Source organism: Ceratosolen solmsi, unplaced genomic scaffold (assembly GCF_000503995.2).
Source record: "Ceratosolen solmsi marchali unplaced genomic scaffold, CerSol_1.0 scaffold7, whole genome shotgun sequence".
Classification (NCBI taxonomy): Eukaryota; Metazoa; Arthropoda; class Insecta; order Hymenoptera; family Agaonidae; genus Ceratosolen; species Ceratosolen solmsi.
This window is the reverse complement of record NW_011948413.1, coordinates 3,781,343-3,849,184: the sequence shown is the minus strand read 5'-3', so window position 1 is coordinate 3,849,184 and position 67,842 is coordinate 3,781,343. Positions and strand designations below refer to the sequence as shown.

The window sequence follows — 67,842 nt, the reverse complement described above, 5'->3', positions numbered from 1 at the left end:
GCTCGGCAATCATCTCCAGGTACATCGTCATCAGAGTATTTCTTTATACTCTTACCTGACAGATTGTATTCTTTAGCAATATCTGAATCAATCTCTTTACTACATGAATTCTCTTTATCTTCTTCTGAGGTATCAGACTCTTCATCAGTCATATGAAGCTGATATTCTGGTATTTCTCTATTTCCAGAATCAGATTCTAGCTGAGTTGTACTTGATACATCTTGCTTCATTAAATTTGGAAACTTAATCATCTCGCTATTCTTTGGAATAGAGTTATCTAAGTTCATTTGATTTTGACCATTACCATAATTAATACTGGCTTCTTCAGTTTTATTTAAATTGTCATTGGAAACTGATTCATCAGTATTCTCAGTATTTTCCGTAGTAGAATTTTTGGAGAAACTCGACGGAATTGATTTTACAGAACTATTATGAATTGACATACTACTTTTTGAAGAAATATTTAAAGATTTATTATTGGTATTTATTATTTCATTATTTGTTTCTGATGAAATATCTTCATCTGAATCGGATTGAATCGCTAATTTATTATGGGTATTTTTTAACAATTTATTTTTTAACGATATTTCATTTTTAACATTAGATACTGTAGACTCATTGTGCTTGGATAAATTTAATGATATGTCATTAGATGACTTAGATAAATTTATACTTGTTTGTTTATTAGAAAGTTTTTCGTCATTCTCTTCTATTTCATTATCTGATTCGCTTTTCAAACATTGATTTTTACTTAGCAATTTATTAGATGAGTCATTCAATGGCTGCAATCTACCCGATAACCTATTTTTTAATTTTTTCGATTTATTGAGAGAATCCGATAATTTTTCTTTCAAACTTCCATTTATCTGTCGTAGATCTGACTGGTTCAACTGATTAGATAGATTACTTTTATTTAATGATTTACGGTATTTCTTTTCCAATTTATTATTAGTTTCATCATTTTCGTTTTTATCAGTATCGATATCTTCGATCATTTCAACTTCATCATTAAACGATTTATCTTGATTTTGATGTTCATCTAATGAACTAATTGAATTATTAGTTGATAGATGTTTAGCTGGTACGGAATAATTGATTCCATTATCGGATATACTTTTATTTTTTGAAACTGATTTATTAAATGGACTCTTCTTAAGATCTTTACTTTCATTTAAAGATTTGTTATATATTTCTCTACTCTCATTTTTCTCTTCATCTACATCCATTACTTCATATGATAACCGTTCGTTACTTTGTTCCATTAACGATTTACATAATGTATCACTTGTAAATTGTTTTGTTATTATTTTTGAATTATTCACAGAGTTTGTGAATTCTTCTGAAATACTCTTATTTTCATTTTCTTCAAATGATGATTGATTCAAACGTAATGAAGTATCAATTGATGTATGACTTTTTTGAAGAGATTTATTTTCATTTATCGATGATGACATTTTATCTGATATACTTTCATCTGTTTGATCATATGATGATTGATTTGTCTTTAAGGATTTATTTATAGATAAAGGCCTTTTATTAGGAGATTCATTTTCATCTTCTATTTCTGCTGTATTACATTCTTGAATTTCAGAATTAATTTTCTTTGATACTGTATCGTTAAAAGTCATTGACTGATTATTTTCACTTTTGGTTTCATAAGATTTTCTAATTCTGTATAAATGCGACTGATTTGTATCTTTCTCTAATGAATCTCTTGATTTATATTCTAATGATTTGTTTGTTTGTTTTTCCTCAAATGATTTTCTATTCTTCTTTGTTCTTAAATTGTCTTCTTGAATCATAGATGCTTTAAAAGATGAATCCTTTTTATTTTTACTTGCATTATTCATAGTTATTTCAACTTCATTTTCATTTTCGTTTGAAACTTCAGAAAATGACGATCTATTTTGTTTCGTTTGATGACACCATTCTTCAGCAGGAATATCTTGAAATAATTTTCCAAGGCTGTTATCAGAATCACTGTCATCTGATTCGATTTTGTGTGTTTGATTGTTTGTTATTTCTTCATTCTCAAAGGAATTTTCTTGTGATTTATGGTATTTATTTGCTTCTTCATTATCCTCCGTTTTTGCAGGGGTAAACGCACCATCAGCGTCTGTAACAGCAGAACATAAACTATTTTTATCCACACCACACATTTTGTTTTGTTTAAAATCGGTATCAGTTTTGTCAGAAATATTAAGTTCCATTGGCTGCAATATAACTTCATTATCAATGTTTGTTACATTTTCTGCTACTATTTCAGTATTTTTATCAATTTTCATTTCATTATTATATACCACTACAAAAGATGTGGAATCCATCTTATCGTTAATATTATTTAATTCTTTTACTTTATTATTAATTTCATGTGTAGAAACTGAACTTATAGATTCATTATCTTCATAAACAAAAATAGAGCTTGAGTTGTCAATCATTTTATTTATTACCAATTTATTCGGTATAATATTAGGTTGTTTTGGAATTTGAAGAAAAATAGAATCATTTAGATCATTATTATCTTGTTTCATAGTTATAAAGTTGTCTTTTTCATCGTATATATTTTTAGATTCAATAGATACTGTTGAATTTAAGGAATTTTTTCCTTTATCGCGAGTTTTACGTACACATATTAAATTATTTATTTCATCATTTTTTCTATTTACAAGAGTGACGTGCTTTGCATTATTATCCTCTTTTATATTAACCAAATCTACAATTTCATTCTCATTTTTAAACATGAAAATTAAATTATTTACTTCATTATTAGTTCCATTCGCAATCTCAGAATTTTCAGCTAAATTAATATTTTTTATTATTGTTGAATTTGTATTTATAAAATTGGAATTATTTTTTTCATCATCGATTTCATTTTTATGTTTATTTCTAAAAATTGAGCATTCACTTTGATCAGTAGCTACATTTATACTTTGGAAATTTTCAACCAAACTAGTATTTTTATTTGTATCTATTAAGTTTTCTGTTTTATTGTTATTTGTATTTAAAGAACTTAAATTTTTTATTTCATTATTAGATTCATTTGTAGAAGTAAAATTTTCTGATGCCTCAGAAGTTTTATGAATAAAAATTGTATTTTCTGATCCATCATCAGTATCATTTATATAAATACAATTTTTTGTTTCATTATCATTGTGACTACAAATTGGATTTTGTATTAGATTATCATTTGCATTTACAATATTCAAGTCTTCTTTATCATCATCAATAGAAGCATTTAAATTATTATTACTCTTATTTACAGAAGCTATTTTTACATAATCTGCATTGTTTTTATCAATTTTAAAATTTTTAATATTTATTTTTGAACAGTCTAATGATGATGATATGATTTCTATATCATACAATTTATTAACAGGGCCTTGATTATTTTTAACGATATCATTCACTAAAACTATTGGAACTTTATTTCTAAAACTGTTACTTAAATTTATATTTTTCTCACTATTGGTTTTACTTTCATCTTTCTTTTGATTTAATAATTTTTCAACTACATTAGTCCGATTTAATTTTACATAAGAATCTTTTATATTTAATTCTATCTTATCTAAATTTAATTCATCCTTATACTCCAAATCGTTTATTTGAATGGATTCATTGGTAAAACGTGAATCACAAACTTCTACATCAACACGTTCACTTTCATCATCATTTAAATTAGAGTTATTGCTTAAAGTATTTGTATTATTTTTACTACATAATTTTAATCGATTATTTAACGAAGAAAAATTATTTGTATTTGTTACAATATTTTGATGTGTTAATAAAAGAGGTAATTCTGTATTTTTTTCATTTTCTTTGGATTTTTTTGCTTCAGATTCAGAAGACTCTAATATACTATAAACAGAAAGAATTGTAAGAGATTTATTTGTTGATTCCTCAATAGTTTCATTGGAGTTATTTGATTTATAGGTCATACTATCCTCTAATTTCTTAGATGAGTCCAATGCAAACTTCTCTGAATTATTGAATATTTCTTTAACTGCCACAAAGAATTTGTTAATATATAATAGATGGATGTTTGGATTTGATTACAAAAGACAATACAAGTTAGCAAATATTGAATAGTACATAAATAAAACTTACCGCTTATATTCTTGTTTGCATCAACTGCATTATTTAATGAATTTCTATTAGATTTTTCTTTATTGAAAACCATGGAAATTTCTGTAATAATATACAATATGTAATAATATGTAATAATTTTTATTTTAAATATTAAAAATTTGAAAATAGATATCCTTACCAGAGTCATTTTCATTTATTTCTATTACAGTATTTTGTAAACTTTTAGAATCTATATTCTTAATTTCTTCATCTTCTGTTACAGTGGGTTGTGTAGGTACTATTGATGCCCTTGTTCTTCTTTTCACTGGTGTTCCTAATGAATCATTTAAATTTCCTATAGGATCCACTGAACTAGACCTAGTCACTCGTCTACTTCTAGATGCAGGAGGTGTAGATTTTGCTTCGGAACCAGCCCTTATATTACGACTAAAATAAAATATTGTAGAATTCAATAATATTAACAATTTTCATATAAATTAATCATTTAAAAATTAAAATTTTAAAAAACAAAATATTATATTATTATAACTATAAATATAAATTATAGAAAGTAATTATAATTACGATCTAAGATTAGCCTTTGTTGGAGTTCCACTAAGAGATTGGCCTGCTTTATTTCGTCTTGTAACTCTTTTTTCAATTGTATCATTTTCTACTTCTATTATTTCGCTTACATCAGATGAACCAGAATTTTTTCTTGATCTTAAACTCTTTACTATATTAACTGCCATTCCTTTGTCTAATGTAGCAATTCGACTACGTGTTGTAGGACCTATTGGTTGGATATTACTATCATTTAACGATTCAGGCGATGATTCTATGGTACATAATTGTTTACTACTTCTAGTATTTCGTCGCAATGGAGAGTCTTGAATACTTGCTGCGGCTGAAGCACGTGTTCTTCGTATACCTATAAAATATATCATAAATAAAATTATTCTAATTATATCGAAATTAATTGACGGAAATATTAAGCTTAAACGTCGCAGAGAAGAGTTACAAATCTTTCGCAAAACACTCGCATGACGCGAATTTTCAAAAAAATGGAATACAAAATAAGTATCGTAATATTTATTAACGTTTGAATAGTTTGTAAAAACTATAAATAATCATTTCTAACCTTAAAACCATAATTTTCACGTTTATTCGTTAAAAAAACGTTATGCTAAGTAGCAAAGTGACCGTTATGAAAATTGTAATTGAAGAAACTTAAACTTCGAGAGCATGGAAAAAATATGAAAATAGAAATAAGTACTTACAACTTTTAGTTTCAACCTCATCATCAGAATCGCGAATAACACGCGGCATATTCACGATTTTTTCGTGCTGAACACTTGTGTAATAGATCCAATAAAATCGATAAAACAATTAAAGGTCAAAAGTATAAGAAAGCACGTGTCGACGTCCCGACCAAAGAAAGTTCAATCTGTAACTACCATCACACCGGTCACCGGTATCTTAAAAATAAGCATTTATATGCCCAACAAGGTTAGGCAACCAACAGCCTATATAGAGTAAAATGCGAATACGATATATATATATATATATATATATATATATGTGTATATAATTCATTTAATTATTATCTTAAAGCAGTGGTACGTCTCATCTACATAACGATATAACTATACAAAAATTTACGATAAAAATATTTTTTAATTAAAGACATTTTATTACAAATTGTTTTACATAATTGGAGATTATACAATTAAATAAATTATCAAAAAAGAAGTGCAATTTTCGGATTAGATACCATAAGTGATACGGTTATTATTACAAACAGTATTTTTTGAAATTTTATCTCATTAATATGATCAAATAAGCATTTAAATTTTAAATAATTTAAAAATGGTTTACAATAATAGTCTGTGGTAAGACAGTAAGTAAAAGGCAACACTGAATCGCTTTCTAACTATCTTCATGACACAAAATTTGGATAATAGAATATGAAAATTTCATGATTCGTGATCCTAATTCTTGTATGACATAATTCATCATATTATAATAATTCATATTATACATACATACATGCATACATACATATATATATATATATATATATATATATATATATATATATATATATATATATATATAACATATATATATATAACATTTCAAATCTGATAACTCAAAACTAGACATCAACAATTTTTAATTTAAACAATAGAATGCATTCGCAACCAATCAATCCAATTTAACCTTTTATCTTCTTACTAATTAAATTCTTAATAATTAATTACCTAATAATTAATTCATAATGAATAAATAACTTTGTAGTAAATTGCTTTTTGTACATGTTTTGTATATAATTGAATATATAAGTTTTCATATAATATATACATTTTTTTTATAATTGCATATTTTTATGTACGAACGCTACTTTATTACTAATATACATTAGAATTATATTATATATTATATACTTCTCTACATTAGTTGTACATACTATTTTTTAATTATTGACTAATAATAAATTAGAATAAATTAATAAAAATATATCAAATAATCAGTAGGAATGAACTTAAGCATACTGTTCGTAATTGTAAAAATAAAGTGCAAAAATAATTTGACATTATTATATACTTTTATAAAAAGTATTAAAAAATTATAATTCTATCAACAATGATTTAAAAGATTACAGTTTTCTGAAACTGATTTTATCAAGGATAATTAATTAATGGATGTTATTAATTAAATATAAAATGTTAACAAATGTTATTGATATTATATATTTAAGCAAAATAATTTTTTCACGATATTTCACTATTGTAAGTAAAATCAACGATCGTATAATTGACCATATTTTTTATGCACACACATGCACACGCGCGCGCGCCTATATATATATAGCCTAGCAAATATTCATTTGCAGCAAACGCATTTAACCTGCCATAATATTGGATTCAATACCCTCTTTTTCGTACCGATATAATTAATTTTTTTTTTGTGTTGGTAAACATATCAGTTTACTTTGAAGACTGATTTACTATCCACATCTACATTTAAAATTAAGAAATATGAGAAATACGTTGTAAATATTGTCAAGTTTATTATTTATTTTCATTGATATAACATAATTTATTAATTTCATAACCTCGAAATCATTAAATATCCTAATACTGTTTACATATTTTACATTATTTTATATTGTGCTATGGAAGAAAGGTGTCAGTTCATTTATTAAAACTAAATTTTATATAAAGAATGTTGCATGAACTTTTGTTATCACTTTGGGGTTGTTCTACCAGCATCACACACATTATTGACACAGATGTAAGATTTAATTTTTTTTAATTGTTACGATATATCGATTTAAAATTGTGTATTATATTTTAGCCGTTACAACTTGATAATTATCTTCATCCCGGAGAAAGAGTTTTAATTAATTCCATTCTAAAAATAGTTAAGGAATGTAATATAATAAGAAAATTTATTAAAAAAAATAGTTCTTTCGATGGTAAGCAGTAATTTTACAAACGTTTTATTTAACAATAATTATTTCTTATATTGCATCTGATTCTATGATTTAATTTATTTTAATGATATTTTAATAATTTTCATAAGGATTAACTCTGAAAACATAAAATTAAATTTTTTGATATTATTTGAACTACTGTATCATTTCTACATTATTGGATATTATAATTGAAAATATTTTAAGTATGTATTTTAAAAATATGTTTATTCGTCAAATATATTAAATATTAATATTGATATTAGTTTAAGACTTTATTTACTTATTATATGAATGCTTAATTCAATTAGTCTTTGTAATGCAATATATTTGTTAGTTTATATAAAATTAATGTGTAAATAAAAATTATATATTAATATATTGAAAATTGTTTTTAATAGTTATATTTATTGTGTCCTTACTTATAGAATCCAATTCATTGTTGAAGGGACTTTATCTTACATCACTTTGTAATGGGATGGATAAAGCTTTAGAGCCTTTTAGAGAAGATGTTGTTGATATGGAAAGAATCATTTTAAATGATGGATATACTCCAGTATCTATGATTCTTTGTAGACTTCAAAAATATTTATCTTTATTTTCAGTCCTTAATAATATTATTAAAGATGTAAGAATTTATGTTTATTCTCTACTTATGTATCATTATAGTTTATATGATGATATAATTCTCTAAAGACATTTTAAAAATTTAGTATAATAGATAATATTAATTAAATTGTAATATCTACTACAAATATTATTTTATTATATTATTGTAGAATTAAAATTATCGTTATACTTATGATGATTGACATCATTCTGACTTAGTAAATTTCTTTTATAGATTGAATTTCAAAATTTACATGGCTGTAAAATCTTACAATGCCTACATCACTATGTTCATACAGGTGTTCCTCAAATAAAACAAGCACTTGAAAAGTACTTTCAGCTTATAACAATATTGAAATTTATAAATATTATTCTCAACTTAATTTTTTTTCATTACAGAATGACCCATTGTGTTCATGTTGTTTTTTATAAGCATTTAACTAGTTGGTTGCTGTATGGACATCTTGAAGATGTACATAGAGAATTTTTTATTCAAAAAACAGAAAAAACTATTGATATGATTATCAAAGATGAAAAGGATAAAGATAAAGATAAAGACACTGATATTGAAAAGGATAAAAAAATTTTTTCTAATGAAATGTGGGATTATGATATTAATGTAGAAGTACTACCTTATTATATTAGACCATCATTAGCTGTAAAAATTTTAACAATTGGTCAAACAATAATTATGTTTGGTAATGATCCTCGCCAAAAAAAAGATCTAAAAGTCATAACTAATGCCGAAAATTTGATATGGGGTGAAAAGGAATATGAATATTTTGAAAAACTTCGGGCTCTACAGGCAAAACCAACATTCGCGCTCGTTGAGTTTGAAAGGACAGTTGATGAATTAAAGCATTGTGTAACTCAACATTTATGGCATGTCGCTGTTGAAGAGGCTCAACTTGTCAATTGTCTTAAACTCATTAAAGACTTTTACTTAATGGGACGTGGAGATATGTTTCTTGAATTTATCAGATTGGCAACACATATACTTGATAAAATCCCAACAAATCATACATCTCGTGATATAAATTTAGCTTTTCAAATGGCTTTAAGAAAGGCTCAATCTGCAGATGAAACTGCACTGGAATGTTTTACCTTTGCTGTTCCCAGTTTACCCTCCAACAAAGATGAAGTAATTGGAGAAGTAAAAGAGCAACACAATACTGTTAATACAGAATTTTCAGAAAAGGAAAGAGAAGATCCTATAGGTACTTATGAAAATAAAGCTTATAACAGAATAAGTATATGTTATAAGTTTTATTATATATAATAATAAGTTATTATAATAAGTTTATTTAAATTATAATCTTAGATAATTAATTTCAAACATAAAAGTAATATATTAAAGTTTTATAAACGATATATATTTTCCACTTGTATGAAATTATTAATTATTTAATTTCCCATATCTGTAAAAGAATTTAAATTTGAATTTTTATTTTAGATAAAAAAGGTTGGGGTTTGATAATGTTAAAATATAAAGTAACTTGGCCATTACATTTATTATTTAACCCATCGACTCTTGGAAACTACAATATTTTATTTAGATTTTTATTGCGTGTGAAAAAAACACAAATTAATTTATGGAATCTATGGCGAGATCATATGAACTCAAAAACTATGTTAGTATACAGTATTTTTATTTAACAGGAATTATATATTTATATATATAAGTACAAATTTTTTATGTATAAATAAGTCGGCTCTCTAGATTTATGTTTCTTTCTTTATATATATATATATATATATATATATATATATATATACATAATTAAGTACAAATATTATTTACTTTCAGAGATATTGATGTAATACAATTACGTAACAATCTCATTTTTATCGTTGATAATTTACAATATTATCTTCAAGTTGATGTTATAGAAAGCCAATACACTATAATGGAAAACAATATGAAAAATACTCGCAACTTTGAAGATGTTCAAAAAGCACACGCATTATTTTTAATAAATGTCATGTCTCGAACTTTTTTAATGAGTAGTGAAAGAGCTGACAAAAGAAATCCAGTACGTTTCAATTAAAAAATATTTTTTATTATTGTTTTGCCGTTTTATATCATACTGTTTTATTTATAGGTGAATAAATTAATTAGGTTACTATTACGTCTGTGCGATGATTTTATTCGCAATGCTTCTGTTTGGGAAATAGAGAATTTACTTGAAACTGAAAAACTTGAATTAAAATCACTAAATGACGTATTGGATGGATTGATGAGTTGGTTGACAAAAACATTAAACAGAGTTCGTGCTCAACCTAGTGGAGAACATTTGGCACAATTATTATTAAGGCTTGACTACAACAGGTGGTTTAGCAGTAAAAAATTATAGTGCATCAGAAGATCGAATCTAAACTGTGATGTTATGTATTATGTAAATTCAATTAATTTAATACTAAAAATAAATAAATATACTATTTATAAAATAAAAAATAAACGAATATAAATTTATCTTTAACAATATAAGGAATGTATTTCAGTCACTTTCGTCGTTATAGTCTTCTTCATTGTAATCATGTATAGTTTTTGCATTATAATGTTGCTGACTCAATTGAATTACGTTTTTTATTACCGGATCACTAGCTAATTCTTGAGCAGTATAGCCTGTATTGTTTTTTAAGGTAGCATCGTTACCAGCTTCTAGTAAACGATTCACAATGTTTAAATGCCCATGACTGGCAGCCACATGTAAAGGGGAATCACCCATTTTATTCTATTAAAAACAAAAATCAAAATGAAATTGTTTTATATCATTTAATAAGTTTAAAAATAAAATCTACCATTCAATTGATGTATACCTGAGCATTCACTGCAGGATTTGGTAAATCTAATAGTAATTTTACACAATCTTCATGTCCAGCACGAGCAGCCCAGTATAAAGGTGTATTACCAGCAGAATCTAATCCAGTTCCAGATACTCCACTATTCAAACATTCCCGTAAAAAAGATATATTACCTCGTCTTGCGGCTTCGTGTAAAGGTAAAATAATTTCCTCCACTTGCTCTTCCACTGTGTTAAATTATTTTAATAAAAAAAATTTGATAAAAATATTTGTGTGTATTAAATATAAAATATTTGTGTGTATTGAATATTTAGAATAAATTTACCATAGTTAGCAGGTATCCATCCTTTTCGGTTACCACATTGCGCTTGTAACCGATTACTAACTTTGGATTGCCCATTATCATATACATAAAGTAAATCACCTTCCTCAAAAGACAATTCATCGCTCTATTAAAAGATAAAATTAAAAAGGTTAAATATTTTTAAAATTTGTCCTTTAATCACAATTTCTAAATATTGTTTGTATATTTTACTCACATGCTGTGCTACATATTTGTACAATGCTCTCACTACTTTTACCTTGCCTTAAAAAAAAGGATGTTACATAAACAAATAAAAATTTTAGGACTGAAGTTAAAAATGAAAAAAGTAATTATATTTTTAATAATTGATATAACTTGATAAAGAATTCTCTTAGTATAAGATAGCATATGTACAGTATATTTTTATTATTTTACAAATACAAAACAAATTTATATTATGTTGTAATAATTATGATTCAATGTTACATTGTCTAAATAGTTTATCTTTTTGTCAATTGATAAGTAGAATAAGATGTAAGTTAATTACATCAATTAAAAATAGTTTTATATTTTATTAAAACGTTAAATTTCAGTTACATGCAAAACAAAAAGCTATTGTGTAATTAAATGCAATTTTTAAAAATGGAAAAATTTACCAGGTTTTGAAACTGGTTTTGGAGGTGCTGGACGCCCTGGCGTATTTAATGTGGCAGCCATTGTATTATAATAATAATCATAATAGTAACGCTAATATGCTATATTGTATTACCGTATAATCATGCAGCTTAAGGTACGAAACTATTGTAAATAATTGTGTACACATTTAAAATATTAAAATATAAAAACAAATATATTTTATATATAACAATTTATCTTAACAAATTATGATATTTCATTCAAATCTTCTTTTTTACAATTTTTATGAAAAGTATCATATCTGCAAAAAAAAGTGAAAATTTAACTTTTATTTAAACAATGTTTAAAAATTTATAATATATCTATACTTACTAAAAAATACAACTAGTACAAATGCAATCATTACCCATAACCAACATCTCCAAGTAGATTTTGTATGTTCTCCTAATTTAAAAGCTTCATCTTTTAATTTAGTTGTATTATTATCTGCCAATTTATCAGACTTTTCTAAAATAGATAGATCTTTCTTTATTATTGTACTGGCTGTCAAAGCATGTTCTTTCATGTTATTTGTCATAAGAATCATATTTTCAGCTATTTTTTCTTGCATTTTGTGATGATAATTTAGTACAGCATTTATATCTTCATCTTGATTATTTGAATTAATATGTCTTTGTCTGAGTTCATCATTGGTATTAGCTAGACAGTTTCGTTAATAAAATCTTACTTTTATATAAATAATCATTATATAAATATATATGTATTTATTATATACCTAAATTTGTTTCAAATAATTCTTGACGTATTTCTTTTTCATATTTCGCTGTTGCTTTCTGATGAATTTGAGTTGTTATACTAGGACCATTTGTAAATTCATTTGGAGTAAAAATATTAACAGGTAGCATTTGAACAGCAGCTGCTCTTTCAACAGGATCTTCTAATTTTTTAGTATTTAAGATACCTTTTAAAAATTCTACCCTCCTTATATATTTAATCATAACGTCTCTACATGGTTTCCTATTTTCAAATTAAATTATATGTCATATAAATAAAGCTAGTTTTCAATCTTTCTAAATTAAATAATTATAAACAAATATAATACATTGGCGATGACTGAAGTTCTTCTATCATATCCTGTGCAGCTTCAATGTACTATAATTTTAATTAATCAATATCCATGCAATTATTCAATAAGTATTACTTTAAATTTGATTTAAAATTTACCATTTCAAGATTTGAATCCGCATTTTGATCTTCTTTTGCCATTAATTCACATCGACCTAACAATCTTTTTATATTGATTTCTAGTTTGGATCTTTCAGTCATTATACAACCGAATTATTATAACAAAAAATGAATTTAAAATAAATATATTTAATTTATTCCTATTGTGGTTACCTTATTTTATTTATAAAATATTTTTATTGCAAAACAACAATACTTCTTTCATCTTATTACAGACTAAAAATGTATAAATGACTACGTGTCGTGTTATTAATAAGAAAATTGAAATTTCTAACGTGGTGAAATATGTGTAACTTATCTCTTATAATATGAAAGTATAGGTATGGATAATCAAACGTTAAGTCTAAACAACTACCACCTACAGTAATAAAAAACAATAAACAGCTGTTTGTTGTTATCGTTCGAGGTATTGAAATTCTACAGAGGACAGTAGATGTCACTAATGCTTTCTAAGCTAAAATTTAAAATAATTATTCATATTATATATGTATAAATATAGTAAGAATATAAATGTTTATCAATTTTATATATAAAGTATATCTAATAATACATATCAAGTTAGATAAAGATTTTCATTACATCGAATTGATCCGCTTAATGGAAATATTTAAAATAAAAAAATAACATTTACTGCACTTAATGCATTATGGTTCTTATCGTAATCCGCAATAAGGTCTTTTTACAAATGGAATTTCTTTATCGCAAAATATCTTTTGAATTTTTATACATATATTTGCATCACATTTTCACTCAATCAATACAAATTTTCCAAAATATTCAAATCGTATATAAGTGTAAGGAAATGTGCAAATGATTATGCGTGTGAACATTATACCTGCGGAAAATAGACTTGCACACATTTTTAAAGGAATGTTCAGTTAGCACATTATTTTCGTGTTCAACTGAAAGTGGACAATTTCGTTCACATCTCTCTGTTAATATCGTTAATAATGAAGTACTTTCCCTTAAGTTTTTCCAGAAAAAAAAAAATGTAGGGGAAAGAAAAAACAAATACAATTGATTACACGAAGACTCACGAGGTTTATCGACTGCTTCCGAAGACGAGTGAGATGGAGCGTTAGAGAGGTCGGAGTATATACGTGACAGAGGAAGAGCAAGACGAACGGAGATGTGATAAATGTAAAGATAGCAAAAAAGAGAATGTGTCTGTAGGCGCGAGTGTGTGTACTACACAAGAGAGAGAGAGAGAGAGAGAGAGAGAGAGAGAGAGTAGGGAAAAATATTAAAGAACCGAAGGAGTGGGAAAGTAGATCGTTTTGCTTGTGTCGTCGCTCGTCGTCGTCGTCGTCGTCGTCGTCGTCGTCGTCGTCGTCGTCGTCGTCGTCGTCGTCGTCGTCGTCGTCGTCGTCGTCGTCGTCGTCGTCGTCGTCGTCGTCGTCGTCGTCGTCGTCGTCGTCGTCGTCGTCGTCGTCGTCGTCGTCGTCGTCGTCGTCGTCGTCGTCGTCGTCGTCGTCGTCGTCGTCGTCGTCGTCGTCGTCGTCGTCGTCGTCGTCGTCGTCGTCGTCGTCGTCGTCGTCGTCGTCGTCGTCGTCGTTGCCGCCGTAATAGTAACCGCGGACCGTTTACGTCTGCGCTGTTTAACCTTTACGAGTAGCTGCGCGCTTTCTGTTCAACTCGCGGTCACTTGATTGTGTATCGTGCAAGAGTCCATGCGCGCCGACCGACGTTGTACGGAGAGGAGTGGACCACCCCATCTCGTAGCCGTGGTTGTGCCAATTCGCATGCTCCGCCTCTGCGCTACGCCTGTTTTTATTCAGATTAAGATTATGTAGACTCGAAAAGAAGAATATCAAGAGTTGCATACGATAGCTGATAATACCAAAGGGTTCTGCCACTCGTGCTATTCTTTTATTTATCTCTCTCTCTCTCTCTCTCTCTCTCTCTCTCTCTCTCTCTCTGTCTCTCTTTCTCTTTTTCTATTATTTTCTACCATTGTCCCTTCCTACCTCTTCCACTCTGTCCTCTCTTTCTCTTAAGTCTCTTACGGGTGAAACAAGTGCAACATCATGTCCGAGGTGCGGAAGAGGACAGTAGCTGAGGCGGTTGCAAAGGACGTCGTCGACGATCAAGTAAATACGCGCAAACACATGTATTTATCATTGCTTATCCTTTTTTGCTTCTCTGTTTTTTTAGCTTTTTGTTAAACCCCGTTCCCACGCGCGATGTTTTTCCCTTTCATCTACTGGGGCAAACTCGTTGTGCCTCTCGATAAGTCTATGCGGCAAAAGAAAAGCACCGAGTCACCTGTTGGTAATTATGCGAAGATGACGAAATATAAGGAAGGAAATAGAGGATAAAAAATAAACTACTAGTCGCGACTGCTCGCAAGCTCATTATTACCATTATTAGCAATCATCTGTTCCTTTCGCGTAGGAGTGGGCAGAATTCGGTCATATAAGCCAATGTTTATTTTCCTCCGTCGTGCGAAGTGTTGATGCAACAATGATTTCAAGATCACTCTCACTTTTTATTACCTGCATCCTCTTTTACCTTTATCATACAAAATATATTATAAAAGTATTAATGGAAAATTACGTGAAAAAGTTTTTTAATAATATTCGAAGAATTCTTTAGCTTGCGTTCAAAACTGAAATCTCACTTTCTTAAGTATTTTCAACGATGTTTGTATTTATTATTGATTCGGAATGACCAATCTTACTCCATTAATTTTTTCTTCATATTTTCATATTTAAATTGAAAATGTTCATATTTTTATATTTTACATATATAAATTTATACGTATAATTATTCTATTTTTTGAATATTATTAATTCGTTTGCTTTTTTTAAAAAAAAAAAAAAAAAAAAAAAAATAGCACAATATAGAAATTTTAAATTATTAAATTTATTAATCATTATATACTGTATAATCGTATTTTATTATATTATATTTAATTATAATTTTTATTATATTATAATTGAATATCTTTTTATCATATTAAATTTATTTATACTCAAATCTTTTATAAAGGCATTTTATCTTGCTTATTTGTATAAAAATGAGTCAAATACTAAGTATTTTAGATTAAAATGATGACGATTAGTTTCTATCTATCGCGTATTAGTAATTACAAAAATTGCTAAGAATTCGATGATCAATCGACAATTAAGATTAATCTTATTAAATATATGTTTTTACCTAAATTTCCAAATGCCTAATTATCTAATTATTTTATAAATATTATTTTTATAAAATTAATATTTATAATTTATCGCGGTTATAATATTTGTTAACATATAATCGATATTGTTGTTTCCCATAATCATTATTATCTAATTCTTGTAACTGACGAAATTAAAATTAAATTATTTCTAAATATATATTCTTTGCTTAGAACAAAGTTATACATTGTATATAAACTGTAATTATATTAAAAAATAATTAGAGAATTTGTCCAAAAATATTTGACCTTAATTTGCTTTGTAGAAAGAAGATATTGAATCAGAAGATGATGCCAAACTTGATGTTGATGAGCTTTCAAAAACTCTTCCACAAGGAACAGATCATACCCCAGAAATACTTGGATCTGCCCTCTCTGGCTTATCAGATCGGTACATTATTTTTTTTAACATTAAAATTAAATAATTTATATTTTTATTTCATAAAAGTGTTGTTAATTAAACTACAATTTACTATTATAACTTAATATTTTTAATAGATTCGTTTTAATATATGTACCACTATTTTTAACCACATCTATTTAATTTTTTTGTTACTTAGCTGGAAAAATTGGGTTATCCGGGGTATTTTTACTTTCTTGATGATCGGAGGGTTTTGTTTTATCATTTATGGAGGTCCTTTGGCATTGATGGTCACGGTTAGTTAAAAATTGATGATTAAAACTAGTTTTTATGGTAAATTCACTGATATAATTTCATTTTTTATTGTCTGTTAACAGGTTTTAGTTGTACAAGTAAAATGTTTTGAGGAGATAATTAATATTGGATATGCAGTATATAGAATTCATGGCTTACCTTGGTTTCGTTCATTATCTTGGTATTTCTTAATTACTTCTAATTACTTTTTTTATGGAGAAAATTTAATGGACTACTTTGCAGTTGTCATTAATAGAACGGTAAAAAATCTCATTTTATAACACTTATATATATATATATATATAATTAAATTCAATTTTAAATGTTAATTTTTAAGTGATAAGCATTTATGATTGTCAATAATATAAGTTCATTTGCAACATGTGACATAAAATCAATAACCATTCTAACTATATCTATTATCACTCTGAGGCTTCTCTTATCAACCACTAAGGCTTCTACTATCAATAAAATTAGCTTTAAATTTATTATTCTGTTAATTTTAAATGACCTTAAAGAAACAAAACAATAAAATAATGATTATATTTATTTTTCAGGACTACTTACGTTTTCTTGTAACGTATCATAGATTTGTATCATTTTGTTTATATATAATTGGTTTTGTTTGGTTTGTACTGTCATTGGTGAAAAAATATTATATGAAACAATTTTCATTATTTGCATGGACTCACGTTGCTTTACTAATCGTTGTAACACAAAGTTATTTAATTATTCAAAATATCTTTGAAGGTTTGATATGGTGAGTTAATGTCCAATAAGGTACATTATTTTTTTAGTATATATAATACAATTTAATTCCACTATCTCTTAAATTATTTGTAGGTTCATTGTACCTGTAAGCATGATTGTAATTAATGATGTAATGGCATATGTATTTGGATTCTTTTTTGGCAAAACACCTTTAATCAAGTTATCGCCAAAAAAAACATGGGAAGGTTTTGTTGGCGGTGGTATTTCAACTGTCGTACTTGGCTTATTGGTTAGTAGCTTTTAAATACGATAACGAAAATATTTTTATTTTTTTTGTATTTTTGGTACTCTACTTGTATTACTACTTTAAGTTTATCAATATAATAAAAAATATTAATGTTGAATTTACATTCATTTTAATAGATTTTCTTATCTACTTTTAAACATTACATATAAGCAAATATTATTTTGAACCATGATTATTGTTTTTTTAATATTACAATATAGATAAAATTGTTAATTTATAATGGCCAAAGTATTTTTTAAAATATAGATGATATTTTAAACATTTAAATAATATATTACAATAAATAATATTTAAATTACGAAATATCCGAATATTATGTATAAAGTATATATTCTTCAATAAATTCAAAAAATATATTTTTATATATATTCTGTAAGCTATAAAAATATGTTAGATATTAAAAAAAGAAAATTTGTCAAATAAACATTTTATCTTGTAGATATCGTACGCAATGAGCCAATACCGCTATTTTGTCTGTCCTATTGAATATAGCGAAACTCTGGGTAGAATGACAATGGAATGTGAACTTTCTTATTTGTTTAAACCACAAGAATATACTTTACCAAGTTATCTTAAAATAGTACCCAATATGGTAATTATTATGAATTATTTTTTAATAATGCCAAATATAAATTATATTTTGTATAAAATCTTTTTATTATAGTTTAAATGGAAGTCAACTATTACAATGTATCCATTTATGTTACATTCCTTATCACTTTCTGTATTTAGTTCAGTGATAGGACCATTTGGTGGCTTTTTTGCAAGTGGTTTCAAACGAGCATTTAAAATTAAAGTAATGATATTATATTTATTTTATAATAACATTTCAATTGTCACAAATAAAATAATTTTATGTTTAAGGATTTTGGTGATGTTATTCCTGGTCATGGTGGAATAATGGATAGATTTGATTGTCAATATTTGATGGCTACATTTGTCAATGTATATATTTCAAGTTTTATTCATACAGTTTCTCCACAGAAACTTTTACAGCAAGTTAGTAGCCAATAATCAATATTCACTCCATTTATAGAATAATAGTTATTTTTTTAATTATAATATATTTGTATATATAAATTAGAACATGCATTAATTATTGAATAAGCTTTAAACAATCATAATATTTTCATCAAAAGCATTTGCAAGCCAAAAAATTTTAAATAAATTCATTAAAAATAAAAACAATATTATGTATATATATATATATATATATATACATTAATTGGCTTTACATTAATTATACGTTTATTAATATTTCATATATTCTTATAAAATGTTAATAACAATTTTTTTTTGGAAGCACCTTAAAAGTAACTAAATTAACTTCTCTTAATTAGCCTCTTTTATAAAAAAGTTTTCAACGAATCAGTCAATCAATTTAAAACATTTATTTAATATTTATCTTATATTTATTTGTTTAATATAATTTTTACAAAAAGGATTGTCAAAAAATTATTCTTATACATAGGAAACAAAGTAAATGTTATAAATATAATTCTTGTAAAAGTAAAAACTTATGTAAATATAATTTTCATTTCCAGGTATTTACATTGAAACCTGAACAACAATTGCAATTATTCCAGACATTACAAGATTCATTACAACACAGAGGACTTTTAAATGCTTCTTAAACTATTTGAGTTAATTCTGTAATGATGAACTTTTGTATTGGTTACAATAGCTACCTGATTAGCCTTAATGGATAAGTCTATCCTCTGTTAGACAACCATTTGATTGGTCTATGAAAATCTTTAATCAGTCTTTAACTTCTATGGGTACATCATAATCTTTTACAGAAGAGCAATTCAATGTATATTAGCTGATATTTTCTGCTCTATTAATTTAACAAACTTCAAACCACAATCATGCAATATTGTGCATAGAAGGTTTTGATGGTTTGGTATTTATAAAAAATGATCATTTCCACATCATCATAAACATCATTAATCGTTTTAAGTTTTTTAATCCAATGTATATGTATAAACAAACAATAGATCTCTGACACTTTTTACCTTTTAATTATGCATTTAAATGAAATAAATATTTTATAATTTTATATAATTAAAGAGCATGAATAGAAAGCTAGAGAATTTTGCTTTATTTTGTTACGTGAGTCTTTATTAAACAGTGTTTATTTGTAAAGTTTCTTTGTAAAATAGTAACAATTTTTAGAAAACATTAAGTTTTGTAAATTTCAGTCCTATATATATATATATAAATCTATTGGTCACATTTAACTATTGATTAACTTGTAAATGCAGTAATTCAAAGGCAATGTGCAATTGCGTGATAATCGATACAACTTTATTTGTATATGTGTATTGTAGAAATTTCATTTAGATTAGTTGCGTCTAATTAAATTAGTCAAGAACACGATAAAAAATTTTTGTCTCGTGAAACAAATCTGTACTTTTGTTTTCATTGAATAATATTAATTCATGCCAAAAAAATGAAATAAGAAAAAGGTCATTTACAAAACAGTGTTGATGTATATGTTTAACATAGATTCATTTGAAAAAATACAAAAAATAATTTCAAGCATCGCGAACATAGTTATAGATACATAAAGATCCGCGTACTCATAAACAGGTATCTCAATATAAAATTACCTTAGTTAAAAAATACATGTAGTTTCATTATACTTACGTTTAGTGAGTATTATCCTTGTAGGTATATTTTGTTACGTTATTTGCTTAAGGATATAGATATTAAATAAATGTTTTATTGTTGTTGAATTAATTTGATGGGCGAATAAAAAATTATGTATGAGAGTTTAGTAAAAGTAACGGAATACATAAGAAGAAAGAGAGCGAATGAAGATAAAGGGGTTTAAAAAATAATATATAAAAAAATTGTTCATGAATATTAATAATGAAATTATGAAATGTTATATCTGTATATTTAAATGTGGCGGTATCTTAATTTATAAAAAATATATTGATCTATTTATGATATGTAGATGAAAAATTTGAAATAAAGATGATCTGTGCAACAAATAAATGTACATAAATGAAAATCGACACATTAGTTTAATAGTATAAATTATTATATCAGATCATTATAAAATGATAATTTATAATTTAAAAATAGACATTACTTGAGATATTTTTATTACATTTATAACTAATTTTAATTTATTATTTATATAAAAAAAAGAAATTTAATGAAAAAATAATGTTACAGTATGTATTACTCACCAGGCATACCTCACCCTATTTTTATTATTTCAAGTTGTGACTCACTTCCAATTTAATTTCAATTTCATTTCTGAATTAAATGAATTAATTTAGCTTAAAGTTAAATTTAAATTAATACAATTATTGTAACATTTATTTAATTTTAATTATAAATAAGTATTAATTTACTTACGAGAATGAATTAAAATATATATTTTGTATTTGCAGTTTTATATGGATAAAACAAAATTGCACATTAAAAATGTGAATTACAATTTTACAAATTATAAATTGTTTAAATTAATTCTAAAAATTTGATATATTTGTATAATTGGAATTTCGCATGCATCGTTAGATTTTACTGTATCTCTGAATATTTGTATTATTCATACATAATATTTCTTCTATATATATTTCAAATGCAGATCATCAACTTAGAAAATGCAATCAAAATTTTATAACATGCTTGCGGAAATTCGCTTGATGAAATAAGCAATTTCGGAAAACCGTTACTTTTAGGTTTTATACATTATTTATGAAGAAACAATTAATAATTTTTATTTCATTTATAAAACAATATTAAATTTTAAATTAACAACGTATATGGACATTCATAGGTGTACGCGTACGCGTTTATATTTTATAAAAAAATTTTCATATTAAAGCCAACATTAACCAACTGTTAAATAATATAATTAATATATAGTATTCAATGAATAATTTTGCATGTAAATTTTAATTATTTATATAAGTATTCGTTTTCGTGTAAAAATTTGTTTTCCGAAACGTAAATAATAATATGACAATAAACAATATGTTTATTTTCTAATGCATGTATTTTTATTAGACATTTTTATTAATTCATTAAAATAAATTGATATTCATTCTTTCGAATTATCATTGTTACTCTTTAGATGCGAATTTGAAGATCAATTTTCCCATAAATAAATAAAAAAAAAATATAAATCCAAAAAATTTACTCTAAATGTTACTTTTTCAAAGACAATGTAAATTCTTTGATAATGATGAATAATGTAATGATTGTAAATCAATTAAATCACTAGCAAAATCTTATATGCTTTGTAAATAATTGCGAGCTGGTAAGTCTTTTTCCTTCTTAACCGACGCATTCCGGAAAGCAGCACCTACTTTTCATAAAATATAGACGCGGTACGTGAACAAAAATGCAAGGATGCATCGCGTGTCAAGATACATTTCTCTCGTTATCTGGGGTATTTGCCAGGACGTGTCAAAGAAAAGAAGCAATATAATCTGAGAGACGTCGGGCAGCTCCCTTGCTGCATTGATTACCCGTATATAAGAAACGAGTAATTTTCGTAATCATAGCGTTGTAACATCGCAAAAAAGTAGTCTCTCTCTCTCTCTCTCTCTCTCTCTCTCTCTCGTTCGCTTACTCACTCTTTCTCCATGCTTGCACAAAATACACGGGGCTTGTCGGGGTGTCGAGGGGAGAGTGATCGGAAAAAATAACGAGCGGCGGTATTATCCGTATAATCGACTATGGTGACGCGCAGCAATTCAGTGCGACGACGGCTGTCGTTGAATATCACACGTGCATGCGCGCATTGGGCTATGCGCATTACGCGCTAAGTTTGCTTTTGCTGCACCGCGAACGGCATTGTACCTCTTCCGTCCTGCTCCCGCAACCCGTCACACTCATTCCCACTCACTTTACGCGGCGTTATATATATAATCGTCGTGCACACATTTATGGAGCGCGAGAGTAGAAGCACGCAAGGGCGGAAGGTACTGCCAATGTATTGTGTGCGTCGTACGGGCACTGCATTGGTATGTGTACTGCCTGTTTAATATCCTTCGTAATCCCCCGACTTTCAAGGAGTGGTAAGTCTGTCAGGGCGTCTCGTACTCTACCAGCGCTACAGGTTTTTTAATATTTGAAAGCCTTTCCTCTCTTGCTTTTGAGGCGCATGAGATGCAGAGGTAGGGTATTCCTATGTTTTTGCATCTGTCACGCTTGATGTTAACTATAGCTTGTTTTTGAAAAATCATCCGTATTGAAATTGGAACGTGAATTTGTCGCTTATTATTATTTTTGGATAATTTTGATTTAATAATGATGTGCGATTGTGGTTAAATTTGGCAGTATTGCGTATGAATTTAATGAAAGGTCAGTCACAAGAAATGCGTTCAAATTGTGAAGTTTATGAAAGAGGTTAACTTCGTAACAAGGGAACGAATCGTAAATTCTATGGTGAATTTTGAATTCAAAATTTGAAGAAATTTGAAGGTTTGTCGAACCAACAGTATTAGACTTGTTTACTAATTAAATCTTCCACAAAATTTAATCGCTTGTCATTATATTTTCGACTTTTATTCTTTTTATTACATTAAAAATATATATTTGTAAATATTTTTTTAAATTGACAATTATTGCCATTATTTATAACTAAGCATAACACAAGTAAATGTAAATTTCTGATAAATAAGAAATAAATTTTCGCAAATCTTCATGTTGTAGATATATTTTTATCGCATTGTTTTTAATAATAGAGTGGATAAGTTAAAAATATTACAAAAACAAAGATGTAGTGGATATGGAGTACTTAGAAATTGCGAATTATCATTGACTTGACTATTGTCACGCGTCGCAACCATTCCATTATCGGCCGAATAACCGTTCAATATCATTATCGTTAGTCCCGTTGTAAGTGCATTCCAAATAAAACGTAGGATGTACATTTCGTGGGTATGCGGATAAAAGCGCACTGCGAAACAATTGCAACGAGTCATTCTTTAATGCCCATAGGAAGAGGAGCGAAGCAGCGGTGCGTGCAAACTGATAGCGTGAGGTGAGTCGTTGCGATGAAGAAAAGCATCATCCTCCGAGAAGCCCATTCCTACATTTGGCGAGGTTTGCGGGCTTGTTGAGCACGTAGGAGCCGAGGTGGAATCATTGTTGTCGGTGCCACTATTTGTTGCTGACGTAGTGACGTGCCAGTGCGCACGCGGCCCCACAACTGCATTACTGTTAGTGTTTCTTGTAAACAAAGAACCGTAGCGACGATGGAGGAGAAGGCACAACAAGAGGCACCGGTTGTCGAGAATGGCAAGAAAGATGAGGTACCGAAGAGTGTCGTAGACGAGCAGTCAAAGAGCATCGAGGGCGAGGAAATGAAAACCATCGAGGGCGAGGAACCGAAAAGCATCGAGGACGAGGAGTCGAAGAGTGTAGAAATGGAAGCTGGATGCAAAGTCGACTGGTATTTCATGCCGGATTCTGTACTTTTAAGTATATTTCAGTACTTGAATCCCAAGGAACTGCTTACTGCTGGCGAAGTCTGCAGGTCTTGGAATAGGGTGTCGCAGGATGAATTACTTTGGAAGGCCTTATTCTATCGAACTTACAAAGTGGATAGTTGTGTTGGCATTATGCCAGGTGAGAAGCAACTCTTTTTACTCTTTATACTACGATCACTAATTAATTTGTAATTGATTAGATTAAAAACTTGATTAATTGTAGTTTGTCTGTGTGTGTGTGTGTGTGTGCGCGCGCGCGCGCGCGCGCGTGCGTGCCCGTGTGTGTAATATTAATGAAGCAATTTATGAAGATATTATTTATATCAATGTATAATTTTGTAAAATTATTAACGCTGGATGATTCATTCTAGAATTGAAATATGATATTTGTTAATGTCACTTTCTTTTTATATTACTCAAAAATTTCAGCTTTAATATACTAAACAGATTTTATATAAAATAATTTAATTAATTGTTATTCTTTGAAAGTCAGTTAATACAGTAAAATATAATGAAAATACTGTTTAATTTAATAAGAAAGTGTAAAGTTACTTATTGTTTTAACGATATATTAATTGTCAATCTTCTTTTTAATTTAAGGAAAAACATCTTGGTTAAGTGAATTTAAACGCTTAGCGTATCACATACCACTAATAGCAACAGAAACTTTAAGAGAACATTCCCATCAGGTATTACATGTCAGTTTTTCTCATAATGGAAAGATGTTTGCTACTTGCTCTAAAGATGGCTACATATTGGTAAATCAGAAAGTTATACAGAACTTATACAGTTTATTATGTATAAATTACTAATAATAATTTGTTATGTAGGTTTGGAACAGTCAATACCCAGTATCAATTAAATATCAGTACGATATGAAGGTTTTTAGTTGGAAATACACACAGTTTTCACAATTTAATTCTTCCGATACCTTATTGTTAGTATCTGGTGTTCATTTTGGTACTCCACATAGTACATCGGGTGAAATAGCTGTATTCAGACTAGCAGGTAAATATTTATCTAGAAATTAAGCTTTGACTTTTAAATAATTATATTGACCCCTTCTAAGATAGAATTTTACTTATTAATACTATTATTAACTTATCAAGTTTCTTTCACGGTATACTCTAATTAAAAGGTGCCAAGAAAAATAGATCATCTAAAAATGTCTTATACATCACCTCAATTACTTAATTTTAATAAATACATTAATTACATGTTACTTTTAAATTCATCAATTATAAGTATAAAATTAATTGATATGAAAAATAAAATTTGTAATATATCAAGTGTAATATATTTTATCCAAACAATGTGAGTAATTAAACTATTTCATTGTAAAATAAAATAAAATTACCGTTACACATTTTATTAACGTATAATGACTGTAATTACGATTTTATCGAATAAATCAATTATTTTACTTATGTCAAAATGAAATCTTAAAATAAAATTTTTGAAATTTACTTTACAGAAGGCTTTGAATTGCAGTGTAGAGTTGTAAATAAACCATATGACATATTTGGTACTTGGTACAGTGAACGGTATCTCTTAAGTGGTGGCCTTCATTGGCTAGCTCACCTGGTCAGCACAAGTGTTTTGTGGCTCAATAAGGCTAATCAGGAAACAGGAAGCGAGCATGTACCTATTATGAATCAATTATACCGGTAATGGATAAGTTTTTAATTAATAGACAACTTTTGTTTTTAATTGATAGACTTGATTAGAGCTTATTATCATACTTATATTATTATTTACAGCTTTTACAATGGAAATGCATCATTGATTAGAGCAGTTATGGTCGCAAATTGTTTGTCACCCATATTAACGGAATCTGACGCACAAAATAGTGAGCCATCTAGTTCTAATATGAAACAAGAGAAAGGAAATCCATTGAGTCACAGAGATATTTCTCTTGACTCAACTAATGAAGAAACAGAAAAGGAAGAACCTGAAGTTTTATATCATGCATCATCTAGATTACAGTAAATTAATTTTTAATGAAGAATTACGTTATATTGATTTTATTTTTAATGTTCAACTATGTTGTAGGTATAGTACATTAGAAGGTGGTTTTATGAACTGGAGAAAATTGGGTGATGGTTTTGAGTATGCCAGTCCAATTCGATACAATCAAGAATATAGAGAAGTAGAGATGGAAAAAGAAACTGGAGATAGTGATAGTGATAATGAATCAAGTCCTCAGTGCGAAGACGAGAGCGAAGAAGAAGGTAAAATAAAAAATAATAAATTTATATTTTCTACTATGAAAAAAGGTATCCGATGTGTTTATGTTGTTTATAATGATTTAAACAGATTTAATTACTATGTGAAATATTTACTATATCCGATAATTTTTTATAATTATACTTAAAATTTCATTATTATTAAAAATTTATCTAGAACATAAAATGATATTGATCATTCATTATGATTTATTATAATTACTTAAAATGATAATTCATTAACAACTTTGTTATGTATTTTAATCAATATTTTAGATTCGTTATCAACTGAAGAATGTGAGGATTCTGATGACTTAGCTGACTGTCCTGAAAAGTTCCTTATTTTTACAACTGGTTCCAAAACGTATACACCACATCAAGTTGGGTTTAAAAGAATTAAACCAGTCACTTTTCCTAGAAGACTTGATCCTGGTCCGTCTTTACAAGAAAGACTTGCTCAAAGACATAGAGAACGAGAAATGCAAAACAATGGTTCCTTTCGACCAGAACCTAACTGGTTGGATTATAAATCTGTAGCTGACAAATTTGATAAAATTGATCACTTAATTGATCTTCATGGTCACATCATTGGAATGGGCTTATCACCTGATCATAGGTTTTTATTTTATTTAATGTAAAAACTGAACAACCACAATTTTTTAGTTCTTTCTTTTTTTTGTCTCTCTCTCTCTCTCTCTCTCTCTCTCTCTCTCTCTCTCTATATATATATATATATATATATATATATATATATATATATATATATATAATATTTATATATAATATAAAATATATATATTAAAAGTATACCCTTTAGAACTTTTAAAATGAATTTACACATTTTGTTTTACAGATATTTATACATTAATACAAGGCCTTGGCCCAGAGGTTACGTAATTACAAATCCATTACAACCTCCACCAATAGCTCAAGAAATTGATATTCACGTTATAGATTTAGTAACATTAAAACAAGTTGGCACAATGCTTAGAGCTCATAAAGCTTACACACCAAACAATGATTGTTTTTTTATATTTTTAGACGTATGCAATGAATATGTTGCAAGGTAATTATCAATTGTGTATTTATATAAAAAAATAATAAATTTCAATTATATAATCATTTTATTGTCTTTACTAATTTTTTAAACAAAAATATTTATTCACTGTGCAAATAAAAAGGAATTAAAAATAAAAAATTATTTCTAGTGGTGCTGAAGATAAACATGGATACTTGTGGGATAGGCACTATGGTGTATGCTTAGCCAAATTTCCACATTCTGATGTAGTTAATTCAGTAGCTTTCAATCCTCGTAATCCTGAAATGTTAGTTACTACTAGCGACGACTATACAATTAAAGTTTGGAGAAGCCGAGCAATGACTAAATCTCTTGGACTCAATGAAGCTATGTATCGACGAGGCAAGGAAGTTAGAAAAAGACGTAAATATCACAGAAGCAATTGTAATATTGACTGACTAAAAGCCATAAAATTTCCAATTTAAAAATCTTCACAATGAAATGTAAATAAATTGAGTATATTAATATTTGCTCAATGGCGTTTAATTTGTCAGAACATAATGCGTATATTTTTTAAATATTAAAAAATTTCTGCGTGAATATTTTAAATATTTCCAGCTTTTATAAAGACACCAAATAAAATGAAGATTTTTAAAACGGAGATTTTTAAATGGTATATTAAAACGTGGAACTCTATTTAAGAATAAATAGCGAGTAATTTAATCATCATGCTATGTGCAATGATTGTTAAGTTTTTTGCAAACTATGATTATATTTTCTATACATTATAACGATAAATACGTTATAATATCTGTAAACGCTGCGTTTTTAAAAATCGATATTGGTATTAGGAAAAATATCATATATGATGAAATAAAAAATATAATTTATGATACAGCATGAGCTACACACGTGAATTTACAGGTACGGTTGTATTGTTTATAATTAACGTACAGGAAGGCTGACCTCGTGTTAGGATTTGCTCAGGTACTCGTCACAGCGTTAGTAATTTAATGAGAAAAAAATAATAAAGATAATAAATAAGCTGGCACTTACAATTGGATCGTTCCAATGATAATTGAGATATCGAAATTCTCTCAGATGTGATTACATTCGTAATTGATGTTCGGCTCATTTCAGCCTTATATATACAATGCACAATAATACACTTTTCAATTGCGTAAGCCGACGGTTGGTCGCGATAGGTGACAGATATAACTATTAGCCTTAGGAATGGATAGAGGTAGGAATTTTCGTGGGTATGTGCGATTACGTACAAGGCTCGATTTAACTATCGTGCACTATTTCTACTTGTTTAGGTTTCGTTCGATACTTCCATCTCGTATTTGGTGTTTCTAATTCATAATATCAATCACAAGCAAAGAATCTGAAATTAATGACTAACGACAGATAACCGACTCGTTACAATATATTGAAAAATTGTACTTATAATCAAATTTTTGCTACTAAAATTTGTATATAATAAATGTAACATGTAAATTACTATACGCCCTATTATACATATAAAAATGAATAAACAAAAAATCAATTATGTCACGGAAACTTTAGTCTATTTTTAAACTTCAAGGTAGAGTAAAATAAATTTTCATTTTACAACTAGAATAAGGATATTTTATTGAATGAAAGATTTTATATAAATATTATTATGATGCATTCAAAATATAAAGAAATGTTAAAAGGAAAATTAGCATTCTTAAAGTAAAACAAGGACTGTATAATTTTAAGAAATAAAAATTTTTTTACTACAGTGTTATATATTTCATTCCTCTTAACTTTTAGTGTGCTTTTGTATCCATAATAATGTTGTGAAAATACCAATTAACAAAATGTTACTTATGTTATAAATTAGATCATTACAAAATCTTATTATGGAAAAATCTATCGTAAAATATGTGTAACTTATATATTATCTTCTTCGCAATATTTATCTACATATTTTTGCAAATAAACTAGTATCTTTATTTGATTAATGATCCTTCAATGTTATCATTCAATAAAAATGTTATTACGAAAAAGATTTACAAATATTAGGGACAATTTATTTATATTACTAAGTTGTTTCTAAATCATTGAAATAAAATTTTATAATGAATAATTTTTAACTTTCAACAATTATTGATAATTGCGGTTAATTCAATTTCTGATACATTTTAATTATTTTATGGATACTTAATGCAATTAAAAATTAATTTTTCTTTGAAATGATAACGGTTTTTCTAGAATTTATTCCTTTATAAATATTTTTAAATAATTTAGTTTTTCTGAGATTAATAGATTATGTAACTTCATTATTTAATTTATCTGTACATATATATTTAAAAAATGGAAATATTCATGTCAATAAATAACAAAATCACAGTCAAATACGCCTGACTTTTGATTTTATACGACAATTAATATAATTCGTATTTTATTAGTATTATTCTAGCAATCTAAAATTTTAGGCGGATCCCCCTGTAGCAATTGGTTCTGCAAATAAAAATGTTTGGATTAATTAGAAATTATAGTATGATTATTTTTATAAGCATCATATTTTAACAAAATAATCATATTTCCAATAATTTTTAAAATAAGTTACATCACGCTCAATAATAAAATAAAGATGTGTATCTTTATTCCAATTATTGTAAATTTAACTTTTCTGTATAATAGAAATTTAATACGTTCGTATTAACAACATCTTACTCTTTTTAATATAATTGATTTTTTAAAACTTCTTTATTTCAAAGGAAAGGCTTTAATAACAAATTATAATTTTGCTAAAAATTTAATTAATTCAATTTTAAAGTTACTTTAGTCCAATTATACTTTTTAAAGGATAATTCACATTAAATAAAAAGAGATTATTACGCGGATTAGTTGGAATTGCATCTCCAGGTGGTTCGTCTTTATTAGTTGGTACAGGTTTTTTGTGAGCATCCTGACGCCCATGACAATGTTCGCATTCATCATCAGTGTCTTCTGAGCTGCTTTCACCAAAGTTTTTAGGCTTTTCGTATATACAACAACCTAAGAAAATATATTTCATTAGTATATCTTGTAATAAATTATTTTTAAAGTTAGCAAGACTTACATTTTGATTTCTTTTTGTTCATTTGTTCATTGTCAATTGTCCCTTGTGTCCATTGCACTTTTTTATCTGATTTTGGCTTTCGCAGACGCAATCGAAGTGTTGGAACATCCTGTAAAATATATTAAAAAAAAAAAAAATTATATGTAAAAGTGAAAAATTGAATGAAATTAGGTGATTATAAAAAATAATACTATTTTATGTTTGATACATTTATTTCCAAATGTACATAGATATGTTTATTCAAAATAGATATATTTATTTATAAAATATAAACATTATAAAAATATTATTGTATCACTTTATCTATTTTTAATCTTTCTAAAGTTTCATCAGAATAGTTTAAAATACTTTTTAAAACTTCAAATGTATGTTGACCTAAAGTAGGTGGTGGTTGTCGGATAGAATTATCTGAATAAGAATACTTCACAGGAGGCCCTACAATCTTCATTTTTCCTGTTATAGGATGATCGATTTCCTTTACCAGTTTTATATGCTCAATATGAGGGTCTTCGAATACCTAAAACGAATTTATTATCTAATTAATTAAAATTGATTAGAATATTGAATTAAATATTCTAAAAATATTGTATTTTTATTTCAATGTAAGGTATATGCCTCATTCAATAAAACATTAAATAAGATCATTTATATAACAAACTATTTGAATAAAATAATTAATAATTACCTGTTTTATAGTATTGATTTGGCCATAAGGAAATATTGAACCCTCAAAAATTGTATTCCACTCTTGATTAGTTTTCTGTTTAAATTTTTGTCGTAATATTTTCAATAATTCATCTCTATTTTTTACTCTGTTATTATTACCTTTAAATTTTTTATTAGTTTCTAAATTTGTTAAATTTAATTTCTGTAAAAGGGCAGAAAATTGTAAATCACTTCCAGTTCCGACAGTTATATAACCATCTCTTGTACGAAAAGCTTCATATGGAACGATACTTTCATGTTCAGAGCCCCACTTTGTGCCTTCTTTACCAGCGTTAAGGTAATTGGAACCAATATTTATTAAGCTAGCCACTTGAGTTGATAAGAGATTACATTGAATCCACTGGCCTTTATTAGTTTTTATTCGCTGAAGAAGAGCTGCAATAATTGCACCATGAGCATATAATCCAGTCATAAGATCGGTCAATGCTACACCCGTTTTGCATGGTGGCCCATCTTTTGGTCCTTTATAGTAAAATAGCTTTGTTAATATTAATATTACCATGATATATAAATTGAATTTTATATCAATAAAAATATTAGACAAACATGTTAAGATTGTGAAAAAATAATATCTATTGATAAAAAATCATGATATTAACCTACCTGTTATATGCATAAGCCCACCTAAAGATGCTGCTATTACATCATATCCTGGTCTACTTGCGTAAGGTCCTTCAGATCCATAGCCAGTTAATGAACAATATATTAATTGTGGCGCTATACTTTTCAAGTGATCATAGCTCAAGCCCATTTTTGATAATTTTCCAGGTACATAATTTTCTATTAAAACATCACACTTTTTGGCTAACTCATAAATAATTTCCTTCCCTTTCTTGAAATCAATACAGATACTTTTTTTATTACGATTTAAGCTAGCAAAGTACGTAGATTCCATAGTACCCTTAAAAAAAGGTGGCCCCCATTTTCTGGCTTCATCTCCTACATCTGGTTGTTCTACCTTCAAGATTTCAGCTCCTAAATCACCAAGAATCATGGTGCAATATGGTCCAGCAACTATTCGAGTAAGATCCAGAATTCTAATCCCATTTAAAGGAGATTTATCAATGGTATTTGTTGAATATAAGAAGCTTCTCAAAGTCGCATTTGTCTTTGTAAATCTTAGTTTTGATTTTGGAAATAAGTATAAAATTTTCATTCCCATTGCAATAGGTCTTCGTATACAAAAAAAATGTTATAAAATTCCTTTCCTTCTTTTAACTTCGTTTGATTTCGAAAACGCATTTATCATATTCGTCACTTCACAAAGTAAACAATGCGCAATAGACATAAATTTATGCATTTAAAGATCATTAAAACGTAAGTAGCTTTCGTCTCGCATTAATGCAATAAACCTTATCTCTCTAATAAGATATGTGAATCGGCACGATTTTGCAAATAAATTAAAAACTTCATATATAAGAAAATATAAATACCTGCGTTCCCCCGTCCACGACCGTTTCTGTTTGCGAGGATGACGACTGCCCTGACATTTGCCTCTCCATGTAAGATTCCTTTATTTGAATACTAGAATTACGTTCTATGAACGGACGCTTCCAAGAAAAACTAATTATCACCTTTCTGTTTATGGCTCAACACCATTTTTTTTTTTAATAATTTTATCAATGTCCAAGCGGAAAAATAAATAGCAGAGATCGATAACCGTGACTAGTTCAGCAGTTCACCCGTCAGTGTCTCCATAGAATACGTAATGATGAGTTCATTCACGGACATGTGTGCTTTAAAAATATTTGGCGGGCTTTAAATTGATCGTGCACGTCATCGAATCTCTGTACTTATAAGTCGAGTGAATAAGGCTTAGATTGAATAAAGTTTCTGCATAAAGATTAAACCAATTAATTCAAATACAATTCACGTAATTGTTATGTGCAGTTATGTTGTAAACGCATCTGTTACGCGTGGCGTGCAAGTATGCATGCGCCTACGTATCACTTACACGCGTAGTATTTTTAATAATTAAAATGCGGAATACTCAATGATCAATTAACGAATATGCGAACATACATTACGTGTGAATTTACAACCACGTTTGAAAATCATTAATAAAAAAATTAATGATGATTTATTTGATATTGTTTAATATAATACAAAAATTAAAAGATCAAACATAGAATTGTAATGCTGAACATTAATTATTTTGAAAGCAAATAAAATATCGAGTTTCTGAATATGGTTACTGATGGAGGGTGGGTGAAAAGAGGGGTAGGAGGAAGGAAGGAATGGAGTGAGGGGGACTGTGAGAACGAGGTGTTGCGAGAGGGGGGTGGGGCGGATGAGGGACATAGTATAACTAAGGTATTGTATATAACGTACCTCTGTAAAAGCTACATTGACTTCTTAATCCGAATTGCAACAATTAGCAAACATGCTTAGAAGAGAAGCCCTTCTCGCGCTTGGGACTGATTGATATTACAAACGTAGTTTAGCATTATTTCAACATAGAGGTAAAGGCTTCGAGCGTTCACGTCTCACGTTTCTTTTCAGTCGGTCTCAACTTATGTACCGTCACATTTTTTATCACTCGTTTTATCATATCTTTATCAAATTCGCTCTTGCAACTATTTCGACTGCCGGTATATACACATGAGTTCTGTACATTTGAGAAAAGTACCGCGACGTAGATCCAATCTCCTGCAATCGGCAAAATATTTAAATATAAAATAATAGTAACTGGTTATGCAGTTATATATATGCATACATATATATATATATATATATATATACACACGCGCGCGCACACACACAAAACGTTGACAAACATATTCAAATAATACGCGTTAAGCAGTTAGTTTAAATACAGAGCATGTAGTAAATAAAATTGAGCTCTCGTCTAGTTTAATACATCGAGGTAAATAAATAATTCTATTAAAATTATAAGATCCCTGTAGAGTTTAGATATATTCTAACCTTGCCGATGCCTGTTATTTGTCCTTATAATAATTTCCGCGCGCAATGTGTGCGTACATCAAAGGTGCAACAGCGCTTAATCTTGATTATTAAATAAATCGATCAAAAAATAAATAAGATGAAGGGTTAGTAGAAGGGAAGAGAGAGAGAGAGAGAGAGAGAGAGAGAGAGAGAGAGAGGAAAAGATAGAGCGAGGGATGGTCGGTGTGCGGCGGCGGAGGGGAAGGGAACGAGTGAAATATGATACAAAGAAAAGACGAAAAAAAGCCGCTCGCGCACCATCGGTGGCTTGCGCGCGCACACGCGCACATCGTAAACAGAGCAGCTAAAGTAGCAAAAGCAGTAGCAGCAATAGAAGCAGCAACAGTAATAGTAGCAGCTTAAGCAATAGCGATGGTGGTAACGATTCGAGTATAAGTCCAAGCATACTCCTGGGTGGGCCAAGAATTTCGCAGTGAGCCTCGGGACTCAAGATTATAAACACGTGCGCTAATAAGCTGCAATCTTCGCTACCGCTATCTTTTATAGTTCTTTCGGGGTGAGGGAGAGGGGGAAGTACATTTGAGCCAAAGAAATTGTGAACGAGAGTCGACGAGCGGCCGAGGGAGGAAGGACAGAACATCGAAGCTCGTGCTGCTCCCCGAGGCGGAGAATCCGCTGATCAGCCGCAATGTGAATAAGCGAAGGTGCAACGAACTGCTGCCGGGGCTTGAATTCCGAAGGGTTCGTTGGCGACAAGCGCCGTCTCCGCGGGAGCTTAGTAAAAAAAAAAAAGGATTTCTAAGAGCAAGAGCGCGCGTGTGTTGCCGCGGGTGGAAGGGTGGACGCGAGGAAGCGAGCGCGTAAAAAAGGACGAGCGAGAAAGTGGAAGGAGGCGGTGAAAGAGCGAGAGGCACAAACGTGTAGTGTCCGGGGGGGTCGGTCAGCCCCCCGTCGCAGTGTCTACTAATGTCATCGAGGGCGACGGCCAGGCTCCCCGAGTCGACGGTGCAGCTGCAGCAGACGTCGGCGGTGCGTCGCTATCGGAGCGCCCGCGGCAACGGGATTAGCCTGCGTGAGACCAGGCACGACGGTGCCGGCCGTAATGGCGCGATCGAGTACGTGCTGAAGGACGAGAGCCGGCGTGGCTTTACTGCCGCAGACCTCGGGCTCCTCTCGCTCGGTCTCGTCCTCTGGACGACCGCGCGTTCCACAATCAGCGTCGCCCTTGGGCTCGTCGGCCTGGCTTTAGCCTTCGGAAGCGTCCTGCTCTCCGACAGGACCAGTGAGTGCGCCTCTGCTTAGTCTTTTATTCCGTTATTTCTGATTCTCTTTTTTTTCTTTTTATTTTGCGTTGTTTACGTTTCACCTACGCAGATCAAACCGAGATTCTCGCATGAACTTTAATTGTGATTAATGGACTTTGTACCTTAGAGAGTAATTTTATTTCCATGTGTATTTTTTAATAGCCTGGTTCAATAGCCTTTTTCTTCTTGTTCCTCTCGTTTTTATTGCCTTGGCTTAATTGGTGAAAGTGGGACCATTTAAAAGCAGTACTCGTATAAAAATAAAATTCAGTTTCTCGTTTCCTTTGTTATCTTTGTGTATTTTTTTTGATAATATTTGTAATTATATTACCTCGTTTATTATTAAATCACCATGCCGAGTTGTCAGATTTTTACAAAAATATTTTATTAACTTATTTTACGACCGCGTTTTTGTATCCCAGCAAAATCATCATTGTATTGTATCGTTATTGCCTTGTTTTTTTTTTTTTTTTTTTTTTTTTTTTTTTGCCGTAATTTTCAGAGGTATATTAATTAAAATTTATCTATTATATAATTAATTTATCAATTAATTATACATGAATTAAAGTAAATAATATTGTAAATATATCAGTTTTTTTATATTTATCATTTTTTACGTTGTAGCTTTTCACTCTATTTTGTACAAAATATAAAAAAAATTCTTTTCTAAAGTGCTGTATATATTTTAACTTAATTTGTAAAAATAGGCATATATTTCTTAATGAAACATTATGTAAAGTGAATTTTTTAAATGTTTATTTTGCATATATATGTAATAAAAAGGTGTGTTCCCTATTTTCAATATCTACAGACTATTTATTGAATCTATACTGACCTTCATAGCAATTTTGTATTTTATTTATTAATTAGAAGTACTTGTGATAATGTCCTACTCTATGCCTGCAATATAAGGTTATAATGAGTTTGTTATTGAAAATGTAATGTAAATATTTTTAAAATGTTCTTTGTAAAGTGATTTTTTAAATTCAGTTTAGTTGTTATTTTATTATTTGTCTTTTAATTATCTTAAAATTTTATGTTGGATATAAAAAAAAGTATTACAAATAAATATTGATAAGCTTTAATATATAATTTGAATGATATATATTTTATAATATATTATTCATTGTTATGATAATTTATTGAGTTTGATAAAACACTACTATTTTGATAAAATCATTGTTTTATGTGAAATTAATTTTACTTACATATGATAATTTAGTATTTAAGGTCAAATGTAAATTGATTGATGTATATGTTTATATTTATATTTAATGTTGTTGATTAAAAGTAGCATTAAAGAAAACATACTTAAGAATGTATAAAATTCATTTAATATGATCATAAAACTTTTAATAATTATAAATCATTAATTTTATCATTAAATATACCTCTGTACAAAGATGAATGTTTAAATTCAATGTTTGTTTATTTTGTGTGCCCATTGCTTTGTAGCTGTTATATGACCATGTATCATATTTTATTTTTAATAATTAATGCTTATGACTTTAATATTTGTTTTTAATTAAATATCATTTTTAATATAGATACAAATTTAATTTATCTAAAATATTGTATTATTGTAAATACAGTATTGTGTTGATGTGTTCTTATAATATTATAATACTTAACTACTACGTGCAAATTAATATCAAATTGTTATATTCACTATGTGATTTATAAATGAAAATAGTACCTAAACCGATCTTATTATGCTTGTGAAATACATAAGATTTACTTGTAAATTATGTACTTAATAAAAATATAATAAGCAAAATCCTTACCGTTTTAGATACATTGTTACTGGTTGAATCAGTGGGAGTGCATATTATTAATCAAAAGACTATTCTTGGTGCACTCGAAGAATATTTACCTTGGAATACTATAAGCGATGTTTTCATAAATGAAGTTATATCAGAGGTATATATATAAATATATTAAATAGTAAAATTTATTAGTTTATAATATTTAATCATTTTATTTTTCAAATTATTTTAGCAAAAGGTTTTATATTACTTGACATTTGTTATTAAGGAGATCACTAATAATGGTGAGGAACGCACAAGGCTGATTCCTTTATTTCGCGATTTGAAGCCTGAAAGAAAATGCCTGGAATACATGTACGTACGCTTGGCAGACTCCATTGGCAAGATCGAGACAAAGAGCCAAAATTAACTATTCCTGGTTCTTATTGGTTATGTCATAAAAATAATATTTATAAATTTACGTTCAAGTTCCATAAAACAATAAGGTAAATTTAGTTATAAATGTCATTTTAATGACATTTTATAAAGAAAAATATTATTTTTTATCTGAATTTATTGAAAAAAAAGTTGTGTAATTTAAACAACTTATCAGTTTAATATCATGATGTGGCACGTGTAGGTGTAATATGTATAAAAACTTGAATGTCATATATCATGAACCTATAGATAAGGTGATTCAAGTCTGATAAACATATGTTATGAAAAATTTGTCAGCGTTATTTTAAATTAATCAAAGTGGTGTAGAATATGTAAAATGTCTATTAGAACAAAAATATTTGAGCAAATAGGGAAAATTTTAATTATTCTTAGAAATTTAGAATATAAACTTAATATTGTATAAAATAATCATGATATTACAGAAATTCTACTGATTTTTCATATTGTAAAGAATTGATGAAAATCATCAGAAGGGTTATAAAGTGGCAGCCACGACAAGGTCAACATTTTGGTACAAAAAATCTTCTTGTCACTTACAGTATCCTTTTTATTGTCACAGACAATTACAAAATACGTAAATTAACAAACTCATTTTTCATTAAATTTGATATAGATACACGATTTATTCAAATAAAATAAACAATGCATTAAAGTTTATCAGTTACATATTAATTTATAGTATTATTCGTAATTTTGATATTCAATGTATTAAAATTAAATTGAAATTCAGTTTTTGTGTATTATCAATATTTTATTTTTAAATAATCAATTATCATTTATACAAAAATTAAGTTTTATCTGTAAAGTATCTGTTGTAATAGATTTTTAAATACATTGGACTTTTCATTCACACATTTTAGCTTATTAGTTAAGCTCATTCGCTGATTAAAAGCGCAGTATAAAAATTCTTTTGTGCAATTATGTTTACAATCAGTGCATTGGCAGACGACGTACGTCAAATTATACAGTGTTTTGGAGAATCACGTAAATAATAAATCTCGAGTGCCAAATTACCTTAACCCAGTGAATTGATTTAGATCATGCATCGTGGACGCGACAGGATAAAATGTTCGCGATAATGAAGTTCTGCGACAGGCCGGACGCTATCGCATTTCCCCACGCATTTATCTTAACAGTAAAAATCTTTAATCAAGAACAAAGACAACGGACCGAACAAATGATGGGTACGTCGTCGACGAAACCGCACTGTGAAAGTCCAGAAGTGTCCGACTTCGATGGGCCACGATCTCCTCGTTCGAGACCCTTGAGCTCCTTCGACGATAAGACAGTTGATGCGATTTCGAGTGTCCACCAACAAGTGGACAATAGTAGCGACAAGGATATATCCTGGTCCCAACGTACTCGATCAAAACAGCGAGACTTGGATGATAAAATCAGCAAATCTTCAGCAAATTTAACAATAAGGTATGTACAAGCCTCTTAGAATATCACTTTGGAACTTGTATCAGTTGTGGAGAAAAAAAATATTTGTATTATGTACCAGGATTTGGAATTATGATATTAATACGACAATACGTGCAAACGTTAAATTATTTACTCTGTGCTGGAGAAATTTGAAAATAAATTGAAAATTTTAATCTTCGTTAAAATAAAATATATTAAAATATGTCGATTTCAACATTCTATAACAATCACAGTTCATTGCACTAATGACGTTTGGTTTTAAATTGTTTTGTAATCATTAGTAGATAGTTCTGTTTAAGTTAATTAGATATGTAAGTGTTATTTGGAGTTGTAATAGCTTTGTAAAGTATTAATTATTTAAATATATGATTTTAATTTTATTATCAACGAGAAAATGAACTATTTTCCTTTCAAAGATAAAAAATTAGTTAAATTATTCTTAAAAGTTGGTTATTGATAACTTTTATATCAATTAAAATTAAATGAACCGATGAATTATCATTTTTATGAAAACTTGTCTAAAATTTTATCTTTAAAACATTGATAATTTTTATAAATAGTAAATAATGAAAATTACTTAAAACTTCTCAACAAAAAATTGTAATTATTTTGTTGTATTCGTTTAACATTCATTGATTGATTAATTTATTCAAAAAATTATTTCTTATCGTATATAAAAATTAAACAAGTCTGAATAAAAAAATTCAATTATAAATCGTCTTTTTTTTTTATGAACAACGCCTTTTAAAATTTTTTAATATAAACGTAAATATATATTGTTTAAATTTCATAATATATCGCGAACCAGCAATTTAATATACTTAAAATTATGTTCTAAAAATGCTTATTTTATATCATCGTAACTTATCAGATTTATAAGATTAAATAGAAATAAGTAAAGCACTTGCAATAATAACACATTAACACAACAATAACAACAATAACAATAACAATAACAATAACAATAATAATGAAATTACCTGGAAAAATTTATCACATCAAATTGGAGATTAAATTATTTTTTATTTATCGAGATTTCTTCGAGCAATATGTTTTATTATGAATTAACATTAATGGTCGTTCATTTTACAGAAACGCCACTATGTCGGAGGGGATTCCGAATACAACAAACGGCAAAAGCACCGGAATCAGCAAAGCCGACAGCAGTAGCAGTAGCAGTAGCAGTAGCAGTAGCAGTAGTAGAAGCAGTAGTAGCAGTAGCAGTAGCAGTAGTAGTAATAACGGCAGCGCTAGCAATAATACTAATAGTAATAGTAACAACATTAGCGATGCGAGAGACGTGAATTGCGAATGGCAGAATGAAGCTGCAGAACTGTCTGGATGTGCCCTGGACAGTAATACTGCTGATGAGGATAACGACGAGGACAGCAACTCCAGTAGTGAGACACATTCGGATTCGGCAAGTATGCCGTATCAGTACCTCATTGAGAGGGACATTGAGAGGGAGCTTGAAAATTCTCGGATTGTGAAAACGTCGCCGAACGAGGACTCGATATCTAGTGTTAAAGATTTAGAGCACGCAGTGAGCAACGACGGCGACAATGACTCTAAATCTTCAAGGGACTCTCGAAAAAGTGTGAAATTCAGGTCAAGACAGGAGTCACGGGATAATGAGTCGATGCCACCACCGGATCTCGCAAATTTACGGTCTTCCGATATAACCGACCTCGTGATGAAGGGACTCATGTTCACGATCAGGCAGGATAAGGACACCGTCACGGTAGTTGAGCAGAAAACGAAGCTTGAGCTCGATGAAGTGCTCGAGAACTCGGAGAAGGTCGAGACAAAGGAAGGCGATCCCTGTCTTCTTAATTCGAGTTTACTTAGGCTTGAAAAAATGATAACGCGAATGCAGGAGCCTGTAGCGTTCTCCCAGCAAAGGAGTAATGGCATCTGTGAAAACGCTCTCGTCTCCTTCATGGATCTGTCAAGCGACATCAATTCCGAGGATAAGGAGAAACATAACGAAGTGGAAACGAGCGAGACGGAAGAAATATGTCAGAGTACCGGGGTTCTTGAGACGACCACCTGCTGGTCGCATTTATTTGAAGATAGAGATATAACAGACTCAAATCTTGCTAATATTGAGAAGGCCTTTGATGACTCAAGTATGTACATGAACGATGACAATCAGGATGACGATATGGAGTTGAGGATGGAAGAAGAGGAAGATATCATACCGGAGGCACTGGTGCATGACACATTCTTTGGCAGTAATTTCGAAACTATGAATAAAACGCCATCAACTAACAGTTTGCAAGATCTGCTAATGGATGACATTGAGATGGGGGATGAAAAAATTATTAACGAGCCGCACTTTACAAAAATAACAACATCGAGTACATCCAATTCTTGTATCGTGACGAATGGAACTAGTTATGTTAAGGATTCTCAAAAGCTTCCAAAAGTAATATCTAATGAGATTATTACAAATGATCAAATACCACCCGCGCTATTGAAGGCTTTAAAAAGTAAATCCTCAATAGAGCAGCAACCTCATAGAAGTGAAAATCATATATGTAAAAAGAATGATGACACTTTGCAGAGTAATAGTAGTATTAGTCTTGAAAGTATTGATGATAAGAAGACTAAAACTAGTTTTAAGGACACTCCTGAAAATACTATTATAGATAATAAAATTGATGAGATTCAAGATAGCAGTGTAAAGAATTGTGTTCAAGATGAATTAGAGAGGTATGGCGAATGTATTGAAAATAAACTTGTATTTAATTCTGTAAGTAACGATGCAATAAATTCAAAGTCTTTGTTTACATCTGAAAATACAAGTGATGACAGTTCTCATAAAAGTACTAACGTAAGAAGTAGTGATATTTCTAATTCTAGTTCAGTGGATAATATTCGACTAACTCGTTCAAATGCAAAATTATATGCTAAATCTAATGAAAATTTGTCCACGTCAAACGAGATTTCATCAAAACATGAATATTATATGGAAACACGGGCTCGAAAACTATTAGAAAAAACTTTTAAAAAGCAATTAAATCAAGATACTGTACGTAAGACTGTAGTGCGTCAAAAACGAAGAAAAAATGTAAACGAAGATAGTGTTTTGAAATATTCTAAATCTATTAATCTTGATGGATCAGAGGGAGAAAGAGTAAAAGTAAAAATATGGAAATTAATAAGTGATCTAACATACGGTGTTAAAGTAGTTGTTGAACGATTAGACTTCTCTAATATTCCTAGATAATAGGTTGTGCATACAAAATGATTTTCAAATGAACAATTTTTAGAAATATACGTGGATTTTATTAAAACTAATGTAGATATATTAATAAACTTACAAAGACATTGGCAATAAACCAATGCTGACTCTAAAATTTTTTATAAATTTTATTAAATACAAAAAATTGTTTTTAATTTATATTTATCTAGACTTGTAAGAATGACGAGAAATGTACACAATATAATTTTTAATTTTGATTTCATTTGTTGGCAACATTTGTAATTATAATTTACAAATCAATAGAAACATTTTATTTTTAGAATAAATAATCTATAAGTATTCAGTGTTTAAACATTTTTGGATCTTCCATTATTAATAGCTTTTCCATGTAGTTGCACAAAATGGTGCAAATAATCATTATGCATTTCATATATACAACACAATGTGCTTTTAATTTTATGAACATTGATTGGTATTGAAATAAATTTCAGTTAAAAAAAAATGTTTTCTTTATTTTTTGGACATGCAACTAATGCAATGTTTTTGTTTATCTTTATCAACTTTATTTTAGGATCATTTAAATTTTCATTATAAATATTTAATCACATAATATTTCATTTGTCCTGTGGTGGTCCCTTATTATTTCAAATATTGATATATTTCACTGCTACTGGATTGTTCTATCTGTTTTACAATGTTTTTTAATTCTTTCAATCTATTCAACATGAGTCGTACATCATTTTTTGAATTTTTTTGTATTTCATTTCTAGAAGAAACTTTATATTCATATAAGAGGTGTTTTTGTTCCTCTGTCATAACTGGCCTCTCAAAATTTGGAGCAGGTGCAATTTTAATTTTTGCAACCTAGTGAAAATAATTTATTTATTTTACTTTCAAGTATTAATTTAATTCTATCTCTTACTTGTTTATCGGTACACAATTTTAAATATTTTTCTAGTTGATTGGCACAACGAACGGAATAACGTTCTCGCGTACAGCAAAGTTTAAAAACAGCATCTTCGCACTGTTCCTCCAATGCATCGTTTGAATTTGCTGAAATACTGACAAAACTTATCGTCGGTTTTTAAATATTAAATATTTTTAAACCTTGTTTTTATACTCACTCATTACTGTGTAAATTTATTTTATATGCTAATCAATTCTTTATCCGAGTCTGTTTATTATTTTATAGTAAAATTTACAAATTCGTCCAATGTTTATCGATGAAATTTGAACTTGCGGGTAATGTACAATAATAAACGAATGCTACATCAAATTCAAGTATGAACTCGTAATGAAATTTTTTAAAATTTTTATAAAATTCTTGTAGTTAAATGCATTACAATACATAACACAATACTTTCATTTGAAATAAATATAATACTGTTTAAATAAATTATTTGTTTACAGTTCAGTGTATTGTTAACATAATCGAACCAACTTTACTTGTTGATATTTAACCGTTACAATAGATGACATCAAATCGGATTTTACCTTAAAACTAGGCTCGCCTTTTTGGATTAAAAAAATACATCAACTGAGTTGATAGATTATAATTGTTTGTTAAACTATCGTGTAAACATATAATTTTGTGATTTGCTCCAATAGAATCTATCTTTTAATTTTCATTCATTAATTACCATGTCAATCTACCATCAATCAAATTTTTTAAGAAACTTGCAAATTCATAAACATAATGATAAAAAATAAAATAAATATTTTTAAATACTTTGTAAAATAATAAACCTTTTAATCTTTTGCTCCTATATAATAGACTAAAACGAATTAATTATTTTTCACAAATCTCTATTAAATTTCCATAAAACTAAAGCTTATTAACATTTGGATAATCTGCGAGTGTACTGCTCATGCGTACCCAATGCACTCTCCTCCGAAACTACATAACAAGTTTTAACATCAAAGCTACACAATTCCCAGGGGATTCTCACCGAAATACAGCGCCACCACGGTAGAAGCTGCCGAAGACCGGTGTTTTATTGTTATGTGCATTTTAGAGGATTGTAATTGATATTTTAACGCAATCTAGTGATGTAGTTTGATTATTCTTTTATCAAAAGTCTATATATACATTATTATTGTTAATATGAATAATATGAAAATAAGTCAGTCCAATATAGAAAACAATAGAAATCGTTTCACAATACTCAACACAGGTATAGTACTGAGGTTAAAACATAAATCATTATAAATTAAATGACTTAGCAGACCTAATCATCAGATTTCATAAATATATATATTAATTAATTTAAAAGCCGTGTTTTTGCTTATAGTGCGGAATTTTATAAGTGTTACAAAAATTGTATTCTAATTACTTACATTATATAGGGAAAATAATTATCCATTAAACTAGTGATAGTTTAATGAGCACCTTTATCTCTAATTGAAAACATAAGTTAATATGAAAAAGTATTGGTATTCGAAAATTAAGAAAATAAATTATATTTATTTCTAATTGCAGTTTTATATTTTTTTCTATTCGCTCTATATTAAATTATAAATTTCATTTGGATTATTTTTTGAAATTTTAATTATTATAAAGTTTATACATAAACTTTATATCTTTATATTTATATCTATAAATTTATATCTATAAATTTATACATAAACATTATCGAATACATTCGATAGCTTCAGTTACTTTAATTATTTCCATTCTCTACATTTACTTAGGAATTTTAAAACAGTCAAGTTTTAATTATCATTTAATAATTAACTTATTAATCTGAAAGTAAAGTTCTTTGGCTAATTGAAACTAAATTATAATGGATAATGGTAAGTTTAAGAATATATTTAATATGTAATTAGACTATACTCTGACATTTTTTAACGAAAATGTACCTCTCTGTATTTTTAACTTTTTATTTACAGAGAGTTGCGACGTATGGAAATGGTATTTCATTATTTCTGTTATTATTCCAAGTCCAATAATAATTTTAAAGATAATAATTCTCAATATTAATTTTCAATATAAAATAACAAGATGCTTATTAATTTAAACAAATGCTTCTGCTTTTATATCTGGTACTATAATAAGAAATTTTAAATCTAAATGGATTTTGAATATTCTTAATTTAGTTTTTCAGCTATTAAAGAATTCTGTTCAAATTTTGATTTGTTTTTCAAAATTATGGTTAATAAAAGGCCAAATTAAAGAATGGAAAGAATACTTTAAAGTAATAGAAGTCTATAATCAAGGTACAAATTAGAAATATATATAAAAACTATTATTAAACATAGTTTTTTAAATTTAAATAGAATTTAAATAGAGCTAGTAAATTATTTTCAATTTATTTTCGGTATAGATTGTATTATTATTATTATTATTATTATTATTATTATTATTATTATTATTATTATTATTATCATTATCATTATCAGTAATTGCAATTTATAACATTATATGAAGCTTTTATTATAAATAAATTCTTATTTATTTACAGATGAAAAAATACTTAATTCCAATAATATTATGGTAGTTAGTAGTACCAATAGAATTCATAATAACTGGCTGTTAGAAATTAATAACGACAATTAATAGTAAGAGCCCTTTAAAAGAAGCTCAAATTTTAATGTAATGTTACTAAACTGACCTTCATAATATGATAATTGTGAATAATCAAGACTTTATATCATTGATTTTTTAAAAATATCTTTCATCATAAAAGTAAGAATAAGTAAACTTGTGACAATTTAAATTTCACTAATAAAATTCACAACTAGAAATTGATTTACTAAGTAGTGTATATAAGACGTAAATTTCATTGATACATGGATATTTAAATTATATTTTTACATATTTGACAACAATTAATACTAAATAAATAAGTTTACTATAATTTAGTTTTAATAATATTGAGGAAATATTATTTAAAGATAATATTGGTAATCATTAATTATAAAAATTGTAGTAACAAAATATTTAGCTGCATATATACAAATTCTTTTAAACGTTTATTAATGTTGCTTGCTATCATTTATATTAAATTTTAGTTTATTTTCGTTAAGGATTTTTCATATTACAAGTATTAATTTTGCAGAAACTTGTACCACCTATCTTCTTGAATAAGAATCATTGTCAGCTACTCTCTATTTTATTTCTCTTTCTAAATACGATTGCATTATTTCGATACGTTTAGGTAATATGGTATAGTTTTACAAGTTCGAATTTTCCTTATAACTTGGTTTGTAGCTGCTTTTCACCCATTACCACTTTACCGTATTTACAAGACAGTTTTAACGGTAAATTCTCTATTTGTAATAATAACATTTGTCGTATAAAAAATACATTTTAAAATTTGGAAATAGTGCAATCAGCTATATTATTTTTTTCATACATTCAGTATAGATTGACCTTATAGTTAAGTTACGTGCAATCTTTGTCCGACGCATATTTTTTGTACATAAAGAAAATTATTATTTACAAACTTTTGAGAATAGATGGTGTTAATCAATTTTATTGAATGTGATTATTGTACAGAGAAAAATAATTAAGATATTTATATGTTTTCCCTTTATTTATCAAAACATGAAGAACATTTTTAAGCAACCATAGATGACGTATACTCCGTAAACGTTTCATGCTTGAGTTATAAATAGAAAATTCCAATTCCAAGATATAACACATGCTCTCTAGCCCAATAGCAATGTAAAATCTTTCTGACCGATTAAGTTGACTTTTAAGTAACTATAATTTTGAGTGTATTAATCAAACATTTTTTAGTACCTTTTTAAACATTATATAAGTATTTATTAACGTTTCTATAATTTCAAGTATAAATTATGATGGACTATAATTTTTTTTTTTTTTTTTTTTGCTTCCTATTACATTTATGTGGGAGCAGTAAAATGTTGATGCGAATAATAAACAATAGAATAATAATTAAATTATTTATCCCATATCAATTAGTGTACTATTACTTGAATATTAATGCATCCAATAGCTCTAACTTTTTACCGACTATCGGTCGAATAATAAATAACGTATTTGTGTAAAATTGTCTTCAAGTTAAGCTTTTAAAAACGAGGATGAGTTGAAATAATTGATTTTTACTTTTATCATAGTTTGATGTGCTCCATATAATTGCACATGTCTTATGTATGCATACTCAGTGCAAATGCATACTTACTATTTTAACATTTTTATATATCAAGTGCTTTCATTAAGGATATATAGAGTGAACAATAAGTTATATCGTACGTGTGAATAATAATTGTACGTTGAATTTCGTAAAATAGCGTGCAATAATTCGATTTTATTTAATTCTATCATATTTCTTCTGAAATATTGTTTATTAAATTTAGAATTATAAATAAAAAACAAAAAATAAAAACTTTTAGAATAATACGTTTTATAGTTTTAGACTGTTAATTGACTGTAGCGGATTCGTTATTATATTGAATAGAAATATTTTCTATACAATACTGGCCTTTTATTTTATTCCAATTTAAATGAAAAGTTTATACAATATTCGGAGTATATTAGCGAGCATAAGATTTAATTACCTTTTCAATGGTTAACAAATTTATTCCCTAATAATATAATTTCTAATTTATATTCAATACGATTACAAACTTACTCTTAAATTTGCAAATAATGTTCTCGAATCAATTATAATATAAGCTCTCCGATAAGAAAGTGATGAGAATTGTAAATGTAATACTTTGTTTTATTTTTATCATGCTTTTACAAGTTAAAATCAAAAGTTTCTTCTACAACTAAACAATAGGATTTACACGTAGTTTTAACATATATTTTTGATAAAGAATCATTAATCAAGTTGACTTACTCGTGATTACTGGTTTGATTGTTTCCATTACTATTGACTGGGTTGAGGATATATTAATACATTATAATCTTGAGATTTATTAAAATTATAGAATTTCAAATTATAAAATTGTTATATATTATAAGAAATATAGAAAAATCAATTGTTCATTGCATACACTTAAGATTTACACTTTACACATGAGAAAAATTTTTTTTAATGAATTCTATCTTATTTTGTGTGTAAGAATGTACAAACGCTAATTATTAAATTTAATTGAATTCTATTACTGTATAATTATAATAAGAACTTTCTTGAACTTCAATAGACTGACGTTAGAATAGAATAGGAGCATATACATGATTTACTTTCGCATGTTTTAATCTGGATATGCATCGATGCTGATAATTAAAATTACCTACACACTTATTAAACACCTAGGCGACTACTTTTTCTTTCTTCTCTATTACTTATTGGACGAAATTTTGCAATAAAGATTAAGCTAACATCATTTATTCCTATATTTTTATTTAAAAATTACAAATTAACCTAAAAAATACCAAAGTAATATCTTAAGAAAATAGTTTTTTTTTTCTTAAGTATTTGAAAGCACGCATGAGCATTTAATTATCAGATCTAATTATCTAGTACATAATTTTTTAGATATTTATAAAAAATGTTATCAAAAAAATAGACTTAATTGATTAATACTGGAAATTTATATAATTTTTTGTTTAACTTTCTCAGACTTATTCCAAATGAAATGAATTTGTTCATATAGTTATGCAGTTTACTACCATTTCTATTATTATTAATAAGAAGGACAATAATACAAAGCAACATATGTTGAATAATTTTTGCAGGTGATTGGATTAAAATAATTAATAATAATATCGCTAATTAATTTAAATTAATTGAAATATCGAAATAATCAGCCAATTTTATTTATGTACCGTAGGCATTCAATAAAAGGTAAATAAATTATTTACTATCTAGCTAATTGAAATATTGCATACCTCAATGCAAATGATTTTTCTGCCATGGCCATATTTTTAATACAAAACTATTTAATGCAAAAGAACATAACAAAGAAAAACAATTTACACAGTAAGTTACCAAAAACAGTTAGTTATATATTTTGAATATATATTGCATGCGCTTTTATACATATATCTTTTTTTTATATATATTTTCTCATTTAACAATAATAAGGATAACAAATCAATGCATTTAAATTTTGTTCAAAAATAGCATTAATTTATTTTCGAAATAGTAAACTAAACTATAGATGTTCTATTAACAAATTGAGTAAAATAGTTGGAATAAAATATATAATATTGATACTATCATTATTATTATTATTATTATTATTATTATTATTATTATTATTATTATTATTATTATTATTATTATTATTATTATTATATTATATTATATTATATATTAAGTATGTACTGTATTTTTATAATTACCATTTAATAGTTATAATAAATATTTTAATGTAAAATCATGATTTTCAATATTTTATTAAAAAATATATATCTGCATGAAGATATAGACAAATCTTCAATATTAAATGACTCGATATAATTGATATTAAGTATAAACAAATTATAAGAAAAAATAACTGTTAATGTAAACTTCTTTATTTATTAAGACTTTGCGAATTGTTACTATTCATTAAACTTAATATGGTAATTTTTGGGACCAATTTTTAGGATAGTATGAATAAATATATAATTATTTATAGGCAATGGAACAAATCAGAGTTATCATAAATCTACCTGGCGATCCCCAGAAGAATAAGATTCCATTAACTACAGAGCGGCCCTTCTCAAATGGCTATTGTCTTTACTCCTACAACATTGCATATGCACTACATGTTGTTATTCATACATTTGAAGTTTGCATGTATGCTTGTTTTTGTAAATATTTTACTTATGCTCCACTATTGGAGAGGAAAATCAGAGCCGTCAGTCTGTGCTTGTACAGAAAAGGGTCACGTTCGACTTGTGGTAAGTATATCAAGCCTTCAATTTACGCGTCTCGTTGTGTATTCAATAATAATTTTGGACAAATGAAAATCTTTTAAAATCATTGTAAAATAAGAATTTCGTTTATTTCCGTTCCCCCTACTTATATTATATAGTAATTTCAATATGATTGATTTTTTTCAAATGGAAAGGAAGAATTATGTTATCTTTAAATGTTTGGTAAAGCAAAAATCTTAATCAGTTTTTAAATTAATATTTGCTTATTACGTAGTATAGCAAAAGCCTTGATGAATTTTATTAAATACAGTGTGATAGTAGTATTTTTTTTCAATAAACTTTAATTATGTATTTAAGAATTGAGAGCTACAAATATATTTTTCATTGGCGCAGTAATTAAATTTTATATACATAAAGCAAATATTTTTTTTATTATAAAATGATTTCTAAGAACATTACTAAATATATATATATATATGTGTGTGTGTGTGTGTGTGTGTGTGTGCGCGCGCGCGCGCGTGTGTGTGTACGGTTTCACTTACATATAATTTAATTGTTTAAGTGTATATATGTATTTATTTTTAAAAGGTTCAACATATAAAATCCAAACTTGCTGAAATTGTAAAACATTAACAAACAATAATAAACGTATATTATTTCTCGTGTATATATATATATATATATATTAATTATATTACATATGCATAGTAATTACAATGTGTTTTTAAATAATCGATGATCGTAAGAAGCAATTTTCATTTAGTAAAACTGTGATTTTTAATAGGGAGAAAACCGGGAAAATAATAGTCTCATAAGAGATATGAATTGCAATTGGCAAAGTGATGCAGTTAAGCTGCCGAGAGTTGCATTGAACGGTAACTCAGTCGTCGATGACGAGGACGACGGGGACCGCAACTCCAGCAGTGAGACACACTCGGACTCGGCGAGTATGCCATATCAGTACCTCATCGAGAGGGACATCGAGAGGGAAAAGAAGAATTCGCGAATCGCAGAAGCATTGTCTAAGAAAGGAAACTCTAATACATCTGCAGATGCCCAGGGGAGCGGTACGTGCCAGGATCACGAAGTCTTTGAGACATTTCAACCCTCACATTTCGTAGAGCAAAATATGACGAATCCTCAATCACCTGCCGGTGCTTTCGGTCAGTCCATCCAAACGTTCATGGATGAAAACGAGAGTACTGAACTGGAAGTGTTGAACAGGATGGTGGACGATGAAGACGAAGACGAGGATATCATACCCGAAGCGTTGGTGAATAGTTCGTTTTTCAATGGTGGTTTCGGAACGATAGATAATAAACTTCCATCGACGAACCATTTCGAGGGTTTGCTTATGGATGATATAGAACCGAATGATGAAAAACTTATTCATGAAGGACGTTTCATAAAAATGACGACGTCAAGCTCATCCAGTCGGTCTCTTCCTATTAATGGATCATGTATTATTAATGATTCATTGAAACTTCCAAAAGTAATATCTAATGAGATTATTACTAAAGATCAAATGCCTCCAGCTTTATTGAAAGTCCTTAATAAGTCTTCGTTAGAATTTTTTAAAAGTGAACCTAGTGTATGTAATAAGACTGAAATTTTCTCTCCATATAATAATAAAAAACATATTGAAACTTTAAAAAATGAGAAGAAAACTAATATTGTAAATAATTCTAAATGTAATATTAAAAATAATATAAACCTTCCAGAAGAGAATATTCGAGTAACTCGGTCAAATCTCAAAGTACTTCATAATTGTAATACTTCATCATATGTATCTAATAATAACCCATCAAGTCACATAAATTATATGGCTGCAGGAACTCAAATGTCATTAAAGAAAAGCCCTGATCAGCAATTAAATTTGACTCCTATAAATGAAGATTATGAGATTCGATATAAAAATATGCGTGATAATAGTGTATCAAAAAATGTCAGTTCTTTTGGTATTGATGGAACGCTGAATAAAAGAGTAAAAATTAATTCCCGAAAACTAATAAATGATTTAACATACGGAATTAAAATAGTTGTTGAACGATTGGACTTATCAAGAATTCCTAGATAATAGATTACGTCTTCGCAACAGTTTTTAAATAAACCAAGTTGTACTTATTTATTATAAAGTATTTAATAACTTTATATTTAGAATAAATAATAATTATAAGTATTTAATGTGTGAAGTTTTTAGATCTTCCGATATTAATATATTTTATAAATAAGTTGTAAAAAAAATGTAAATAATCTATATGTAATATATTCATACATTTACATATATATGCATATATGTATGTATGTATGTATGTATGAACGTGTGCATATAAGCCCATAGATTTTATTAGTTTATGATATTCATTTACGATTAAATATATGAGGTTCAATAAAAATTTTTTTATTATTAGAAATTAGAAATCTGTAGTTCATATCTTAATATTTTTTATTGCATTTCAATCAGTAACTTTAATGACAAATAATTAAATTAATAAGTGTATAATATATAATAAAATAAGATAAATGATATTGTTGACTTGTTGAAATTGCTTTTAACATTAATAACTATGAATAAAGAATATACAAAAATTAAAAATTAACTTTTTAATTAATTTTTAATAAAAAAATTATTCATACTTATAATATTTATTTTTAATATATGATATTTTATTCCTCCTTGTTAATTTCATTTAATTCATAATATATTTTCATTTTAATTTTAAATTTTCTTTATACTTTTTTTGTAAGGCTTTCAAAATTTTAAATAAGCATTTTTTAATTATGAAATATTTCAGTATCCGTTTATTCCTGACTAACTCAAATTTTTGATCTCATTTATTGAAATATCAAACACAGTATTATGTTTATAAAAACAAAAATTATTTACTAATTTCAATCGAATTTTATGATGTAGATTACTTCTTATTCTATCACATGAATAATAAAAGATTGAAAATGATAAAAAATTTGTTAAATTTATTTTTGTGATTATAACTTTAATATGAAAATATTTCGAGTTTTTTAACTAAAAATATTAAACTACAATTTGCTTGATAAACAATATTACTAACAACAAGATTTAACAAAGAAAGTAATATACATTAATCATTATTTTTATATGCACGAACATAATGCCAAAATAAATATTTATATAAATTATATTTACTTTCTTTATAATATTAATTTAATCTAATTTACTTATGTACAAAGTATAATCATTGCCACATGCGTAGAGAAATTAAAATTTATCAATAATTTATGCTTAGTGATATATATGATATTGAAATTTTTATTAATTTATAAAAGAATTAATTCACTGTTTAACATTTGTAAAGTATATTTAGAGTAGTTTCAAGATTTATAGTTGCGAATTTGATTATATCGTTTATTTAATATGCGCTTTATCGATAATATTTATGACATATATTCTATTGACTATGTTAATGTAATGTTATATTTATATTAGTAATTTGAAAGATTTATAATGTAAATATTTTACACAATATTGTATTACTTATGCAAGTATCGTATACTAAAAGAGTTTAAAGGCAAATTGACGATTTATTCTGTTATTAGAATATTTTTATGTAAAATAAAGCAATTTAGGAAGACTGAAAATAATTATTGTATTAAAAAAAGTGATATTTACTGTGAATTCGATTTATAATTATAATTAAATAAGAATTTATTCTTTAAATTATTGATAAAAAAGAAAAAATTCTAAACCAATATAATTTAAAATGGTAATAATGTAAGATCTTGAAAGGTAAAAAAAAAACAATCGTTAGGTAAATTCAGTAATGAGAATTACGTAATAATGTAATCAAACTACTTAGTTATAATAATTATTATCAGAATGTTTTTTATAAGTTAATAATTTTTTTATTTTAGTTGAATAAAAAATATGTTTCTTGTAATCTACAAACCGCTATTTATAATACAAAATTTCATTTTTTCAATAATTGTACCCGATTATCCATAAATTTCTTTTGTTCTTTAGTCATTTCTGCAGTATTTAAAACGATAGTTTTTACATTTTTTTTTAATTCTATTTCCATAAATACGTCCATAACTTTTAAAGTTTGTTGAGCTTTTTTTAAATCCTGTAGAATGAAAAAAAAATTTGATTTATAATACTTTTTAGTTTAATAAATGGCTATTGAATATATTTTAATACCTCTCTCAACTGATCCTTAATAGTAGAATCCGTTTTACTCTGTTTTCTTTTTTGACTAAACTCATTAGTTGTATATCCAATAATATTCTCTAATACCTATCCAAAATCGCATTCCATTAAAATAAAATTTTTTTTAAACTATAATTTATATCAATATTTTAAATTATATACCTTAGACGAAAAAATAACATCTATACTTGCAGTATAATCTGTAATAGTACCTTCTAAATAAAAATAAGATCCATTGTCTCCTTTTAATAAGTTTAATTTAACAATATTAATAACTTTCCCTCTTACTACTGTTTGTATGGATTCATCCATTAATGGTTGTTTTAGTATCTCACACATAAATTCACAAATTTTTGGAATGCCCTCATTTAATAACGTTGGTTTAGTTAAATAGTCAGTGATTTTTGGTGAATTTTTTAGGCAGCGTATCTTTTGTGGTACATGTGTATCAGGTGATAGACTCTATTAAATACATTAGGAGATCACAATTACAAAGTACTACGTTAAAAGAAATTTTATGAATACTTATAAACGTACTGCTAATCTTTTAATACTCGTTGAATCTACTGTTGATTTATAGGTAATTTGATCCAGAGATGTAGCCGTTGAAGATTCGATTTTTTCAATTTCAGACTTTTTATAATTATATAATTTTTGTTGATTAGTAGATAACTTATTATCTACATCCATTTCCTTTTCAAATTCATTACCAAAATCACTTACAAAATCATTTTCCATCAATTGTAATGAATTATATTCTTCACATTTATTTTCACTAGATTGATCATTTGAATTTTCTCTAGTACAATATAAAATACGTGAATTTTCCATAATTGCATTCGTATTTAATTTTGATAAACTGCTTAATGATGCTTGACTAGATTTATGACTATTGGTTTCAAGTTTATCATTTTTATTTAAAAAATTATCTTTGTCATTATTCCCATCGAAATCATCCATTTCAAAGTCATTATCTTGAAAATCAGATAGATTGCTTATGGATGGTGTTAAAATATTTTTAGATTGCAGTGATAATCCTAACTTCCAAGATAAATTTGCTTTATTTACATCATTGTTGGAATTCTCATTGAATGTACTTTTTGATGAAGTATCTTTTTGTTCCAACTTGCTACTTTTACAAGTCAAAATTTTATTATTTCCTATATGTTGACTATTTGAGCTTTTTCTAAATAAAGTTCCGCTTATACTCGGAAATTCATTTTCTGATTTAGACATTTTAAAAAATGAACTACTTTCTTCATTTACATCATATATTTCATTATCCATTGGAAAGTCATCTTCATTTTGATTTGGAGTCAATTGCAACGAAGATGATAGCTTTTTAGATGAGCTTGACGCTACAGAAATACGATTTGATGCAGAAAAATGTTCAAATATTTGATCATCATCCGTTTCTAACAATGAATTATTATCTTCAATATTTATTATTTTATTTTGAAAATCGAATTTATCACTTTGCATTTCTAATTTATTTGAATGGAGATTTAAATTACTATTGGAATTATATCGTTGATTTTTTGACACAGATGTTAATTTGTGAGTTTTAATAGTATTATCAACAGTTTGTCCTTGAAAATTATTTATATTATTAGGAAATGTAGATATTGACTTCTGTTCATTTTTTTTAATAGAAGTATTTAAAATATTTTTAATACTGGAATCCTGTTGTTGAATTTGTTTTTCTATTTGATCTAATACTTCCAAATCCAAATCAAAATCATCTTCTAACTCAATTGTTTTATGAATATTGTAATTATCTTTAGTTTCTTTGTTATAAAGATTTTTGTTATCATTATATGGATCTGAATTTTCTGCCATATTTCTATAAATACAAAGAATTTATCATAATTTATCATTATAATTAAAATATATAGAAATAAGAAAATAATCTGAAATCAATATTACACTTATTAGTGTTTTATTTTAATAAATAGCATCAATGTAATTTTATACATAAAAAAAATCTTCAATTAAAATTATTTCTCACTTTATTCAAAAAGACTAATAATAGTTTATAAAATAACTTACAAAGCTCTAGCGAAGACATTTTCTACAGCATTACTAATTAATAGGCTATCAACTTCTCCACCTACTTCCGATATATTAGCTTCTTCTAATAATATTACTCCTCTTCTACAAGTAACAGGTCCTTTAATCATCAACTTGAATCCAGGATACAAGTTATCCTATAAGAAATATTTTTAAAAAATCAAACAAATTTTATAAATAATCTGTAATTTAAATATTTTATTACTTTTAAAGATTTTATAGATTTGTATTCAATAGCTAAAATATCCTGAACACCATCGGTTAAAAATAATTGCAACATTCTTTTACTTTTTGGTTCCCAGTTCTGAAATTTATCCTCTTGCAATCCATTTTCTTTTTCAGTAGTTTCAATATTATCAGATGATATATTTTTTATTTTTTCAAGTTGTTTATACTTAGATGTTGATATATCGTACATTTTTTCCATCTTAAAAATATAATTGAATCCAATTAGTCGTATGAAATATCATTATAAATAAACATTTTCACTAATGATACCTGTAGAATATATCTGCCAGGTAGTGTGATACATTTTTGTTTTGTAAGATTTTTTGGTAAACATCCATTTTCATTATTTACTTCTCTTAAATCGCAAAGCACCCACTGATTCATAACAAATGCTATAATTTCATCTTGTGTCGGCTGTAAAACAATGCAAATGTAACTTTCAAAAAGTTTTCTAAATATTAATAATTGTATTCTGAAAATTGACTTTTTATAAATATGAAATCTGAACTTACATTTTCGTGATCATTTAAATAATACTCGATACAATCGGCTAGCCAAGAATTATTCATAATATAATATTGCTTATTTAACGAGTTTTTCACTCGCCCGAACAGATATTCATTCATACTGTTACTCATTTTACAATATTGCAATTTATTATTAAATAATTATATATTTGGAAGATTCATTATATTTAAAAGACTCAAGTAAAGTTTTTTGATTACATGATGTTTTGATCTTACGATTCAATGTGCATTTAATATATTCAATTGAGATTAGTCTCAGATTGATAGACAGTGCTCTCTGGTGACGAATATTGGCAACAAAACAACTACTAAATGTATTGTAAGAATTATTTTCGAACAAAAAAAAATTGGATAAATAGTTATTTGTGTAAAATACAAGCTTGTGAATATCAGTCGATAAAATATTATTAAATTAAAATTTTTTATTTATTTTTCAGTAGACTAGTTCCATAATTAACATATCGAGAAAGCAATTTATTTGGCGCTAAAATTTAAATGTATCATATACATTTATTAGTATTCAATTTTATTAGAGTTAACTTAATTACAATTTGAGTGAATAAATTTGCTTTATCATGTTGACATTTTTAGTTGTAACGTCAATGATAAAATCGTCATTTTATTTCATCAGCTAAACTATAAAGTGATGCGTAGTTGATTAACAATAACAACATAACACTTATTTATTTAAAAAATAATTGTTATTATTTTATTGGATTTTTATTAAAAGACAAAAAGATTGTTTTCTTGATTCGTAAATTACCATTATTGTAAATTTTATAAATAATTTAACAATATGAAATAATAAGTCCAAAATAGTAGACCATTAATATACTAATATCATACAATATAATAGACAGTTGTGAATCAAAATAAAAAAATACTACTCTATGTTCTTAAATTTTCTGACATTATGATTATTTTTACATAATTTAATTTTTAATTTTGTGTAAAGATGAAATATGTATATGTATATATATTTATAATACTTATAGTATAATAGAATATATCATCTTTTACAATTTTCGGCTCTTTTTCTCCCGAAATCTGCATTGAAAATTTCATTGCGCTTAATTGTATATACGGCATATGAGGTGAAACTAAAATATTTATATTATTCATTCCAAAAGTGTGGCATAAACAAGTAATAAATAACGAACTGGAGCTGAATTTTCAAATTAAATTTATACAATGGAGAATAATGCGTGCACGCGAGTAGAGAATTAGTACCATCCCAAGTTAAAAATCGAATGACCTTAATACCCTAGAAAATGAGGGTACGTAGGACAAGGTTTGGCAATTTCGCACGGAATGATTATACAGGCGTAATTTTGGCGGGTCGTATATTTCGTCCTTCAAAAAGCCTATGCAATTATGCAATATACATAGATATAAGAAGTGCGCGCGACCACTTCCGAATTTCGGGGCTTTAGGTAATGGCCACTGAATCGAGAGGGAACTCAGTTATTAGTGGTTTGTAGTTCACGCTCTCTTTGATCTGTGCCGACGCCAACGTCGTGGCTCACACCTGTCGATTTTCAGTCGTTTGGTCCTTTTTTCCCTCCCCCCTTCGATTCCCACTTTGGTGGCTATTGTTTAACTCGCCCGCGGATGTTTCCCGGACACCAGCCCTTAACGAAGTCATTCATAAACTAAGATGAGCACACACGCCTCCGAGCGCCAAATTAACCCCCTTCAATTCTTTTTTGCTTTGTTTTCTCTCTTGGACGAAACTTCTTATTTATAGGCTGCCTGCAATCAATAATTATTAGACTAGCATTTTGCCAGTTTTAGCGAATTTCGTTTCCCCTTATTTGTTGGAATTTATTTGCAAAATCACTTTTTAAATTTTTCATCTATAAAGCATGATAAACGTTCTAGTTGAATAACCTATTGCCTCAAATAAATACGTAGATGCATTATTTAAATGAAAGCAAGATTTTTTTTGCAAGTCGTACTTTATTTAAGTATAAATTGTGCCGGACTGAATATTTGAGTTGGTTAATGTTCATCTTTCGAATGCTTTTATTGCACTTTATAAGTTACTATATTTTTTCAGCGTTTAGGGATAAAACGAAAAAAATTACGAGTAGCCATCTTACGGCTATTCGAAGTTAAATACTCTGCGAGTTGAAAAACTTGCTCCATTACGAGTAATAAAAGAAGAATGTACGCGTACTTCTTAATAATTGAGCAATATCGATAAAAATGGAAAATTGTTTGGGAATCGTACGATTTAGAGTGCGTACGTAAAGTCACGATAAATCCGTTCGAAAATCACACTTACAAATTTTATTGATGGAAAATAAAAATTTAAAAGTGAGAATTTCAATTTGAATCTATTACTCACTCTCTCTCTCTCTCTCTCTCTCTCTCTCTCTCTCTCTCTCTCTCTCTCTCTCTCTACAGTAGATTACTTAGTGTTAATTACCAAAATATATGAAGTACTAAAAATTCTGTAAAATTCATTGCCATAGATAAAGCTTTAATGTGCTTTTATTCAATAATAAATAAATATTTCTTTTATTTTCCAATACATGAAAATTAAATACAAGAACCTTTTCACAGTACTTAGTTATGCATATGTGAACTTGTGTATTATATACTTTATTATTATTGTAATTTTTAAAAGGTAATTAACCCTTTTTTAATTACTTTCGTTCATGATTTAATTTACTAATTATTTATTTCATTGATAACTATAAAAATGAAAATGTTTATTTTCTTGCATTTTCAAAGCTCGTAAATTATATTTCTTAATCGTTTTCAGTACATTAAAAAAACAAATATTTTAGGCACGTCTAAATTGATGTATTTAGGATACTATCTCAAGAGGAATTTAAGCAATTTTGCTAAAATATGACCAAAATCATAATTTTTGAAAATAAAACAAGCGATTGACAAAAATATTGGTTTCTTTGCACTTTAAACGAATTTTCCTTATTCATATAACATCGTAAAAAATTTATTTAAAGAGTGATTTTGCGATATATTGCCTACATTATATTGCCTACGATTGCTGAATTTCAGCTGAGTGTAAACGCGAAAAACCTTAATGCATTTTTGTAACACCGATAAATTAGTCTTTCAAAAATTATACGTGTAATCGTAATTTCTTCGTGGTCTTTCTCTCTTTCTCTCTTTTCTCTCTTTCTCGTACTTCCTTTCTCTGTCATTTTTGATCTTCCACTTGGATTCTACCAACGTAGCAAAACAGTGCGACCGGAAAGATCGGCGTAGCACGATACATTTCATGAATGTTTAATTTTACGTTTGGGACTGTGGTACGGCACGTGGCTCTTTAATTTTCTTCTCGATGTACTTATTTCTGCTTAGTAAAAAAGTAGACCGGATACCCGTATCGGTGTATCTCTTGATAAATTGTGTGTGTATACATTTCCTATACGGGAATCACAAGTTTTCTGTTCTTTTTTCAATTTCTAAAGAATTATGTAAAAGAGGAATATGATTAAAGCCAATAAAATTTATTGCATATTCTATAAGTATTGTACATGCTACAATATTTTATTACTTAGATTGTGAAACATAATATTGATATAATTACATTTTAAATCAAGGTTCAATAGGGTAAGAAAACGACCATTAAAATATTTTACTGCAATTATGAAATAGCAAATAATGAAATTTTGACTATGTATTAAAATACAATTGTTGTTACGAATTAAATTTATTTCTAATAGACACATTTACAGCTATTACATTCATATTTTATTCAATATTTTATTTAATCATATCATACTTATTATATGGTACTTAAGTGATAAATATTTTTTTAAATTATTCAATAATATTAAATTTCATTAATTACCTTTATTAAATATCCATATTACTAGAATACATATAAGTTTGAATATAATATAGAAAATAAATATTAGAAGGTCATTAAGTACAAATACTATCTCATTCGTACATTCGCTTATTTATAAATTACTGGAAAAAGAATAAGCGAAAATGCAAAATTATATACGATGTTAGATAAAAAATTCATATACAAGGTTAAATGAAAATAACAACATATCAAATAAAAAATTAAAACAGAAGTTGCATTATATTTTTCGAGCATCAGACCAAAAGAAAACTATGAGTAAGGAATGTCTCTATTTATCCATTTATCCGAAATTTTAAAAACAGAGGCCATTTAAAATAATACGTATTATAATTAAACAATTTTTATCGATATTATTAATATTATTTGAAGATGTTCCGGCAATATGAGCAGATAAATAAACCCTTTTTTTTCAGAATATAAATTTTATTTTTTTTAATTTGATATTAAATTTCTTTTTCCATTGTAAACTCATTTACCTAAATTAGTATGAGTAATTTAAAACTATTTTCAGCTTATTTTATGGATAAAAGTCATCGCTTTGCATTCTTAACGTGATAAAATTCCAAATGATCTGATTGGTAACATTATGTATAGAAATTTTTTGAAATACCATTAAATTGTGATTCAATGTAAAAGCTTAATAATTAAAAGGTAGATAGAAGAATAAGGTGAAAAGACAAAAAAGAAAGAGAATACATTATTCACGTAATGCAGTGTGAAACCGGAAAACCCTTTTAACAATAGTCCAGTTGACTCATATCTCGTACACGAGTTCTTTGTGCCTGATTTTTGCTAATTAGTTTCGCTTATTACGTCAATATGAGTAGTATATATAATTTATGCATAAAATATCCAAATAATCATTTAAAAACATTTTTCGTTTTTTGCTTTTCAAGTCTGTAATTACAGTAAAAACTGCACGCAAAATTACATAATGATCCAACATTGATTTTATTACTTTACGCAATATAATATTTATCACTTTAATAAAATTTTAATATAATATTTCTTTTAATGAAATCTGTTATCTTCTAAGGAAACGTAGAATTTTACTGCGTTTAATCGTTCCGTAAAGTGCAATTTACTCATCAATCAATATATATTAATATCTTCGATAATGCTGATAATTTTAACCGATCGATGCTTAAGCGTTGTTTGAGAAATTAATTGCGCAACTGCAAGATATTTACAGAAATCCTCATTAAAGTAATGTGATTTTATATTTATCCATAAATTAAGCAAGCCTTTAAGCAAGCAGCCATTTCATAATGCTGTCTACATATATTAGCGGACTAGTTGTAGTGAGAGTAAGAATGGGCTTGTATGGTCAATCATTGGACTATTAAGCATATTTCATTTAATTGAACATAAGGCTTAAATATTCTAATGCCACTGTTTATGATAATATTCGTAGTAGCTTTTACAAAGATCTTGCAGAAGATATTTCAGAATCCTTTCCCAAGGCTCTCTAGTTTGATGTAGGAGTAAATCGGTAATCGTTATCAGTAAAAACTATTATCGCGAATCTGAGCCTCATTTCGGTAGCAGCGAGCTTAATGTCAATATTTAAGAAAAAGCAAAGCTCTCATCTTATAGTGAAAATTTAAAATACAAAAGTAATATTTGCCGAAGCGAGAGAGAGGGAGAGAGAGGCAGAGAGAGAGAGAGAGACAGAGACAGAGACAGAGACAGAGACAGAGAGAGAGAGAGAGAGAGAGAGAGTAAAAAGAGCGCACGGTGAAGCAAAAAAAAAGCATGTCTTTTTCTCCTTCCGCCTTACAAAAAGATCTTCTTTACGAGCCAGTTGAGAACTGTTGGTCGTCGCCCCCGGTGTAGACGTAAGAAGTTGAGCACCGTCTTGGATCATTACGTTATGAAGCGAGAAGCACGGGGGTGGCGCGAACAGCGGCGACGGCCGACAGCCGGACCGAATTTCCCCTTCACGGCTTAAAAAGGTCAGCGAGCGTTCGCCTCGTTCTTTTTTATTCTCTCTCTCTCTCTCTCTCTCTCTCTCTTTTTTTTTTTTTTTTTTTTTTTTAATGACCTACCTGCTTCTCTCTTTTTCGCTTATCGGTTCCTTGCGGCAAATGCGAGGGACCAACGGCTTGGGCGATTAGACCCGAGGCTTTACTACCGAGGCGAGCCTCGCGCTATTCGCGCACATGGCTGCGGAACCGGTAGACTTCTCCTTTTCAGAATGTCAAGAAAAACTGTTTTGGGGAAATACGGAGGCAGTTACGACGATGCAAAATTGTGATTCCATAATGGTTTGAATTTTCAAATTATCATTGCTTTTTGTGATGATATTGCAGAAGCCTCGGTGTGTCAAGTATTTAAAGGGAAAGATTGAGGAAAGATACGATGAATTTGTCTCAAAATGTATTTTTCTTTTTTCTTTAATAATGGTATAGATTGTAGTATATTGTATTTAATCATTTAAACGGTAAAGTAACAATGGAGATACATATCTCGGAATATTTATTAAATTTTCGGAATCGATCCAACGAATATTATAAATACTAGTTTCGTAATGATTATAAATATCTATCGCTACCTTAAGTATCGCAAGTCTCCATATTTTGCCATTAGTGTTCAAATTTTCTCGTAATGATCATTAAGCGCAAGAAATCTTATTTAAAAGAAAACCTAATAGCTTCGAATCTCAATTATAAATTCATAGATTAGAGGCTATCGCTAACGGCTACTCCAAAAGGATTTATAAATTTAACAAACTTGCTGCTTATGGTGTTTACTTTACCAACGACAGACATAAAAATGCTTTAATTAATCCTACGATAATTACGCTCTTTTAAGTAACGCTTTATAGCCACTACTGGGGAAGAAGATAAGCGAGCTCTTGCGATAACGTCGTTACGTAAAAGATCGTGCTTTTTCTCCGATTTCATGAGTGTCTGATTTTAAGAACTTGTTCGCCCATTCGCTGTTAACAATGAAGATCCATTGTCAATCTCACGTCATAAAAACGCGTAAGTCACACGGCAAAGAGCGTTTGGATGTCCGGCCGATTTCCAGGAGCAAACGTACAAAGATAGAATTCCCAACCACGGAATGCTCTGCGTTTGAGAATTAATTACCCAACCGTGGCAATTAGCACATCTTTCAAGTAATTGACCAATGGTTTTACCGACCTCGTGATACGGTGCTTAAGCTAAATTGGGAGAACGAGCAATTTTGCGACTGCGGCACCCCTAATCCAATTAAAAGGATAACCAACGAACCTCGTAATTTTTTAAGCTGTTGTAGCCTGAGAATTTTATAATACATGGAATTCCATGTGCTGCTGAAATATCCGGCATCGATCCTCTGACGATAATTGTTTATTTGTTTTGCAGTGATATTCCTTTTATAATACTCTGAAAATTTATGAATTAGTGTTTATTGTGGTGCTAGAATTTAATCTACTTTAAAGCGATGGAATCGTTATAGACAAAAACAATAGTGTGGATTGCATCTGTAGATTTTCATTTTATCGCTCATAACTTTGAATGATCTTCAGATTAAAATACATATTGTTGTAAAATTTTGATATAAAAAAATAAAATATTAAGAAATATAAAAAAATTTTATGTTAAATTTTTTATGATTTCCTTTAAATTCCTTTAAATTTTTGTTCACATTTTTATGTGATTTGTATCTTTGAATTCTCCGACTTACGGTTCTTTTCCAATATGACTATTATAATTATAAATTATCAATTTTATTGTGTCACTTTTTGTTCCATTAAAAACATACGAGTTGATAGAAATAGTAAATATAATAAAAATGAATAGATATACTTACTGTGCAATCATTATATATGTTGTACAAGGATAGCGATTGAATAAATTACAAATTATTGATGAAACAAAAATTGAAAAACTCTTTACTCTTTGAAACTTCACGTCCGCAACAATTAATATTTATAAAACTTTCATAAACGGTTACTAAATAATAATTCAGACGTATCGTTGCAATTGTAAAATGTTCTATCTGTGAAATAGCTTTACGCAAAAAGGGTATTCACAGTTCACAGAATTGCAAAGATTACAAAGGCAAAGAGCCAATAACAATAAAAGGCGCGGTACTTATATCTAAACTTCCCGTTACTTAAGCTAATAGTTGTTTACACATACGATAATGGCGCGTCTGGGCAAATTTTTCATTAAAACACAGCGAATTATGATATATTCCAACGCCTCTCGCATTAAAATCCATCTTCGCGTGTAGGAGCTCGGCAATTAGCCTCTGCTTCCCTCTTCGTAACGCTGGCAATTACATTCGCGGTAAGGAAAGAAAAGAAGAGAGAGATAGAGAGATAAAAGAGGATCCCGCCTTTGATTTGCCAGAAACAATATGCGAGGCGCATACGCCCAGACGGCCTGAACGGGATATCGGGGTGCACGCGAGTTGAATATCGGAAGAAGTTCCCCTTCTCCTTTCACCCGACGGACTCGAGGCGTAAAAACCCCGTAGGGTCCCACTCCTGCAAGGCCCATTATTACCCGCCATGGCAATAAAGCCGAGTTGGAGAGATAGTCGACGAAGGTTCTAGCGGTCGCGAGTAAAATGCCCCGGCCGATATTGGCTCGCGGCCCTTTCATTATGAGCTCGATAGAATTTATTCTCTTGTGCGTTGAAGGCATTGCGGGATTTCCTGCGCGTGACTTCCTTGCCACTCTTGATATTTCGTAATCCACGTCTCTGGATATGGACATCCTTATACTATTCCAACGAATTTGCAATTTTTATTTTGCACGGCTTATTATTGTTGTTATTAAGAGGATACGCGATTATGAGTTACGGTTGTTATGGACTGGAAATTTTTTTTTTTTTTATCTCATACACATTTGACTGAAATTTTCAGAAGATACACTAGCATAAGTATAATGACGATTTTTTTTTAATTAATAATGGTCAAATATTTAAATCGTCCATTAGATTATCGTTTTGCCTTTCTTCGTTTTTTTTTTTTTTTTTTTTATCAAAGAGATAAAAATCTAAGTTACATACTTTCTTCAATTGTATTAATGATATGCTAATTAATAAACGATCGACGAAAAGCTTTAAGGCAACATTTAAAACTGCACGAGGCAAAATAGATTAACAATAGTTAACTAAATAGTTAGCCATTGTTATCAATTATTTTCCATTTGAATTATACGAATCCATTTTTATATCTGAAAATTTTTAGTAAAATTTTAATATAGTAAATGTTTAATATAGCAACAATAGTTGAAAATTCTAACATATATAATATATAATCTTAATTGTAACCTTTAAAATTCCTTATTGTAATTTGGATATTATCAATATTAAATATATTTTTTAATTCAATTGAATTGTTCCTTCTTTTTAATGTAATTCTAATATTACAATGCAATCATTTGTAGATTTAACGATTTTTGTTCTGATATATTCATTCCGATTGCTTGTGACTACATTAGCGTTAAATTTAACGATGTAATTAATTAGAACTATGTTATTAAATTTTTGATAAAAAAATTGATTTACTAAGTTTTAATTTATAAATTAAGCATAAGTGTATTGTGATACATTTGATAAGCATATCAGTGTTACTTCACATGCCTTGTTACTTACTGCCTTCCTCTATTATATAAATAACTTTTGTTTGAAAGAAATTAAAACTTATTGTAAATACTTTTTTACAATTCATAAATAATTATTTTTTATTTAATTATTATAGATTATTGTATTATAGATCATTATGTCAAAATATTGTTATAATTATTGGAGTAAATGTATATAGCATTTACATAGAAATATTTTTTTCAATTTCTTTTTATTTAATTGCAATAATTATGAATTCGTACAAAATATTGACAATTATTGGTACTATGGAATATATTGTTAATATTGGAATATATTGTTATAAAATATATTGTAATATACTAATAAATTGTTTTTTAATATTTAATTTTTTTCCTTCTTATTTTATATTTTCTTTTATACTATTTTCATACAATTGACCTTATAACACATTCAACTTAAAAAATTATACCTTATTTGAAAAATTCATATAACTTATTCATTATATTAATTATTTAATATTAATTATTTATATGTATAAATGATACGACAATAACATACACTTAATGTATATATAATTTTTAAAAATAATTGACTATTTACAAAATAATAAGTATACAATTAAAAACAAAAATTTGAGTATTGATTTTATTTATAATACATTGAAATTTCTCGCAACTTGAATAATTCATAAGTATTTATATTTATAATTAAATAAAGTAATAAAATAAATTAAAAATATCAGTTGATATAATAACTAAAATAAAACTGCGAACGATACAATTATCCTTTATAAGCAATAAAAAATTTACTTTGCATCAAATACATAATTCATAATGTAGAATTTGCAAATGTCGTTAAAAATGTAACTAAACGAATTCAATTCAACGCACAATTAGGTCAATATACTACTTATCTGTACCATAAACAGAAACGTGTTTATGACTTCTATCGCCTAACTCGCTTGTAAATATTAAAGAAATCGTTTCTGTCAGTCATGTGATAGTTGACTTTTATGAACAACTGTTTTACTCGATCAATGTGTTTAAAACAAAACAACAACAAAAATTAGGAAACATAATGTTATATATT

At 27.8% G+C, this 67,842-nt stretch overlaps 10 protein-coding genes and 1 long non-coding RNA gene across 12 annotated transcripts in view; 4 read left to right on the top strand and 7 right to left on the bottom strand.

The window, feature by feature from the left end:
* Positions 1 to 5,532, bottom strand: part of LOC105367636 (MATH and LRR domain-containing protein PFE0570w-like) — an 8,229-nt gene extending 2,697 nt beyond the window's left edge. Inside the window, exons 1-7 of the mRNA XM_011506402.1 lie at positions 5,346 to 5,532; positions 4,651 to 4,996; positions 4,265 to 4,512; positions 4,105 to 4,185; positions 3,847 to 4,000; positions 3,464 to 3,711; positions 3 to 2,116 (exon numbers count right to left, since the gene is read on the bottom strand). Coding sequence (XP_011504704.1) covers positions 3 to 2,116; positions 3,464 to 3,711; positions 3,847 to 4,000; positions 4,105 to 4,185; positions 4,265 to 4,512; positions 4,651 to 4,996; positions 5,346 to 5,394 — 3,240 coding nt within the window. The 5' untranslated portion in view covers positions 5,395 to 5,532. The remainder of the gene's footprint in view (positions 1 to 2; positions 2,117 to 3,463; positions 3,712 to 3,846; positions 4,001 to 4,104; positions 4,186 to 4,264; positions 4,513 to 4,650; positions 4,997 to 5,345) is intronic.
* A 1,712-nt stretch (positions 5,533 to 7,244) lies between these two features.
* On the top strand, positions 7,245 to 10,520 carry Grip75 (gamma-tubulin complex component 4). The gene is made up of 8 exons (XM_011505957.1): positions 7,245 to 7,362; positions 7,426 to 7,546; positions 7,972 to 8,171; positions 8,388 to 8,482; positions 8,552 to 9,369; positions 9,606 to 9,783; positions 9,960 to 10,185; positions 10,255 to 10,520. The coding sequence occupies exons 1-8, from the start codon at positions 7,294 to 7,296 to the stop codon at positions 10,504 to 10,506; spliced, it is 1,959 nt and encodes a 652-aa protein (XP_011504259.1). The 5' UTR covers positions 7,245 to 7,293; the 3' UTR covers positions 10,507 to 10,520.
* Positions 10,521 to 10,626: 106 nt separating this feature from the next.
* On the bottom strand, positions 10,627 to 12,035 carry LOC105367300 (osteoclast-stimulating factor 1-like). Its single transcript, XM_011505956.1, has 5 exons — positions 11,918 to 12,035; positions 11,497 to 11,543; positions 11,283 to 11,406; positions 10,973 to 11,184; positions 10,627 to 10,887 (listed from the first exon to the last, which is right to left on the bottom strand). Exons 1-5 carry the CDS (start codon positions 11,976 to 11,978, stop codon positions 10,651 to 10,653), a joined length of 681 nt encoding a protein of 226 aa, XP_011504258.1. The 5' UTR covers positions 11,979 to 12,035; the 3' UTR covers positions 10,627 to 10,650.
* Positions 12,036 to 12,157: 122 nt separating this feature from the next.
* Use1 (Vesicle transport protein Use1) lies at positions 12,158 to 12,925 on the bottom strand (the record flags this gene model as incomplete). Its single annotated transcript, XM_011506401.1, has 3 exons — positions 12,158 to 12,198; positions 12,270 to 12,596; positions 12,673 to 12,925. Coding segments are annotated over 3 exons (621 nt in total), but the record flags the coding sequence as incomplete, so codon positions are not given.
* Positions 12,926 to 12,994: 69 nt separating this feature from the next.
* On the bottom strand, positions 12,995 to 14,450 carry LOC105367299 (uncharacterized). The gene is made up of 3 exons (XR_913053.1): positions 13,978 to 14,450; positions 13,122 to 13,596; positions 12,995 to 13,049 (listed from the first exon to the last, which is right to left on the bottom strand). It is a non-coding gene; the product is annotated as an uncharacterized LOC105367299 (long non-coding RNA).
* A 626-nt stretch (positions 14,451 to 15,076) lies between these two features.
* Cds (CDP-diacylglycerol synthase) lies at positions 15,077 to 20,001 on the top strand. 2 transcript variants are annotated; one of them, XM_011505954.1, is made up of 11 exons: positions 15,077 to 15,232; positions 15,297 to 15,413; positions 16,590 to 16,714; positions 16,884 to 16,980; positions 17,062 to 17,238; positions 17,536 to 17,738; positions 17,822 to 17,978; positions 18,436 to 18,588; positions 18,661 to 18,792; positions 18,861 to 18,995; positions 19,541 to 20,001. In XM_011505954.1, the coding sequence occupies exons 1-11, from the start codon at positions 15,170 to 15,172 to the stop codon at positions 19,628 to 19,630; spliced, it is 1,449 nt and encodes a 482-aa protein (XP_011504256.1). In that variant the 5' UTR covers positions 15,077 to 15,169; the 3' UTR covers positions 19,631 to 20,001. The 2 variants fall into 2 exon arrangements, with proteins under 2 accessions (XP_011504256.1, XP_011504257.1); XM_011505955.1 differs by lacking the exon at positions 15,297 to 15,413.
* Positions 20,002 to 23,767: 3,766 nt separating this feature from the next.
* Positions 23,768 to 28,854, top strand: Fbw5 (F-box and WD repeat domain containing 5). Its single transcript, XM_011505951.1, has 9 exons — positions 23,768 to 24,593; positions 25,055 to 25,212; positions 25,285 to 25,462; positions 25,929 to 26,121; positions 26,215 to 26,439; positions 26,507 to 26,685; positions 26,956 to 27,295; positions 27,533 to 27,745; positions 27,888 to 28,854. The coding sequence occupies exons 1-9, from the start codon at positions 24,221 to 24,223 to the stop codon at positions 28,153 to 28,155; spliced, it is 2,127 nt and encodes a 708-aa protein (XP_011504253.1). The 5' UTR covers positions 23,768 to 24,220; the 3' UTR covers positions 28,156 to 28,854.
* Positions 28,855 to 30,046: 1,192 nt separating this feature from the next.
* LOC105367295 (protein phosphatase 1 regulatory subunit 11) lies at positions 30,047 to 33,123 on the bottom strand. Its single transcript, XM_011505950.1, has 4 exons — positions 32,951 to 33,123; positions 30,792 to 30,900; positions 30,569 to 30,727; positions 30,047 to 30,187 (listed from the first exon to the last, which is right to left on the bottom strand). The coding sequence occupies exons 1-4, from the start codon at positions 33,017 to 33,019 to the stop codon at positions 30,159 to 30,161; spliced, it is 366 nt and encodes a 121-aa protein (XP_011504252.1). The 5' UTR covers positions 33,020 to 33,123; the 3' UTR covers positions 30,047 to 30,158.
* A 4,403-nt stretch (positions 33,124 to 37,526) lies between these two features.
* Positions 37,527 to 42,860, top strand: LOC105367294 (probable GPI-anchored adhesin-like protein PGA55). Its single transcript, XM_011505949.1, has 5 exons — positions 37,527 to 37,648; positions 37,727 to 37,979; positions 38,355 to 38,470; positions 38,970 to 39,357; positions 40,450 to 42,860. Exons 2-5 carry the CDS (start codon positions 37,834 to 37,836, stop codon positions 42,587 to 42,589), a joined length of 2,790 nt encoding a protein of 929 aa, XP_011504251.1. The 5' UTR covers positions 37,527 to 37,648; positions 37,727 to 37,833; the 3' UTR covers positions 42,590 to 42,860.
* Positions 42,861 to 43,162: 302 nt separating this feature from the next.
* Positions 43,163 to 43,649, bottom strand: LOC105367633 (uncharacterized; the record flags this gene model as incomplete). Its single annotated transcript, XM_011506400.1, has 2 exons — positions 43,163 to 43,429; positions 43,488 to 43,649. Coding segments are annotated over 2 exons (387 nt in total), but the record flags the coding sequence as incomplete, so codon positions are not given.
* Positions 43,650 to 54,278: 10,629 nt separating this feature from the next.
* On the bottom strand, positions 54,279 to 57,561 carry LOC105367292 (uncharacterized protein MAL13P1.304). The gene is made up of 8 exons (XM_011505948.1): positions 57,339 to 57,561; positions 57,097 to 57,240; positions 56,804 to 57,025; positions 56,578 to 56,735; positions 55,066 to 56,371; positions 54,691 to 54,990; positions 54,520 to 54,615; positions 54,279 to 54,445 (listed from the first exon to the last, which is right to left on the bottom strand). The coding sequence occupies exons 1-8, from the start codon at positions 57,462 to 57,464 to the stop codon at positions 54,290 to 54,292; spliced, it is 2,508 nt and encodes an 835-aa protein (XP_011504250.1). The 5' UTR covers positions 57,465 to 57,561; the 3' UTR covers positions 54,279 to 54,289.
* Positions 57,562 to 67,842: the final 10,281 nt, after the last annotated feature.

Excerpts from the sequence above, each read along its gene's own strand:
- Grip75 (XM_011505957.1), top strand. The coding sequence starts at position 7,294 with ATGTTGCATGAACTTTTGTTATCACTTTGGGGTTGTTCTACCAGCATC. Across the intron at positions 7,547-7,971 it reads AAAAAATAGTTCTTTCGATG|AATCCAATTCATTGTTGAAG; the intron begins GTAAGCAGTAAT and ends CCTTACTTATAG. Across the intron at positions 10,186-10,254 it reads GAGCTGACAAAAGAAATCCA|GTGAATAAATTAATTAGGTT; the intron begins GTACGTTTCAAT and ends TTTTATTTATAG.
- LOC105367300 (XM_011505956.1), bottom strand. The coding sequence starts at position 11,978 with ATGGCTGCCACATTAAATACGCCAGGGCGTCCAGCACCTCCAAAACCA. Across the intron at positions 11,407-11,496 it reads ACAAATATGTAGCACAGCAT|AGCGATGAATTGTCTTTTGA; the intron begins GTGAGTAAAATA and ends ATCTTTTAATAG. Across the intron at positions 10,888-10,972 it reads ATCCTGCAGTGAATGCTCAG|AATAAAATGGGTGATTCCCC; the intron begins GTATACATCAAT and ends TGTTTTTAATAG.
- Cds (XM_011505954.1), top strand. The coding sequence starts at position 15,170 with ATGTCCGAGGTGCGGAAGAGGACAGTAGCTGAGGCGGTTGCAAAGGAC. Across the intron at positions 15,414-16,589 it reads AAGCACCGAGTCACCTGTTG|AAAGAAGATATTGAATCAGA; the intron begins GTAATTATGCGA and ends TTTGCTTTGTAG. Across the intron at positions 18,996-19,540 it reads CACAGAAACTTTTACAGCAA|GTATTTACATTGAAACCTGA; the intron begins GTTAGTAGCCAA and ends TTTCATTTCCAG.
- Fbw5 (XM_011505951.1), top strand. The coding sequence starts at position 24,221 with ATGGAGGAGAAGGCACAACAAGAGGCACCGGTTGTCGAGAATGGCAAG. Across the intron at positions 24,594-25,054 it reads TTGTGTTGGCATTATGCCAG|GAAAAACATCTTGGTTAAGT; the intron begins GTGAGAAGCAAC and ends TTTTAATTTAAG. Across the intron at positions 27,296-27,532 it reads GGCTTATCACCTGATCATAG|ATATTTATACATTAATACAA; the intron begins GTTTTTATTTTA and ends TTTGTTTTACAG.
- LOC105367295 (XM_011505950.1), bottom strand. The coding sequence starts at position 33,019 with ATGGAGAGGCAAATGTCAGGGCAGTCGTCATCCTCGCAAACAGAAACG. Across the intron at positions 30,901-32,950 it reads TCGTGGACGGGGGAACGCAG|GATGTTCCAACACTTCGATT; the intron begins GTATTTATATTT and ends TATATTTTACAG. Across the intron at positions 30,728-30,791 it reads GAACAAAAAGAAATCAAAAT|GTTGTTGTATATACGAAAAG; the intron begins GTAAGTCTTGCT and ends ATATTTTCTTAG.
- LOC105367294 (XM_011505949.1), top strand. The coding sequence starts at position 37,834 with ATGCCTGGAATACATGTACGTACGCTTGGCAGACTCCATTGGCAAGAT. Across the intron at positions 38,471-38,969 it reads AAATCTTCTTGTCACTTACA|ATCATGCATCGTGGACGCGA; the intron begins GTATCCTTTTTA and ends GAATTGATTTAG. Across the intron at positions 39,358-40,449 it reads TCAGCAAATTTAACAATAAG|AAACGCCACTATGTCGGAGG; the intron begins GTATGTACAAGC and ends TTCATTTTACAG.
- LOC105367292 (XM_011505948.1), bottom strand. The coding sequence starts at position 57,464 with ATGAGTAACAGTATGAATGAATATCTGTTCGGGCGAGTGAAAAACTCG. Across the intron at positions 57,241-57,338 it reads ATTTAAATGATCACGAAAAT|CCGACACAAGATGAAATTAT; the intron begins GTAAGTTCAGAT and ends ATTGTTTTACAG. Across the intron at positions 54,446-54,519 it reads TTAAGGATCAGTTGAGAGAG|GATTTAAAAAAAGCTCAACA; the intron begins GTATTAAAATAT and ends TTCATTCTACAG.